We start from the raw sequence: 54,983 nt of genomic DNA on the forward strand, positions 1-54,983 counted from the left end.
CATCATCACCTCATCTGTTAAGTTTATTTCCTGAGAAGATTCAAATCTGGGTGACGGTATACTTTTACTTTTGGTAAATTTACCAAAACATGCATGGGATATTGATTATTTACCAAAATAAAGCACTATACACTTTTTATGAGAGTTTACCATTGGCACCCTAACTTTTACTTATTACACCCTAACTTCTTAAACCCCAATTCATGATTAAAGTACACCATTCAAACATTACATAAGTTTGATTCAAGTTATTACCTTAGCATTATAAAGAACGATGACACATTCAAACAACTTCAGCAAATGTTCATAGGATTAGACTCATATAAAATTTTAAATCTAACAAATTGAAATCTAAACCAACCGAGAGAGAGAGAGAGAGAGAGAGAGAGAGTCTATTGGCACCCCACTGTTTTTCAGTTATTAACTTAGTTTTTATTTTTATTTTAATTGAGGTGGAATAAGTAAAAGTTGGAGTGCCAATAAGCAGCTTTCTATAGAAATCAGGGTCTTACATGTATTTATTTAAATTTTAAAATGGTGTGGGTCCATTCCAAGGTTTGCTATGTAACAAGCTTGAAGGGAGTTTTGTAATAAAAATGCATCAGGTTGCTCCCTGCAAGTACATCGCTGTTAAATTTAGTGAAATCCTTTTGAGTCTTACTACGGATCGTTTTGCTCAAATGGATTACCACATAAGAAATCCAACACCACAACCCTCTATGTTCCACCGAAAAACTCAGATGCAAAAAATAATTTAAAAAATAATTTCTTTTGAAATAGATCCAACGTTTCTAAAATGAACGGCTACAGAACTTTCACATAACTCCCAAACTAAAAAATGAAATTGAACAGTGAAAAATATATATGTTTTTTCAAAATTCATAGAATTTCACTCTCCACAACCCCGAAGCATTAGATCATGTTTTTGGATGCCAAGAAGCAAGCCCAAGGATCCTTAGTAGGGGTGAAACCCTTACTAACTTAGTAAAGCTAGGGGGAATTTAAATTTTCAAACTCTAGTGGGGGCTATAGCTCTCATTGAGCCCATTACAAAAAAAAAATAAAAAAAAAAATAAAAATAGAAATTAGGAACGATTATAAACCATTCCTAAGACAGTTTGAAACGGTTGACAGACCGTCTTTGATCGAGGCATCGTTGATGAAATTAAACGGCTACAAGCCGTTCTAGATCTCAGGATTTGGAACATTTAAAAATCGTTTCAAAGCTCAGTATTTGGAATGCTTAAAACCGTTCCAAATCTGCATTAAAACTGAAAACACTAACGCAAAAAAATACCTTAGACATCGATTTTAAATCCGATATCTATTATACTGATGTCCTAAGTCTGATACTTTAGACATCGGTTACAACCGATATCTAAAGTGGTTAGAAACCGATATCTAAATTAAAAAAAAAAATTTGATTTAAAATTTTTTTTTTACATACCTATTATCCACGGTCAAAATAAATCCAAATAAAGAACATTGAGGTTATCTATCACATTCATTTATATACAAAAAGAATTACAATGAGTCATAATTTATAAAATTATCAAGTATTTCACAACTAATGATCAGTAACTCCAATTAATGAAGTTACCAACTAAGGAAGATGGACAAGTCCTAAAATATAATTTTAGATGGGTCCCTAACCGCTGAATGAAGGTGTCGACATTACAGAGAGAACATCTGTCACAAATGCCATAGTACTTAGAGCTCCTTTCAGTACATCCTCTGAGCAAGCTGGCTTCATAGTGTTTCTGACCTGCCATAAGTAAAATGAAAAAAAAGTACAAGTAAATAAAAAATCTCCACCTACCTAAAGGACATTTTGGATTTGTAGTGTGGGATGAAATAGAAGAAAGTAGTCACAGATGCCATCAGCATGACATCTGTAAGATAAGATTCTTTCATGGTAAGCACTGGAAACGACATGATGACAGAAACCAAACTAGGAATGATTAATATTTAATTTCTACATCAGGTTCGGCTATATAACACAAAGCAACGGAATAATTTGTTCACTATAAGGGTTTGGTGGTCGATCGGTGTTTCACAAGACTCAAGTGAGATTCACGAAGTGCATAATAGAAATGGCGAGCCCATCTAATAGGTAAGCCATTTCACTTAATATATATACTCTTTCCAAGTTTTTCCATTTTGAACCATGATTTTAAAACTCATTTTGACGTCTCGTCTCGTCCTTGAGCTAGATCGAGTCGTCTCGGATGAGCTTTCCGATACGTTTGAGACGTATTGTTCAACAATGTGAAAAATGAACGTGAATTTTAAATCTCGTCCGATACATTAACTTGTCCATCCATCTTGTTGCTGGGCGATACCAAGACAACTCAGGCGATATGTCTCGGTCTTGGATGAGTTTTGAAACCATGTTTTGAACTAAACGATGTGGGGTTATTTAGACCATAGTTTTAAAATTGGTCAAGTCCGCATCTCAAAATCTATTTATAAGACCCTTGATTATTATCCCACAAATCTATAAAAAACCTTTGATTTTCCTACCAAACATCCACCATCTCCAAATCAATTAACCCTTGATTTTTTATTTTTTCTTTTTTATTATTTTCTTGCATTGAGAGATTAATATAAAACTACCGAAATCCCTATTCATGGATTTCTAGCCTAAATCTTTGATATATTTTTTTTAAATTCTAATTTTATTTTTGAGAGATTAATATAAAATGACCTAAATGGCTGAATCCCTCTACATTGATCTCTAGTAAGAATCTCCTTATGTTTCTCCCCAAAAAATGTCGTTATCTTATTCTATTTTTAATTTCTTCTTGTGTGTTGAGAGACTAACATAAAACTACCAAAATCCCTCTCCATGGATTTCTAATCTAAATCTCTTGATATGTTTTTTTTAATCTTATTTTTGAGAGGTTACTATAAAATGATCTAAATGGCTAAATCCCTCTTCATCAATATCTAGCCAAAATCTCCTGATGTTTATCCCAAAAAACATTGCCACCTTCTTCTATTTTGAATTTATTTTTTGTGCGTTGAGAGATTAATATAAAATTACATAAATCTCTCTTCATGGATTTTTAGCCTAAATCTATATATATGTATCTATATAAAATGACCTAAATGGCTAACTCCCTCTTCTTCGATCTCTGGCAAAAATCTCCTTCTCCCCAAAAATCGTTGTCATCTTTTTTGATTTTAAAGTTATCTTTGTGCATTGAGAAATTAATATAAAACTACCTAAATCCCTCTTCCTAGATTTCTAGTCTAAATCTCTTGTATGTTTTCTTTCTTCTTTTTTATTTTGAGAGGTTAATATAAAATGACCTAAATGGCTAAATTCCTCTTCATCAATCTCTAGACAAAATATCCTGATGTTTCTCCCAAAAAATCGTGGTCATCTTCTTTTATTTTGAATTTACTTTTGTGCGTTGAGAGATTAATATAAAACTACCTAAACCACTCTTCATCGATTTCTAGCCTAAATCAACTGATATATATATATATAAATCTTTAATTCTATTTTTTAGAGGTAAATATAAAATGACCTAAAGGGCTAAATCTCTCTTCATCGATATCTAGCCAAAATATCTTGAAGTTTCTCCCAAAAAGTCTTGGTCATCTTCTATTTTAATTTGTTTTTCTTCATTGGGAGGTGAATACAAAACTACCTAAATCCCTATTCATGGATTTCTATCCTATATCTCTTGATATAATTTTATTTTTTATTATTTTTTTGAGAGGATAATTTAAAATGACCTAAATGGCTAAATGCCTCTTCATCGATCTCTAGTCGAAATCTCGTGATGTTTCTCCAAAAAAATTGTCGCCATCTTATTCTATTATTATTATTTTTTTTTTGTGTGTATGTGTGTTAAGAGATTAATATAAAATTATACCTATTTCCCTCTTCATGGATTTCTAGCCTAAATCTCTTGATATATATTCTTTTTGAGAGGTTAATATAAAATGAACTAAATGGCTAAATCCCTCTTTATCGATCTCTACTCAAAATCTCCCGATGTTTCTCCGCTAAAATCGTTGCCATCTTCTTCTTTTTTAAATTTATTTTTGTTTGTTGAGAGATAAATATAAACTACCCTAAATCCATCTTCATTAATTTTTAGCCTAAATCTCCTGATAAATATCTTTTTTAATTTTTAATTTTATTTTTGAGATGTAAATATAAAATTACCTAAATTGCTAAATCCCTCTTCATCGTTCTCTAGCCAAAATCTCCTAATGTTTTCCCCATAAATTGTCGACATCTTCTTCTATTTTAAATTTATTTTTGTGCGTAGATTAATATAAAACTACTTAAATCCCTCTTCATGAATTTCTTGCTAAATCTTGTGATATATATATATTTTAATTTTTAATTTTAGGCCCTGCTTATTTGCCCGGCAAAAAGTCGCAAACAGAAACTTTTACGATGATTTACCAAATGCGGTTGCTTGGACATAAAACATTTTTGTGGCCCCATTGTAAATAACCGTGACATTTTACTTAGTCGACTCCCTGACGTGAACAAGTTTGAGAACCATAGATCTGTATGCCTCGGGATACACGGTTCTCTCGACATACACTTTTTTATGGGAAAGTGCAATCGTGTATCCCAAGGCATAAAGATCTATGGTTCCCGGACTTGTCACGTCAGGGAGTCGATTGAGTATGCCACTTGGAGAGTCATATTATAATGACTCCTTTTAAAATTTCTAAAGAAGAATGAAGGACCAAAACTCTTTTTAGTTTTTAGTACCGCAACCTCATCTACCGTTTTTTGTGTTTTGTTGGCAGTGAGATCACAAATGTAACTAGCCACCCAGTAGGTAACGCTGAATGGTTGGTTAATATAATGAATATAAAACAAACAGAAGGGGAACACACTACAAATGGAAAAAAGCCAAAAATTCAAAGGGTAGAAGAAAGGCTGCGAGAGATCGAATCATACAAGAAATGCTTTACTCCTGAGATGTTGCCGATTGGTCCTTATTACCATTATGAAAAGTACAATAAAGAAATTAAGACTCAGTACACTCACAGTTTTGTCGAAGCTTGTGTTAAGGATATTAAGGATACGGAGGAAATAAAAAAATTTTATGAAGCGGTTGCAGGTGTGACTGCAAATGCCAAAGAGTACTATGCCAAAGACGCCATTATTACTAAGATTAAAGATGAAGAATTCACTCAGATGATGATCTTAGATGGTTGCTTTGTTATGCAATTCATCCACATCTTTGTAAGTGACGAACAAAATGAGTCGATGCCATGTGACTATAATGCAATTTTCATACAGAGAGATTTGTTCTTGCTTGAGAACCAACTCCCATATGTGGTTCTTGAGGCATTGATGAAGTTGAGATACTTTAATCCTAAGGAAGGTTTACAAAATATCGATAAATTTGTCCATAAGTATATTAATCCATATGATGGTTATCCTAAGGAGGTTTCCAATTTTGTAGATCATCCCCTTCATCTCCTTGACCTTCTTCGGACCAAATTACTCATGAGTTCCACTTCTCCAGTTCGTCATAGGCGCGTAAGGTCCTGCTTTGACATTGGTCTCAATCAGGCCAATCCCAGCTCTGACAATTTGGCTTCACACCGTACAGTAGCGGCCCAGCGCAACTCTGACAATTTACCTTCATACCCTCCAGTAAGGGAGCTTAAAGCTGTGGGAATTAAGTTTGATAAAAGTCGTACAACTTGTTTAAAAGACATTGAATTTAGAACTCACGCGGTCATTTATAAAAAGTTGACACTTCCTCAAATGATCATAGACGATCTAACCAAATGCAAGTTTCTTAACTTGATTGCCTATGAGATGTGCCCAGATGCCAACATTGGCTATGAAATCACTGGGTACATATGTTTATTGGATTCTTTGATTGATCATGCTGACGATGTGAAGGAGTTGCGATCTAAGGAAATAATCCTCAATTGCCTTGGTAGCAATGAAGAAGTGGCCAATCTCTTCAATGAATTGGGAATGGGAATGTTTTTTGAGCCTCAAACCAACGAAAAAGTTATAAGGGGCATTCATTTATATTACAAAAACAAACTGAGGGTATTAAGCGGTGAATTTTGTCACACTCATTTCAATCGCCCCTGGACTGCTTTTGGTTTCCTCGTCGGAATTTGTATTATTGGCTTAACTGTTACTCAAACCTACTTCACAATCCATTCTCTAGGGAAGTAATTTTTTTTTTCTTTATTTATGAAGTTATTATGTTGTCCTGTTTGTATCATTTAGGAGTATAAATAATCTTATTGAACTCTTTATATGTCATTCCTTTAGAGGAGATTGTCTTTGTTACTTCTTTTCTCTTTTGGAGATATCTTTTTTCTTACTATGTAATGATGAGCTGAATATGATTGTTAAAGACGACCAAATTCATAGTTCCCAGGGCCGATTCAAGCATAAGGCCACTTACGCAATCACCTAAGCTCCACAATTGGAGAAGGCCTCCAAATTTGTTTTTGGGGGTTCACTAAGTAAATTTATTTTATTTTTATTTTTAATTTTATTTTTTTAATTTTATTTATTTATATTTATTTTTACATTTTTTAAAGTTAGGTTTTGTAGAAAAATTAAGATTATTGAACTTGACCTTTTACAAATACACTGGTGGGTTTGCAAAGTGAAGCGACTTTACAATTTTTGTTTTATTTGATTTGTTCAACAAATTTCTTAATCTTTTACATTAGCGTTTTAACAATGGAGGCCAAAAGTTTGCTCCTCCACCATGCCACTAAAGTGGGAACGGATCCTTTGTAGAGCCATTTTCCAATAGTGCCCTGTAGCTCTTCTTCTACAGCCCACTAAACATCATTTTAAAAAATAAATAACAATTCAGATCTCTTGTACTTATGGGTTGGATTAAATTTGAAAAAATTAGAGTTCTTTTTTAAGCATAATCCATGACAATGAAAATGGACGGTCACTGAACCTCCAATTTTATAACACTTTTTAAATCTATAGATTAAGTTTGTCAACTCACTTAACTGTCTAAGTGTACTACAAGAAAATAACGCTATAGAGGATCCGCTCCTCACTAAAGTTTGGAAGCGGATCCTCTGTGGTACACAGTTCTTGTGGCACCCTATTGCAAGGTTTCAATGGATGAGAGAGTGCCACATCAGTGACATAATTAGATCTCACTCTTAAAATACTGGGAGTTCAGTAGCCGTTCATTTTTAAGGACATGATCTAGAGAAAACAACTTGTTTTTTGAATTTTTTTAAAAATCATATCTAAGTTATGATCACAAGAGACTATCTAGATCGATCTCTCAAAAAAGACTATGCTCTGATACTTAAGCGATGTGAGACTGTCTCTTACAGTCCCCCTTACATGTAACGTGTCTCCTACATCCCTGTGGTTACCCACTTTGATACCATATAGAAGAATGAGATATTATTGATTCTTTTAGATAAAAATTACAGCAACCTAATAGGGTTTTATAGAAATCAACTCACACCAATAGATAAACTCCAGCCCTAATAAATCTCAACGCAATCAATCTAATATTATCTTAATCTTAATAGATATGATATAATATACCATAGTACATCATATTACAATGCAACATAACAAATTACTTCGATACTATAGATATGATCTGGTTTCTATAAAACCCTATCAGGACTGCTATAAGTTTTATCTAAGAGAATCAATAATATCTCATTCTTCTATATGGTAGCTGTAGACACCCCAATTTGAATGGGCCCCTACTCGAAAGGATCCAAAAATACAAACATTTCAATAAAAATTACCAACGGGACTCAAAGGCTCAAATCAATCGAAATATGGCATTTTAATCGAATCGAGGCGCCTGAGACCTTCTAATGGTTTAAGAGGCCCATTAAAGAGATTTAACCTACCCTACACCTTTCCAACCTTCGCCGCTTCGCTCTTATATCCCGAAATACCCGATTTTCAATTAAATTCTCTGACGGGCCTAAAAAGCTCGATTTGCCAACACGTAGCATTTTGATCAAACCAATGATTTCAAAAAATCTCAAAAAAAAAAAAAAAAATTTAAATTAAATTAAAAAACGAGACTTGGGACGCCTACCATCTCCTATACCCCTCCACCTTTCCACTTCCAAATCCGAAAAGACCTAAGCTCACCTAAGGCCCATAAACCCTCAATCCTCCAAAATCAATCTCACCTTTCCCCCCCTAACCTAAACTTAATCCCACATCACTTAAAATCTAAAACCAGCCCAAACCTACATAACCATTTTCAAGACAACTCCCAACCAATTCCTAAAACCTAAAACCTTTCCTAAAATCCAAGCCCAATGCCCTTAAGCCCAAACCCATATCTAATTCATATCTAACCCATAACCCTAACCTATAAACCACAACCCACATTAACCAATCATTCTTTTATCATCAAAAGGTGACACATGTCATCACATCGTCTCACCTCCCTCATCAAACCACCCATCCCATCATTTTTCTTTAAAACAATTAACTACCCACATCACCTGTTCTCTAAAAAATCATATCAACCCACACCCTCCCTTAACCTACCCTCATTATTCCCTATAAACCTCCATTCGCTCAAATCATACACCTTCAACCTACACCTCCCCTAATCTACCATCATAATTTTCTAACCCCTATTCTATCAAATCAAACACCTCCAACCCATACCTCCCCCTAATCTACCACCATCATTTCCTATAAACCCATCTCTATAACGTAAACCTACACTCATCCTCTCAAATCAAACACTCATTCTCTTCCATCAATTAAATATAAACCCCTAACCTTCATACATCTTACCACATGTCACCATCTCCCTCACCCTCCCAACCACCCTCTTACACCCTCTATTCTCTTAAACCAAACACCACTCAATCAATCAACCAGCTTTCTAAACACCCATTATCTCACCTCATCAAACACTCCACCCAAATAGTTTGGGTAAGATCCAAACCATTTGAATCAAAACACAACCCATTTACCTTCATTACATAATTATCCCTCTCTCAACTCCTAATTTCATACTCCTCACCTTTAAAACATGTGTCATTCTCTACTCTCTCACACTTTACCCCATTATATCTCTTAAATAACCCCTCAACATCTATAAATACCCCTCTCCTCTTCTAAAAAATGGTTACTAACTCTCACTAAAAAAAACTTACCAAGTCTCACATAAAAAATCACTCTACTCTCTTCTCTCAACTCTCTACTGATCACTTCACTACTCTCTCACACTAATCTCAGAAGAGTTATATTCTCATAACTCATTAAGGACTCAACTCAAGAAGACATAGAAGAAGAAGGAAAGAAGAAAAAGATAAACTTCATGGTGGGTTCAAGGCAATCCTCCCCCCTCTCTCTCTCTACCCTCTCCACCTCCCTCTTCTATTATCCTCCCTCAATTGGTGTTCGGGTTTCTTCTCAACTCATGAGAATGTGCCCATAACCATAGCCAATATTTTCAAATCACACTTAGCTCCTGAGGCAAATGATTCAAGGATCATCTTCTTCAATGGGATGATTCTATAATCAAGCCGAAAGCAAATCCCTCATTGGGGTACACATTAACAACACGTGGCACTTTATTTTTATTTTTGTATTTTCAATCGAAATGATCGAGTTGAGTTGAGGTTACCACCACATGGTGGGGAGAAAAGGGTGCCTAACACCTTCCCTTTTCTCCAACCGAGCCGTTTATCCCGATTTCGAGGTCGATTGGTACTTTATCCATCGTGAGTCACTAAAATGTCAAAATGTCACTTTTTTTGAAAAATGTACATCGGGTGACCATTCACACCCACTTACAATATGAATGGTTACGACTCCAAACCTTAGTAGATGTGGCCATCGTAATAGCGAAAATCATGTATCTACAGTAATAAAGCATAGTCTCTTTTGAGAGACCAATCTAGCGAATCTACCTTCTACTGTCGATGGTGACAACATTATCGGTAGGCTTCCATTCATTAGATTTTTCTTTTCATGAATAAAATCTCCAATTCCTATTCTACAATTTCCACCTTCTTAGTAGTCTTTATTTTTTTTCATTTATAATCTCAATCGAGATATAATTATCAAGTCATGTTATCAAATCAAACTCTTTTGGGAGAGATCATATGATTTGATTTACTAATCATCGACTTTGATAGACCCCATGATGATCAGGATGCGATAGTGGTGGCTTCACAAGTAGTCAATGACCATCGAAAACATGATGGATACTTGTTGGCAACACCAAACATTTAATAATTACTATATCAAGGAATTTGATATTAATCAATCATGTATTCCTTATTCAAAGGAATATGCAATTGCGGAAGGGTATTAGAGTAATTAGTTTTGTTGCATTGTAATATGGTATACTATTATACATCGTATAATATCTATTGGGATAAATATAAGGTTAGATTGATTTGGTTGAGATTTATTAGGGATAGAGTTTATCTCTAGATATGATTTGATTTCTATAAAACCCTGTTAAGGTTGTTGTAATTTTTATCTAAGAGAATCAATAATATCTCATTCTTCTATAGGCGGAGATATTAATTCTTTTCTAATATAGCTCTCTTTCATCCATTGAAACTGTGCTACAAGGTGCCACATGAACTGTGTGCTATAGGGGATCCGATTCCTTAAAGTTTGGCAACACTTCGATGAATTTACGCACACTTGATGAGATGAATCAAATAAAATTATATTTATGTTATAATACAAATATAAATTACATGTATTAAAATGATTATAAAAAAAAATTAAAATATATTAAAATAAATGAATTGTTTTTCTTCATCATAAAAAAGTGTACATTTAACTGGATTGGGTGTATTATTGTGTTGACTCGACTATGGTGACAAGTTGACTTAATGATTTTCTCTATTGACTTGATGAGTTGGTTCTATCAAGTTTGGCTTAAGTCACCTCAAAATCCAACTTCGAGCCAATCAATTTTTGAGTCAACTCAATTAGTTTAAGGATATGTTTTTACAGCTGGGGGCCAACAATTGAACTTCTCAGAAAAAGTTGTAGATGAAAATGCATTAAAGGATGGGCCAATCAAAGTTGTAAATTGTTTTTTGGATTCTAGAATTGATTTTAGAATTTGATTCTGGTTCATAATCCAATTCTAGATTCTTATGTTATATATGGTGTGTAGACTTAAGAATTACAAAAACAATTTTCTTATTATTAAAGTTAGAAGGTGGCATGTGCAAACGCACATATGTATTTGAAGGGCTTGCTTTTAATTTAAAAGGTGATTTTTGTAATTTTGAACACTTTGTCTTCAAGGACATGTCGGCTGCGATTTTCTAGGTTTTGTAAATTTTAATCAAAATGAGCTTGATTATATCAAATTTAAAATATTAAGATGGTGGCATTTTTGAAATCCAAATTCTAGCATCTTTTTACTTTTCCTCATTTGCTAAGTTTATATGATGAAGATTGGATCGCAAAAAGATTCTTAAGAAGTTCCAAATTTGGGGGATCATATTTTTTTACTTTTGGAAATTTATCAAAACATGCACCGGATATTGATTAGGAAAATTTACCAAAACATGCACCACATTTCGACTATTTACCAAAATGGTAAATTATAGCAATTAATTCCGAAAATGGTAATTTCACCATTTTCGGAATTAATATTTTTTACCAAAACGGTAAAAACAGTAAAATGTAAATATTTTTACCGAAAATACCATTTTTTATTTTTTTTACTAAAATTATGAAAAAATCCTCTCCTCTTTCATATTTCTATTTAGTGTTGGGAAGATTAAAAAGAAAAGAAAAATTTAGTTGGATTTTAATTTATTTCTAAGGTTAAAATGGTAAATACATAAGTAAATCAAAAAAGGGTATTTTCGGTAAAAAAAATTTACATTTTACTGTTTTTACCGTTTTGGTAAAAAATATTAATTCCGAAAACGATAAAATTACCGTTTTCGGAATTAATTGCTATAGTTTACCGTTTTGGTAAATTATTCTATTGATTATTTATCAAAATAGAGCACTATACATCTTATTTTCGAATGCCGAAAATATCATTTTATATTTTTAATAAAAATTTCGAATAAGGCCCTCACTTTATCTTGGAAACTCTTTCACACTTGTCTTGAGAATTACAAAAATAATTTTCCTATTATTAAAGTTAGAACGTGGCATGTGCAAACGCACATACGTATTTGAAGGGTTTGCTTTTAATTTAAAAGGCGATTTTGAAGATTACATGGACATTTCTTATAATTTTGAAAATTGTGTCTTCAAGGACATGTCGATTGCAATTTTCTAGGTTTTATAAGTTTTGACAAAAATGAACTTGATTATATTAAATTTTAAATGTTAAGATGGTGACATTTTTGGAATCCAAATTCTGGCATTGTTGACTTTTCAAATAAGCCGGCTTTCATTATAGTAGTACAGATGTATTAAACATAAAAAAATGCTTCATTTTAAGATTGAGTCGTGCAGGGGTGACACAGGGTATTTACTACCACTGCATTTGGATAGATTTCTTGATGATTTATGCTCTTGCGGGAAGCTAGCAAACGTTTAGATAGATCTTTTACTTTTGCGCGGAGAGGATTTTGTTCTTGTGGGGAGAGGTTTTTTATTCTTTGTTGAAGCTCTAAGGATATGCTCTTTCGCGGAGAGGTTTTTTGCTCTTGCGAGGAATGATTGAGCTTTTGCTCTTGCGCAGAAAGGTGTATCCACACAGGCCTTACGATTCTCGCAATTCTTACGTGAAAACACATCTATGGTTATGTGCACATCCCATGTCAAACTTGTGAGAATCATAGTAAATACCCTGTGTCATTCCAGCATTTTTCTTTAAGGTATTTCCTTAGGCCCAACTTCTATAGGGTTGACCTTCATAGCTCCCCCATATGTATGGTAAACTTCCCAATGTATTTAAACTATTTAAAAAAACTTAGGGACTATTAAAAAAAAAACTCCCTCCACCAGGCCCTTTAAGTTATTTTCCTGTTTTTGTGTTTTTTTTTTTTTTTCTAAATAAGCAAGAGAAGTATATTAATATAGAGAGAATCTGGTGAATATTTGGGACCAAATCAGGGATGACAGTCCACCGGGGCTAATGATAATTATTTTATATAATGGAGAAGTTAAACCTAACTTCATCCTACTTTGTTTGCTGACCACGTCAATGTCCTCGCTTGTCATGCTTGCATCTATAAATATTAACCGTGTAGATCGTAGCCCTTTAATATGTTGGTTTTCTTTAACAAATGTTATCCCTTAAGATCGTAGCCCTTTAATATGTTAATTTTCTCTTGATCAATATTTAACAAATGTTATCTGATACGTTACTGTTAATAAAGGAAACGATTTTCTCCTTCGCTCCATTTGAAGATACAACAATCATGATCGTTGAATCGTTGATTAGGTATTACTTGTTTTTTAAGATTTTTCCCACGTGATTGGTGGATTTAAGGTTGCTATTTTATTTTAGAATCATGATAAAATGACTCCCCGTGACGTGACATGTGCTAGAAATTTTGATATGTACTTCTCGAGATACATAGTTGCACTTTTTATGGGGATGTGCAATTGTGTATCCTGAGTAGTACAAAACTACGATTCTTGGAAATTTCAAGTCAGGGGAGTCGATTAAGAATGCCACATGGGGAGTCATTTTATCATTACTCTTTATTGTATGGACTCTATGCAATACGTTGGTGGCAAGTGTGGGCATCAAAATTTTAAAAAGGCCCTCATAAATTTTATAAGTCAAAATAAAATCCTCAACCTCACATATTAAATATTGGGCCTTATACCTAAATAAATGAGTTTGGCTCAATAATAATCCATAGAATCCTTAAATGGGATTTGGACAAATTTAGCCTCTTAAACAAATCAATTAAGCCTCTTTAAGTTGGGGGTATAATTAGAAAGCTAAATTACCTTTAAGTCTATAAATACAAGAACCTCTCTCATAGAGAGGGGATCTAGATCACTTTATCTCAAAAGATAGAAGCTCTCCCTCTAGAGAAGAAGAAGCTCTCAAGCTCTTCTCCAGAGACAAAGCAAGGTTCTTTAGAGATCCGGAGTCCGACAAAAGAGAAGATCAAACATAAAGTCCTTCTCCGGAAGTCAAGAAAACTTTCTCAGCCGATAAAGCACGAAGCTCGGAGAGAAGAAAATCTACAGAAGCCTTTACAAAAGATCAAGCACAAAGCAAAGCCAATGTCAAAGCATCCTTCCTAGCCGACAAAACGCGAAGCTCGGAGAGAAGAAAAGCTACATACGTCATCATTACTATTTTTGTACTTGACTATTAATCAGAAGAAACACTGAGATCTGTATCTACTTTTCATCAAAAATCAATAAAATCATTTGGGATCTTATTTCACGAATCTTGAGGTAGATCTGTAGAAATTTGTTGTCAACAAATTTCTAGCACGCCCGGTGGGACGATCTCAACCTCTCATCTTTCAGTTAACTGCAAGAACATCACCTAAAGCATCGATGGCATCTCGTAACGTCAACGCTATCGCATCTGCCGTTACTGAGAAAGGTTTCCAATCTTGAATCTGATCAGGTTATTAGTTGCAATCATCATGTGACACGAACAATGACAAAGACTGGTGGAATCAAGCTAATGGAGCCTCTCCAGCATCACTCCAAGAAACGTGCCACAAAAACGACACTTACCACGAAAGAATCGTGGGCGGACGTGGTAGAAGACGACTCATCAGATTCTGGATCTGATTTGAAGTTAAGCGAGGAATCGTCTAGATCTTTATCGATCACTTCTCTGTCACAAACTCACACATCCATCAGAGCAGTGATGACAGCTGGAGCGTTAACGATGGAGGAACAAGTTGCTCAAATGGCAAACACTATCAACAAATTAACAAAAGCAATGAAAGACAAAGACATTCAGATTACAACCCTTGTTAGTCGTTTGGAGCATAAAGATAAGGAGAATGAATCGAGCGCTAGACATTCGCATCCTCCAGGATTCACTCCCGAAGCGTACATGACTCCACGTGAAGAAGAACGAGAACACTATGTTGGCTCACGTAAAGCTACACGAGACACTTGTGGTGGGTCTATTGCCTCGCTTTCTGTTCAACAATTACAAGCAATGATTACTGACACCATTCTTGCTCAGTATAGGGGCATGCCACAGTCTCATTGGTTTACTCCAAACCCTACACTCAACGCATCGAACAAATACGTCTTTCAACGGGATATCAACCACTAAAATTCCAACAGTTCGAAGGAAAAGGTAATCTAAAGCAGCATATTGCCTACTTCATCGAAACTTGCAACAACGCCGGTACATTCGGTGACTTTATGGTAAAACAATTTGTTCACTCCCTCCGTGGTAATGCGTTTGATAGGTATACCGACTTGGAACCCAGTTCAATAGATAGTTGGGATCAACTTGAAAGAGTGTTCTCGGCCGCTTCTACAGCACTAGAAGAACAATAAGTATGGTGGAGCTCGCTGCCGTCAAACAAAGGAAGGATGAACCAGTCATCGAATACATAGAGCGATGGAGAAATCTTTCCCTCAACTGCATGGATCGACTCTCCCAATCTTCTGCTATCGAGATGTGTGTTCAAGGGATGCACTGACAACTCCTTTACATCTTGAAAGGAATCAAGCCACACATTTTCGAAGAGCTAGCTACTCGAGCCCACGACATGGAGCAGAGTATAGCTGTGCATCACACTCCACGACCAAGCGAGCCTCGAAGGTAAGAAAAGAAGGATGGCAGGTCCTTCAAAACTAAAGAAGTCTTATCTACCACCACTAGCAAACCTGTTAAGATCACAGGTAAGAGAAGAGAAGATCAACCAAAAACTGATTCAATACAAGAAAAAGGAAAAGCTTGGAAAACTCTCAAAGAACTTGAGGAGAAAGAATACCCTTTTCCTGATGCTGATGTCTTGGGCATGTTCGAAGAGCTGTTGAAATTAAAGCTCATTGAACTTCCAATGCCCAAACGACCCGAGGAAGCAGGTCGCGACAATGATCTAAAATATTGTCGCTATCATATGGTGATTAGTCACCCGATTGAAAAATGCTTCGTTTTCAAAGAGAAGATTATGGATTTGGCACGTTAAGGGAAAATTGAACTTGATTGTGTCGAAAATGTTGCTACTTCCAACATGACCTCTGTGACTTTTGGATCTTTTGATCCAATACTCTTGACAAATCAGTATGCTACGCAGGTTTCATCTCCTCAAATTACCAAAGTTTTACCTAAACCATCACAACTCATATCCGTACATTTCGATGTTGAAAAGGCCCATCCCACGTTGGGGACAAGGCCACATCAAAGAAAAATCATCACTTTTTCCATTTCACTTCAACAAGGACCACAATCTCATTCGGTTTCAAACTCAAAGTCAGACATCTCATAGTTTACTTCAGTTGATGATGAAGGATGGACAGTTGTCACTCGTTGAAAAAGATGTCCTACATACGTATCGACTCTTTCTATTTCAAAGCCAAAGAGAAGGAGAAGAAAGTCAAAACCAAATACAAAATCAAAGAAACGAAAGAGGACAACAAAGAAGAAGGTTTTTCGAGTTCCGCCCCCAGACCCCGAAGACATCCTTCAGCAACCGCCCCGTGTGTCGGTTACTCTTCTAGAATTTTTACCTAAAAAGCTCTTGAAAGAAGTTTGCACAGTTTCATGTCATCAAGTGGAAGTAGAAATGCTAGAAGATAATGTCGATGATAGGCCCGAAGAACATCCTACTACTTCCAGTTTACTTTAAAGCAGAGCTCAACTGATTCGAAACAGGAAGTTCAACCTGACATAGATCCACAACGAGACAATATGTGTATGGCCACAATCACCTTCACTGACGAGGATCTCCAATTAGGGTCTCAACCTCACAATAGGTCTCTTTATGTTATAGGTTATGTGAGGGAAACTAAAATTCAAAGAATCCTCCTAGATTGTGGTTCTGCAGTCAACATCATGCCAATTCGTACTATGAAACAAGTTGGCATCTCATCGGATCAAATTGCTAGTAGTAAGTTGATAATTCAGGACTTCAACTTAGGAGGTCAAAGAGCTATTGGTATGATAAGAGTCAAGCTTTCTATCGCAGATTTGGAGTCAACAGCGCTCTTCCACGTGATTGATTGTAAAATTTCATATCACTTGCTTCTCGGCTGACTGTGACTGCATAAAATTGGGGTAGTACCATCCACGTTACATCAATGCTTCAAATATTACCAAGATGGTGTGCAGAAACGTGTGATAGTCGAAGATCAACAATTTGACAAGGTAGAAACGTATTTTGCAGACGCGAAATTCTATTTTGAAGGGGATGTCATTCAAGAAGCACTTCCAGTTTCGGTACCTCCTTCTTGTAAGCAAAAATCCGACAAAGGAAAGTATACTACGAAAGATGCCGAGGAAATTTCTCTTGGTCTTCCACTTCAGAAAGAACGTAGTAAGAAACAAGAACCAGAAACTCGACAAATCAAGGTGGGTCAATCAATGGTGGACGCGTCATCCACAGTTGTATTGCCAACCCCAATGCTTCGTTACGTGCCACAATCGCGATGAAAGTCGGGACAATCACCTTTCGAAGAGATTTCTTTAAAGACCAAGCCTTCTGTCTCTAAAATCGAATTGGAGACGTTGAAAGAAGAATTAATCTTTCCGGTTACACCTCTCCAAAAATCGTACATAGTAAGGACACCCGTGGAAAACGTTGTCCCAACTATATCAATCGCGAAGAACCATGAAAACAACCTCGCAAAAGTAGAGTCTAAAAGTTCGTTCGGTCCTAAAACTTCCAAGTTATTCAAGATTGTCGATTATGGAAAAGGTGAACCTGTGCGATTGGGTGAACTACCCCAGATTGATCAAATTCATGGTTTAACTGCAACACAAGTCAAATTCGTTCAAGCTGGAAAAAGAGTTTCATTCACACGAGCAGGACTAGGTTATACGCCAGAGGTTCCAATCAAAATTTCTAAGATGAAGATGACTTCTTTACAACATATTACAGTAGAGGTCATCGATGAGTCTGTAGAAGAAACACCAGTTCCATGAACATCGATCTTTGATCGAATTGGTGGCCACATCTCAACCACGTCGGTATTTGATTGATTGGGTGCTTTAGATGATCACCATGATGTACAAATTCAAAAACCTCGTGCGTCAGCTATATCTAGACTTGGTCAGAATGGTGGGGTAAAAATACGAAGAGAATCGCGATGTCGACCTAAGTAAATGAATAAACATGTGGAGCATAAAGATAGTAGTGGCTTGCATAGTGCTATTCTATTTCGCATGAAACGACAAACGGCTTTAGAGGTCTCGATATCAGATGCATTGGTTGTGAAGTGACGCACCATCATCATCACAAACCAAACAAATAACAACAGAGCTTCAACTGTTGGAACAGACAATTCTGAAGATGTCGTTTCGGTAAATCATATTACCATTGAGGAATTTCCTGAAGAAGATTCTACGTCGTTAGATGAAGAACTCGAAAATGCTCCACCGGTCTTTGAAGAAGGCGGACAAGCTACTGTAGACGACTTGAAAGAAATAAATCTTGGACCAATTGAAGAGTTGCGACCCACGTTCGTCAGCACTCTTCTAAACCAACATGAAGAATTCGAGTACCTCAAGTTGCTACAAGAGTACATAGATGTATTTGCTTAGACTTACAAAGAAATGCCAGGACTTGACCCAAAGATCACATTTTATTAGCTCGCAGTTAAACACGGAGTTCCCCCAATTAAATAGGCACAACGTCGTTTTCAGCCAGAGTTGATACCATAGATTGAGACAGAGGTCAACAAGTTGATAGAAGCTAGCTTCATCCGAGAAGTAAAGTATCCAACCTGGATTTCCAACATAGTTCCGGTAAGAAAGAAGAATAGACAAATTCGAGTATGTGTCGATTTTCGTGACTTGAATAATGCATGTCCAAAAGACAATTTTCCGCTCCTAATCATAGAACTTATGGTTGATGCAACTACAGGACATGAAGCCTTGTCTTTCATGGATGGATCTTCTGGTTACAATCAAATTCGAATGTCGTCAAAAGACGAGGAGCTTACAGCCTTTCGTACCTCAAAAGGTATATATTATTACAAAGTTATGCCTTTTGGACTTAAGAATGCTGGTACCACTTACCAGCGAGCTATGCAAAAGATCTTTGATGACATGTTACATGACATCGTCGAATGTTATGTTGACGAATTAGTAGTAAAGTCCAAGAAAATGGAAGATCACTTACAACATCTACGTGATACCTTCGACAGATTGCGACGGTATCAGCTCAAGATGAATCCATTAAAATGTGCTTTCGGAGTTACCTTGGGCAAATTTTTGGGATTCGTGGTTCGGCATCGCGGTATTGAAATCGACAGAAATAAGATTGAAGGCATTCAAAAAATGCCGGCACCAAAAAATATTCATGAACTCAAAAGTTTACAAGGTCGACTTGCCTACATTCGTAGGTTCATTTCAAACTTAGCTGGGCGTTGTCATCCCTTCAGTCGATTGATGAAGAAAGATACATCATTTGAATGGGATGAAGCTTGTGAGAATTTTCTGAAAAACATCAAGGAGTATCTTCTCAAGCTTCTTGTTCTTTCTGCACCAATTCCCGAGAAGCCACTGATTCTCTATATTAGTGCACAAGAAATGTCACTAGGAGCATTGTTGGCTCAAGAAAATACCGAAGGAAAAGAAGGTGTACTTTACTACTTGAGTCGAACTCTTGTTGGAGCAGAAGTAAACTATTCAGCCATCGAGAAGACATATTTAGCACTCATCTTTGCCACAAAGAAACACCGGCATTATATGTTATCGCACACAGTTCGACTCACTACGCGAGCTGATCCGCTCAAGTACATTAGGACAAGGCCAGTTTTGTTGGGATGACTAGCTAAATGGGCCCTTCTCTTATTAGAATTCGAGGTTATTTACATCCTTCAAAAGACTGTAAAAGGGCAAGTGTTAGCTGACTTTCTTGCTGATCATCCTATTCCAGCTGAATGGGAATTGTCTCATGACTTGCCTGACGAAAAAATATTCTCTATTGATGTGCTTCCAGCTTGGAGAATGTTTTTTGATGGCGCAGCTAGAAGAGATGTAGCGGGGGCAGGTGTAATTTTTATTACCCCACAAAATGAGGTATTGCCATTTTCATTTGCCTTGGCAAAATTATGTTCAAATAATGTTGCAGAATACCAATCTCTGATCATTGGTTTAGAACTCGGGCTAGAGATGAAGTTACACTAACTCTATATGTATGGGGACTCACAGCTTGTCATCAACTAACTCTCAACAGAGTATGACATTCGAAAATATGAGTTGGTACTTTATCACCAGTATGCTACACAACTTCTAAGTCAGTTTGAAGACATCATCATCAAACACATACCAAGAGCCGAAAACAAGCAGGCTGACGCTTAGCTAGTCTTGCTGCAAGTTTGACCATGCTAGAAGGAGAGACAATGAGTATCCCTATTTGCCATAGGTGGGTACTACCTCCTTTGATAGAGGAAGATTGCGAATTGCACGAAGCAAACACCGTCGAAATAGTCGAAGTCAAAGATTGGAGACAACCACTTATCGACTATCTACAGCATGGGAAGCTGCCAGATGACCTAAAGCATAAAATTGAAATACGTCGTAGGGCACCTCGATTTTTATATTTCAACGATAAGTTATATCGTCGCTCTTTCGACGATATCTTAATGAGATGTCTCGGAGATGATGAAATCCGAGATGCTTTAGAAGAAGCACACTCTGGAGTGTGCGGTTCACATCAGTCAGGACCAAAATTCCATCACAGTCTGAAGATGATGGGATTTTACTGGCCTACTATGGTGAAAGATTTTTTAAACTATGCAAAGAGGTGTAAAGCTTGCCAATTTCATGGAGATTACATTCGTCAACCAACGGAGTCATTGTATCCTACAATCGCATCTTGGCCCTTTAATGGTGTAGACACCCCATTTTTGCATCCGCCTGATTAATCAAGTCGTCAATCCGATCGCAACGGTTCCCAATGATGGATGGTTATTCCAATGCTTTATTTTGTTACCAGATATGTTTCAGAAATCCGGATGAGGTATCTCGAACTGACAAAACTTTAGAAATCACGCTGCGTTAGGAAAATACTACCCCAGAAACATAGAAATCATCATCTTGCAAATCAAAAAGAAGTTTCACGATAAAAATCACTAAAAATGATCAAATGACCAAAATACCCCTAACATCAAAACAACCCTAGAGCCTGCATTACGCTTAGGAAAATCCACTCAAACACATAAAACAACAAATCGAAACCAAATAAATCATTTTGTCAATTTTCACAGAATTTGACAAAATTACGAAAATACCTTTCATAAAATTCATGACCATTTCACATAAAAAATTTCATAAATGACAAAAACCAACATTCCCATTGAATTTCCTACGAAAAACTGATTCCAAAACATCTTGGAATATTGAAAAACGACTTAAATCGTAAAAAATCATCTCCGAGGGCAAAACGATAATTTTACAACTTTAATAATTAAAAATTTTGAAATTAATAAATAAATCATTAAAAAATATAAAAAGAAACATTAAAGTCAATCAAGTAAGACTAAAGTCAAGTAAGGCTAAAATCAAAACATTAAAGTCAACCAAGAAAGACTAAAAGTCAAAGTATTAAAGTCAATCTCATAAGACTAAAGTCAAAATCCTAAATCAAAACACTAATCAAGTCAATCTCATAAGACTAAAAGTCAAAACCCTAAATCAAAACTCTAATCTAAACTAATCAAGTCAATTTCATAAGACTAAAAGTCAAAATCCTAAATTAAAACCCTAAAGACTAAGTCCATCTCATGAGACCAAAGTCTAAACCCTAATTGAAACCCTAATAAAATCTTAATTCTCCTAAAAAACTTTATAAATAGGAGCCTCTACACCCTATTTTCGTATCAAAGAAAAAATCATAGAAAAAGTAGGTGAAAAAGCCTCTACAACCTCCCCAAAACCCTAATTTTAGAGCCCCAACTCCTTTCCTAACACTCCTACGTCGATTTTAGCCTAAAAAATACCTAGAAACCTTTCAAAAACACTCCGAAAATCCATAACAAATTCAAAGCATCCAGATCCAAGAAGGAGATACCTTACCTCGGAGATCAGAAATCAGATCCGGAAACAGAACGAAGCAAGGAATACGGTACAAGGAGCTATTCTCATCAGATCTGAGGGAATAGTACTTTTACAGATCGAAGGTAAGATTTTTCATTATTTTTTTAATCTAGGTTTTGTCATTAGCGATGTAGTTATATTTGGAATAAGTAGAGACCGGCATTGGCCGGGCGGGGTTGGTGCTTAACACCTTCCAACCCCGTAACATGATCCCCGGATTCAGATCTATGTAGTAGATTAGTTCTTTTTTTATCCATTGTAGAGTCAGTTTGGTTCCTAGACCATAATAACTAGGTGGCGACTCCCAAACCTCAAGGGTCAAAAGTGGATCCGCTCACCCTGCGGATCGAGGGCGTTTTCAGGGGCGACTCCACTGGGGACATTGAGGATCAAACTTGAAAAATCCCAAGTATGGGAACATCGCTAACGACCTAGTTTTTTTTTGTTTTTGTTTATTTTATTTAATTTTTAGTTAGTTTCCTTTTATCATTTGTTTATTGTTTTTATTTTTGTTAGTACATCATTAATTGTTTGATTCTACTCGGAGTATTTTGATTGTAACATATATGATTTAATCAAGGGCCATTCGGAATGATCTTAAATAATGCGATATTTCAATATGGATGATTTTATTGAAGATGGGATACTGATAGTTGGACCATAAATTTTTCAGATGCGTGGGTAAATTTATGATTTGTTTAAAAAAAAAAAAAAGAATTTTTAGTGGGTGCTTGATACGTTGTTCAATTTTTTTAAAATTTTTCTTTTCTATTTTTTTGGCAAACCGTGCTGTCCATGGACAGCAAGAAGATTAAGAAAAAAAATAAAAAAAAGAGGGGTTTCTTTTAGAGGTTCTGTTAGTACTTTAACTATTCCTAGTCTTTAATATTTGGTTGGTGTGCCCCGAGTGAAAATCGTTTTTTATTTATCATTGATCCTTTTAAATCAGTTTTATTCGATTATTTCATCTCTCCCAAGCGATTTTGTCGTCTCCAATAGAGACTTACGAAGTTCCAGCCGATTGTTTTACACTTCTAAATCTGATTATTTTTTTACCTTGAATGGAGGGTTAAGAGATCAACTAAAAAAAGAAAACCCACTAGTTTGGTTTGGGCCATTACCGAAAATCTGAGTGTGAGTAGTGTGAGTTTTTGAGTTTAAACTTTGCCGAGTTTCGATCGAAGAAGGAGGACCTTGTAATCAGATTGAAAACCGTGGGTTCCATTGAGTTTTTGCGAGTTTTTGCGACGGTTTTGGGTTGCAACAGAACGGTAATGGCAGATGAAGGTTAAGAGATCACTAAAAAAAAAAAAAATCGTTTTGGTTGTTTTCGGGTTTTTAGTGAAAATCTGATTGGGTTTTGAATCTAAACCTTGCGGTGTTTTGATCAAAGATGGAGGATCTTATAATTAATGGTAGAGATCGAACGAAAACCATGGATTCCGTTATGTTTTTCTTGCATCGGTTTTGAGTTTTATTAAACCATTAATGGCAGTTTTTTTTTCCTTTAATCTGGATTTGAAATCATAAGAAATCGATGAAACGAGGAACTTTAAATCGACCAAAGTGACCTCAAATCAATTGGATTGAAAAGCAAGATCGTTCTTTATTTTTTTAAAAAAATTTGACGAACATGGCTGAAATCTGTTGGAGAAGATGGTGTGAGGATTAAGAAAAATTTTCATTTTTTACTAAGGGCACACCCCCTTTCATTGAAAATGATGATTAGTTGTTATGGCTAACAACAACCTACCAAATTGCCTCTTGTTTCATTTTTTTATTTTCATTTTTTATTTAGTTTTTTTTTTTCTACTGTTTTTACTTGTTGTCTTTTTAATAGTTAAAAAAAAAAAGATTAAAAAAAAAATGTGTTTTTTTAAGTTTGGTTATAAAAATAAATAAAAAATTGATTGATTTTTTAAAATGCTTTTTTTTATTATTCTTTTCCTCTCTCTCAATTTGTGTAAAAATCATCATAACTTCTCATCCCAACGATTGTCATTTCGTTCTTAATCCAATATCCTCAGAAATATCAATTTGGTTAGGGTCACCCCAAAATGACCCTTGATTAGACTATAAAAATTGCAAAAATGGCGCCTATTGCAATGATCGGATCTAGTCGATTATCATATGCCATATTCATTGATTAATTTGCCATGATTGATGTATGAAGGTAATGTGCACGTTTAAATTTTAAATGGGACCATATTATGTTAATTGCATATCTAACATGCCATAATCTTTTTTGAGATACATGCTTAATGTTGATCATAATGTTGATGTGATGGAATGTGATTGGATTGGTATTTAATATTCATGCCACATCAATGTTGTGATGGTTTGATAAGGCCCATGGGCCCACCCTGTGTTGCACACACCACATGCACGTTTACTGTTTTATCCACTTACACGTCCCATATAACCAACGTGGCACTAGTGCGTGGCCCGGTCTCTTTGGAGATGCGACGTCATTCATGAAAACCACAACTCCAGTCACGTACCTTAGGGTATATCAAACTGAGGCATCAATACCGTCTGATCAGGTGATTCTGAGAGGTATATTGATGCACCCAGGCTGGAGCGACCAGAGCTTTTGACCTATTGTGAGCCACACAGTCACATGTCCCGATTGCCAACGTAGTACTAGTACGTGGTCGGTCCCCTCGTGGGATGCCAAACCATTTACGAAAGCTACAACTCTTGACTCGTACCCGTAGGTATAAAAGATAATCTAAGTATATCAATTGCACTTCTTGGTCAAAACCGGTGCCTAAGCAAGATCTTGCCCCACTGTACCCTACTGTACGAGGGGGTTAGACTACGTCTATTCTAGATGAGAGGTATTTAAGTGGGCCCTTGCTCAGCATTGTGCGCCACCTCTCAACTGGAGATCAAACTGGCTGTTTTTGGCTTCAGAGAAGTGAGTTGAGGTTTTAGATTATCACCTATACGGTATATCAAACCAAGTCACCACGTATCGAAAGGTATATAGGTGTGCTTGGGCAAGGGTGGCCAGATAAAAATGTATTGCACGTAGTAAGCTTAGAGTTTAGAAACCTTCCCTGTAGGTCACGACTCGAACTTATCATGGGTGTTCCCGGCTTGTTCATCGAATGAAATCTTATGAGACCTTGTGATTATTGTGAATGATGTGGATGATGAGATCAGAGTGTGTGATTGTCCTCAAGAACCAGAAATTTTGTTTTTAAATAGGTGCACCAACCCGATAAGGAATCCATTTCTTGCAAAAATTCAATAATGACCCAGTCCATCTCGATCCAACAATCATGATGGACCGGGCCATTTAAATAGAAATCAAATTTTCAGAGAAGAAAAATGGTTTACAAAAAAAGTATTTTCCAAAAAAAGTATTTTCCAAGAAAAAATATTTTCTAAAAAAGTTGTTTTCCATTAGAACAAGATTTTTCGAAATGAAAATATTTTTCCAAAAAAGAATAAAGAGAAAAAATTGATATTTTACATGGACCTTGGAAGAGTACTAAAATATCTTTTTGTGTCAAACCAGGATGCTAGTTACAGGCGATAACCCAATCGATCAGTTAGTCAAAACAACCGTCATAGGGATGCACCCTGTAGAGAAGATCAATTTTGGGAGATTCATGTTGAGGAGTGCTCTTTACTTCCACGAGTTTGAGATAGACTGGAACCTCTTACGCGCTATGGCTAAGCGATGGAACCCCTACCTCCATATATTCCATATGGGGTATATGCATTTGTGCCCAACTCACGAGGATTATTGCAGCATCATGGGGATATCCACTTCAGGACCTTTAGTCAGACCCTCATTGAAGACCAGATATTCTGGTGATTGTCACAGGACTGAACATTTCCAAGGAAGAAGCCAAGACCTTAGTTCATAACGGGAGATTAGACTTAGTATCTTTACTGGGCCCATATCGCTCCCGCAGTCACCCTATCAATGTAAAACCTGAAGCCTGGCAAGCTACTAGAGATTATCGTTTGTGCCTAGGAATCCTAGCCCAATACATACTGACTTCTAATAGTGATGGCCAAACTATCCATGAGTCCTTCATAGATATAGCCTCTCAACTCTCAAGGAAAGTCAATCCAGTACCTCTCATCCTAGCAGAAACTTTCTCAGGTTTAGATGCCATAAATAATGGTGAGCGGGAAAATTTCAAAGGAAGCCCTACTTACTTTATATGTGGCTTTGTGATCGCCTCAAAATTGTAGATGTTCTCTCAAACCTCGAATATGGACCAAAATAATTTTCCAAGAGAAACCTGTTAGTGCGTCACAACTCTGTCAAAGCTTGGAGCAAATGGTTAGACTCTCGTCTTGCCTGTCATATCGATTTTAGGTGCCCTTAGTGGATGACTGACCCCCTTGTTCTAGGAACCAAAGGATCCTACTATGTCCGTCTGATCGATTTAGAAGAAACATCTTTTTACCATCCTAATTTGATCCTAGAACAGTACGACGTACCCAAAGAGTTATCTTTACGTCAACCCAAAGCTTTCTTTCCCCCCGAGCCTTTGACTGAAAAGTTGGTACACCTCATTGAGAAAGCTTGGAACAAGCGCACCTTAGGGTATCTAGACGGACCAGCAGAATTCAAAGAGCTAGTTGTTAGAGCCAAGAGGGTCAAGCCTGACAGCAATCCTGATGACCATCAAGACAAAGCCAAGCGTCAATGTAAAAATAGTTCAAGTCAAATTTGTTGAAAGATGTTTTTAATAAGAACATTTATTTGTCAATCATTTTCAATAAAGCTATTTTTCTTTCAAATAAATATTGATTTCTTCTTTGAATGTTCGTTGGGTGAATGAATTAATTAATGGATTGGTGCACAAATCTCAATGAAATGATTATTTAAAATGTTATCAAGAGGGTAATACTGAAATTGACTAAATTTACCTTTGATGGGGTCATATAGGATTATCATTGCGCCTAAACTCAAACGTCCACCTCCTAGTTGGAGTCGTAAGTCCAGTCGGTTAGAACGAGCTACAGTACCAAGTCAACAAGCAAAGATGGCTTCAGAATCTGAACTTACAGAGATCCGTAAGATCTTGGCAGCCTTTGCCAATGATATCAACAGTATAAAGGGCAAAGTGGAAGTACTAGAACAGACCTCGGAATCAACGGGCAATCCCCTAAATGATCCAAAAGGAAAGAAAATAGAAGAGAGATGTCCACATGAAATCTTCGAACTCGACGGAGATGAAGAATATGTTGATGAAAATCCGATGTTAGCTAACAGGATGTCTCAATTAGAATCGGCTATGAAAAGTATAAAAGGCATCGATGAAATTGCAGCAGGAATCGAAGCTCTGAACCGCATCCCTAGAATCATTTGTCCGAGAAGTTTGTGATGCCAGAAATGGACAAGTTTAGTGGTATAGGGTGTGCAAAAACACATCTTAAGGTGTATGTTACTAACATACGCACTATGGGGCTCAGCGACGAACATATGACGTTGTTGTTTCAAAGAACTTTATCAGGATCAGCACTACGCTGGCTAATGTCTCAAGATCCAGTTACTGTGGGCACCTGGGAGAATATGTCAAAGGCTTTCTGGCATCAATATAAGTACAGTACCGAGATTGAGACTTCAAGAAGAGATTTGACAGCAACTAAGCAGAAGAATGGGGAAACATTCATTGATTTCATTGGTCGCTGGAGGGCCAAGGCTGCCCAAATGTGGGATAGACCTTCAGAGAAGGAACAAGTAGCAATTATCCTAAAGAACATCTCACAAGGATATGCTCAACACCTAGTGGCCCAATATCTCCCTATTTTCGAGTCTTTGTTATAAGCCGGGAGCCAACTTGAGGACGCTTTTACCTCTGGGATTCTCTCTAACCCTTCAGATAACAAGCTTAAGAAACCCTATGTTTCTAACCCAGCACCAACCATGTCTACATAGCTAACACATCATCTACTCCAGCTCCACCCCCAGTCCGAACTAATAACCAGGCTCACCCAAGTCAACCTCGAACTCCGCATCAATTTACCAATCTAGGGATGACTCTCACTGTAGCTTTTCACAAATTAGTGAAGAAAGGGCTTCTTACCCCTATCCAACCCCGACCTCTACCTAATCCCTTGCCAGCTGGACATAATTCTAACTTGTTCTGCGAGTTCCATCAAAACCCTGGCCATCACACGGATCAATGTATTACCTTACGCCATGCCATTCAAAACCTGATCGACAACAAAAAGGTCACAATCCCTAACCCACCGAATGTCACCACTAATCCACTACCTACTTATCAACCTCACCAACCCTGAACATGGTTTCTCACACACCATTGCCATCCGATTCTGTCTTTCTTATCCATCCCATCCAAGTCAAACCACCAAGTTACCCTCTTACCGGGATAGCCTTCACTGATGAGGTTTTCACCACAAACTATGAACCATTTGATTTAACCTCAGATGATACGTTTTGTTTATCCCCGCCTCGATACAGTAGTCTCGCATTCACCAGTTACTTGTTGGCTCAGATGAATTAGAAAAGTCCTGTACCTTTAACGGAAGAAGATCCATACTTGCTGACTGAAGATAATGAGCCTTTCTCCCTCTCTTGTGATGAAGTTAGACATATGACTCGAGGGGGAAGAGTCTTTAAGCCACAAGAACTCTGTGTTGATAATCCAGCAACCCTGGCAAGAAGAGAAAAAGAAGATCCTATCAAAGAAAATATCGACGAAGATAATTTTGTGATCAAGCAGTTGAAGAAATCAGGGGCCAATATCTCAGTATGGGGTTTACTCATGGCTTCCACTGCCCATAGGGAGGCTGTTCTCAAAGCATTAAATACAGCCCAAGTCTCCCTTGATACTTCTCCAGGTCAGCTAGCCAACATAGTAGGGGCGACTTATGTGGAGAATATCTTATCCTTCTCAGACTCCGATCTCCCAAAGGAAGGAGTAAATCACACTAAGCCATTGCACATCACAGTCGACTGTAATGGGATGAGGGTACCTCTAGTATTGATCAATAACGGGAATGCATTGAATGTTTGCCCTTTGAAGACCGCCATTTACCTTGGGTTTAAAACTGAAGATCTCACGCCCACTAATCAAGGGGTTAGGGCCTATGATAACACTAAAAGGGATGTACTGGGAATCTTGCACCTTCGACTGTCCACAGGCATAGCTGAATTTCCTGTAGAATTTCAGGTTATCGATATTCAGTCCCCTTTCAATTTACTGTTAGGGAGGCCATGGTTACATCAGATCAAAACTATCCCTTCCACGCTGCACCAGAAAGTCAAGTTTATCAAGGATGGGCTAGTGATTACTCTTCATGGAGATGCTGAAATTGTAGGGATTATAAACAGTACTGAAGTTAAGGATGAGCCGTTGCTTGAGATTCAGCTAGAAAAACAAGGAGTAGAGCTTAGTGGGTTCGAGTTTGAAAAGATATGCTCAGTCCAATGGGATCAAGCCATGAAAGAATATTTTCCAATGGAAAATATTTCTAACTGCAACATGGCCAATATATTCAAGAAAATGAGATTCTTCCCTGGTATGGGCTTAGGTAGCAAGCAGCAAGGTATTAAAGAGGCACCCGTGATTAAAGAGGCCATCGACACATTCGGGCTAGGATATACGCCTACTAATAAGATTGGGCCCAATACTGGAAGACAAAGCGGGACAAGACAATTGCGAAAAGGCAAAAACGCACCACGGATCTCATCAAAATGAAACCTTATCGTAAGACCCTTAATGGCTATTTCGTGAAGGAAGGAGAAGATTTTCGTTACTGTGGGTTCCCCAAGCCATTCATTGACCACATCACAGGTACTCGTCTGCCAGGATTCGAGATCTTCTTTGGTATGGATTGGCCTGAAAAGGAAGCAAGCACAGAAGCTGAAGAGAAGAAAATTGAAGACTGGCAGCTCGATCTGGACTCCCTCAACATTGATCAACTATTCATTGAAGATCACAGTGTCCTGGTGTTGTCAACTGAGAAGGGGATCCCAAATCCTCAGTCTGCAATCAAGCCCGCTGTAGGGTGTCTCTCTAGCTATCACGTAATTAGTCCTTTGTTGCATGTCAAGACTGGGTCTGTCAGTCCCCTTAGTCCTGTTCAGTCTGACATGCCAGATGAGTCATTTGTTTATATTGAGTCAAGTAAGTCCACTATTCCTACTAAGTTAATGAGTCTGTCAAGTTGGCAATGAGTCCTGTTATCCCATCTTCTTTAAATGAAATGAAAGAAATTTTTGATTACCCCGAGTGCAATAATAATTTAACTAATAATCTGACTTCGGAGGGAGAATCTTCTGACGAAGAACCTCCCCCTGAAATAATCAAATTACTTGAATAAGAAAATGAACGTTGGGCTCAACCTCCAATGGAGGAAGTAGAGGTTATCAATCTCGGAACAAAAGAAAGTCCTCAAGAGATTCGGATTGGGATCACCTTATCCCCCGATGAACGCAAAGGGATAGTAGACTTGCTCTGAAAGTTCAAAGACGTGTTCGCGTGGTCTTACGAGGATATGCCGGGAATAAGCACAGACATTGTTCAACATCGAATTCCGTTATATCCAGATGCTCGACCCATTAAACAGAAACTTCGACGCATGAAGCCAGAATGGACTTTGAAAATTAAAGAAGAAGTTACGAAGCAGATTAACGCTGGATTCTTGGAAGTGGTAGAATACGTTGAGTGGATTGCTAATGTCGTTCTGGTGCCGAAAAAGGATGGAAAAGTCAAAATGTGTGTGGACTTTAGAGATCTAAACAAAGCAAGCCCAAATGATAGTTTTCCTTTACCACACATAGACGTTCTAGTAGATAGTACAGCAAGACACGCTTTATTGTCCTTCATGGATGACTTTTCGGGGTACAACCAGATAAAAATAGATCCTCGAAATATGCAAAAGACGTCGTTCATCACATAGTGGGGAACCTTTAGTTACAAAGTTATGCCTTTTGGTTTGAAGAATACCGGAGCCACCTATCAAAGAGCAGCTACGACTCTACTACATGACATGATACATAAGGAAGTCGAAGTCTATGTAGATGATATGATAGTCAAATCTAAAGAACGATTGGGGCACGTTGCTGCGTTAGAAAAATTTCTCACAAGGATTCAAAAGTACAAACTTCGCCTCAATCCGCAGAAATGTGTGTTTGGAGTAACTTCTGAAAAATTGTTGGGATTTGTGGTCAGTCAAAGAGGGATTGAAGTAGACCCTATGAAGATCAAAGCTATCCAAGAGATGCCACCGTCAGAAACTGAAAAGCAAATTTGAGATTTTTTAGGCAGAATCCAGTATGTCAGTAGATTCATCGCTCAACTCACCAACGTCTGCGAACCTATTTTAAAGCTTCTCAAGAAGAATGAACCAACAGTTTGGAATGAGCAATGTCAAAAGGCCTTCGACCAAGTCAAGGAGTATCTCTTGAACCCGCCTATTTTGGTTCCACCAACACCTGGTGAACCACTTCTTCTTTATCTGTCAGTCACAGAAGAAGCTATGGGATGCATGCTTGCACAGTATGACAAAGATACTCACAAAGAAATGGCTATCTACTACATCAATAAGAAGATGTTAGAGTATGAACGAAAGTATTTAGCCTTGAAAAAAACTTGTTTGGCACTAGTATGGGCTACTCAGAGACTTCGACACCATATGCTATCTCACTCAATTATCTTGTTATCCCGGATGCATCCTCTCAGGTATCTTTTCGAGAAATCGACACTACCAGGGAGAACTGCATGATGGTTATTGTTGTTATCAGAGTTTGACATCACGCACGTTACACAAAAATCTATCAAGGGGAGAGCTGTAGCAGAATACTTGGCAGATCACCCCGTAGCAGAAGGAATAAGGCTTGTTGATCAGTTCCCAGATGAGAACATCTTGCATGTTGAAGAAGAGCCTCAGGACCAAACATGGCAGTTGTATTTTGATGGAGCCGCCAATCAGAATGGGTATGGAATATGGGCAGTCCTATTTTCTCCAGATGGATGCCACATTCCGATCGCTATTAAGTTAGCCTTCTCTAACACCAATAACACAGTCGAATATGAAGCATATATCACTGGACTTGAAGTCGCTTTGAATCTTGGCATTACAGAAATTGAAGTTTTTGGAGATTCAGCCTTGGTCATACACCAGTCATTGGAAGAATGGAAGACTAGGGACGAAAAACTGAAGCCTTATCATGAGTATTTGTTAAACTTAGTGAGTAAGTTTGAAGCAATTCTGTTCCAACACGTTTCAAGGGAAGATAATAGATTTGCTGACTCGTTAGCCACTCTATCTTCAATGATCCATTTGCTCCCTGGCATGGAATTGAGGCCGATTACTGTCGAAGTCAAAGACAAACTTGCATATTGCTGTCAGATCAATATTGCTACTCGACTACCTGATGGAAATCCATGGTACACAGACATTAAAAAGGTGTTGGAAAAATAAGAATTCCCAGAAGACGCATCAAGGAAGGAACGACAAACCCTATTAAGATTAGCATCTCAATTCATCCTATGCGCAGGAAGTTTATACAAAAGGTCTTACGATGGGATTCATTTGTCTTGCATCGATGAAGATCAAGCTGAACAGATAATGGTTGAACTAAATTCAGGAGAATGCGGCCCTCACATGAGTGGGAAAATGTTAGCTAAGAAAATTATGATTCAAGGGTACTACTGGCCTACGATGGAAACAGATTGTTATCACATGGTCAAGACCTGCCACAAATGCCAAATACATGCAAATCTCATACATGTGCCACCTTCTCGATTAGTTGGTCTGACGTCACCATGGCCATTCTTAGTCTGGGGTATTGACATTATTGGTAAAATATCGCCTAAAGCATCAAACGGACATGAATACATTTTAGTTGCTATCGATTATTTTACTAAGTGGGTCGAAGCTGTCTCTTATACTGTTCTCACTGCGTCTCGAGTTGCAAAGTTTATCCAAACAAACATCATCAGCTGATACAGGGTACCTTCGGAACTGATTTCTGATAACGGGTCACATTTCAAAGCTGAGGTTATTACTTTGTGTTCAAAGTTCAAAATCTCACACCACAAATCATCTCCTTACCACCCTCAGACCAATGGAGCAGTCGAAGCAGCTAATAAGAATCTTAAGACTATCATCAGGAAAATGTGTCAATCACATCGAGATTGGTCTGAAAAACTACCATTTGCACTATGGGCATATCGAATTTCAATTCGATCCTCTACTGGAGCTACTCCCTACTCTTTAGTGTATGGCATGGAAGCAGTCTTGCCAGTTGAAATGGAAATTCCATCTCTAAGGGTCTTATTGGAAAGTCAGTTGTTAGAAACAGATTGGGTTCGCCAATGGTATGAAGAATTGAATTTGGTTGAAGAAAAACGACTGAGAGCTTTGTATCACGTGCAAGCTTATCAAAGAAGAGTTGCCCGTGCATTTGATAAAAAGATCAAGGCTCGTCACTTACAAGTCGGGGATTTAGTACTCAAAGATAATCGGGCACCTATCTTTGACCTTAGAAGGAAGTTCAAACCAAATTGGGGAGGTCCGTACATCATCAAGGAGATATTACCAGGAAAAGCTGTCAGGCTTCAAGATCATGATAGAATCGAGTTACCAGAACGAACCAACCTTGACCAAATCAAACGGTACTACATTTAAGGAGGCCATTTTTGGCCGAATCAATTTTTCTACTACCTAGTTCATTATCTCCCTTCTCAACCCCTTTGTAGCCTATTCAAAAAGAGAAAAATGATGCCTTTTCCTTTCTCAGCCCAATCACCTAACCTAGGGGAGGAAAAATTCGAACTACGTTTTGGTCTAATCCCAAAATTTTGGGGTACGTAGGCAACCTGAGAAGTTACTTTAGGCCCGACCACATCAAAATAAAAAAATAGATTTCCCGACAAAGAAAAAATCTAAAAAGAAAAAAATTCAAAAACAAATATATATATATATATATATATATATATATCATCCAAAATGGGGAAGAAAATTCAAGAAAAAATTTTAAATGAAATGCCACACAAGGGGCATTTGGGTTTTTGAGCTTCAAAATCCCTTTCATTTTATGCCTAGTCCCAAGCCTACCTATAAAAGTCCTCCTAAGTACCGTGTGAAAAAGGTCAAGGAGGGTAGTAGAACATGATCAGACAGTAACTCTAGAAGTTCAGAGGAGAAGAAAAAGACTAAAAAAAATGATGAAGCCTGCTAAGTTGAAAATCCGAAAAGGGCGACTTAGGCAAAAATTAAGGCAAGCTCGCAAAGTTGAAAATCTGAAAGGACAACTTTGGCAACAATCAGAGCCAAGAAAAAAGCTCGCTAGATCGAAAATCTGAAAAGGCGATTTATGCAAAAGTTAGAGCAAGCTCGATAGATTGAAAACCTGAAAAGACGATCTAGGCAAAAGTTAGAGCAACAAAGAAAAAATAGAAGAAAATCCCAAGCTAAGAGCGGTCCGAGCTGAAACGTCAGAAGTCTGAATAATCAAGTTCAATACTCACTAGACATAGATTCAGAAGCCACAAGTATCTTGTCTACGATCGATCTGAAAATTCTTACTTCCCCAAGTGAACCAATGGAGAGAAGGGTGAATTCTATGATGAGTCTCAAAAGGAAATATTTTGTTCTCTTGAGCCTGACTCAAAATCTTCAATAAAATTAATCAAAATTAAAAGTTGGATCTTTATTGCGTTTGTGGTAATCAAATATTTCAAACCTTCATACAAGGGGTATTTTTCTTTTTCCTCTAAATATGTAATTTCCCCCCTTATACCAGGGGCATTTTTTAATGATGTGTTCAATTATTTTCAATGCCATGTTTATTGTCAAACTAGGGACATTTTGTTTTTGAGCAATGTTAATCCTTAAAGATAATAAGAACTCCAAACTTAAAGTTACCCTCTTGATAACGGTTTTTCGAAATACTCTTGAGGTTCAAACTCAGGTTTTAAATTTATAAAACTTTTGGATAAAACCTTGAGGTTCAAACAAATGCATTTTGGATTTCACATAGGAAATAATGCATTCATTCTGTCCCAGATCTATTCATTCCTAGATTCAACCCCTCTTTTTCAGATTCATTTTCAATCGTTCTTTCCCAGATTTATTCCTTCATTCTCAGTTTTACTCAGCTAGATGCCGCCAAGGGTTTTCTTGGAATTATGCTCAGATGCCGCCGAGGGTTTTCTGGGAACTATGCTCAGATGCCGCCAAGGATTTTCTCGGAATTATGTTCAGATGCCGCCGAGGATTTTCTTGGAATTATGCTCAGATGCCGCTGAGGATTTTCTCGGAATTATGCTCAGATACCGCCAAGGGTTTCTTAGAACTATGTTCAGATGCCGCCAAGGTTTTTCTTGGAATTATACTCAGATGCTGCCGAGGATTTTCTCGAAATTATGCTCAGATGCCGCCAAGGGTTTTCTTGGAATTATGCTCAGATGCCGTCAAGGATTTTCTTGGAACTATGCTCAGATGACGCCAAGGGTTTTCTTGGAATTATGCTCAGTTGCCGCCGAGAACTTTCTCGGAATTATGCTCAGATGCCGCCAGGGCTTTTCTTGGAATTATGCTTAGATGCCGCCAAGGGTTTTCTTGGAATTATGCTCAGATACTGCCAAGGGTTTTCTTGGAATTATGCTCAGATGCCGTCGAGGGTTTTCTCGGAACTATGCTCAGTTACCGTGAAGGGTTTTCTTGGAATTATGCTCAGATGCCGCCGAGGGTTTTCTCTGAATTATGCTCAGATGCCGCCGAGGGTTTTCTCGGAATTATGCTCAGATGCCGCCAAGGATTTTCTTGGAATTATGCTTAGATGCCGCCGAGGGTTTTCTTGGAATTATGCTCAATTTATGCTCAGTTATATTTACTTTATGCTTAAACTTTTTGAAATTTATCTCAGATTTTAAGTCCATACACTTGCACAATTGTTACATCAGTCAAGGAGAATTTTCTAAAATTCAAGGATTTGACGTTGCCAGTGAGAGCTCACCCTCAAGGACCTGACAACCTTTTAGTTCGGGGAGAGTTTACGCTCAAGGATCCGAACACCCCGATGAATTGCTAAATCAGGCTGTAAAATGAACTGTCACTAGCTTTGGCATTCGGATATCGCACTATCTACCAAAATAGATTTGTTATCTAGTTTGCTTCAACCCTCTGCCAAAGTGGGGCATCTGTAGACACCCCATTTTTGCATCCGCCTGATTAATCAAGTCGTCAATCCGATCGCAACGGTTCCCAATGATGGATGGTTATTCCAATGTTTTATTTTGTTACCAGATGTGTTTTAGAAATCTGGATGAGGTATCTCGAACTGACAAAACTTTAGAAACCACGTTGCGTTAGAAAAATACTACTCCAGAAACATAGAAATCATCATCTTGCAAACCAAAAAGAAGCTTCACCATAAAAATCACTAAAAATGATCAAATTACCAAAATCCCCCTAACATCAAAACAACCCTAGAGCCTGCATTACGCTTAGGAAAATCCACTCAAACACATAAAACAACAAATTGAACTCAAATAAATCATTTTGCCAATTTTCACAGAATTTGACAAAATTACGAAAATACCCTTCATAAAATTCACGATCATCACACAAAAAATTTCATAAATGACAAAAATCAACATTCCCATTGAATTTCCTATGAAAAACTGATTCCAAAACATCTTGAAACATTGAAAAATGACTTAAAACGTAAAAAATCCTCTCCGAGGGCAAAACGGTAATTTTACAACTTTAATAATTAAAAATTTTAAAATTAACAAATAAATCATTAAAAAATGTAAAAAGAAACATTAAAGTCAATCAAGTAAGACTAAATTCAAGTAAGACTAAAGTCAAAACATTAAAGTCAACCAAGAAAGACTAAAAGTCAAAGTATTAAAGTCAATCTCATAAGACTAAAGTTAAAATCCTAAATCAAAACACTAATCAAGTCAATCTCATAAGACTAAAAGTCAAAACCCTAAATCAAACTCTCTGTAAGCTTCTTGAGAAGGTTGTCTCAAAATGTAAAAAAGATTGGCATGAACGAATTGGAGAAGTACTGTGGGCATACAGAACCTCATACTGCGCCTCCACACAAGCCATACCTTACTCATTGGTTTATGGAGTTGAAGCTGTTCTTCCTTTAAAATGTCAGATACCTTCATTAAGAATTGCAATCCAAAAAGGTCTAATTTGCGAGGAGAATGTCAAATTATGTCTGGCTGAACTTGAAGCATTAAACGAAAAGAGATTGGAAGTACAACAATGGCTAGAATGTTACCAAGCCCGGCTGTCACGTGCATTCAATAAGAAAGTTCAACTACGCTCTTTTCAAGTTGGCGATTTAGTTATCCCCGTACAACGACCAATCATCCTCTCATATTGTTCTAGAAAGAAGTTTGATCCAAAATGGGATGGGCCTCATGTAGTGAAAGAAATATGCACTAATGGTGTATACCTTCTTCTAACACCAGAAGGATTACGTCTTGGTCCAATTAACGGTAAATTCCTCAAAAGATACTATGCTTAAAAAAAATGATGCTCCTCAACACGAGTCTAAACTATTTGACAATGCTCCCCAGCATGAGCCAAACTATTTGACAATGCTCCTCGGCACGAGCCTAAACTGTTTGACAATGCTCATTATCGTACGGGCTTAAACAACATAATACTCCTGACCCGCATGAGTTAAAACTGTGAACGGTCCAAAAAAAAAATTTCACATGTCTTATTAAATACTAGGGACACATTGATTAGAAATATAGAAGAGTATGAATAAAAAAATTATCATACTCAATAATGCTCTAGCACTAGAGTTTAGCCAACTAGTTGGACAAATAGTTCGTCGCATGGATCTTCTATGTGCATAAAACTTGCGTACCGTGATTCTTTTAGCCAGTTGATGTCATCCACTCCTAAGCATTACTGATAAATAGTTACTTTAGAGGTTAGCCAACTAGCTGGACAAATAGTTCGTCGTATGGATCTTCTACATGCATAAAGCTTGAGTATCGTGATTCTTTTAGCCAGTTGACATTTGTCAGTTAGTTGACGTCATCCACTCCTAAGCATTACTTATAAACAGTTGCTTTAGAAGTTAGCCAACTAACTGGACAAATAGTTCATTGCATGGATCTTCTACGTGTATAAAGCTTGCATACCGCGATTATTTTAGCCAGTTGACGTCATCCACTCCTAAGCGTTACTGATAAACAGTTGCTTTAGAGGTTAGTCAACTAGCTGGATAAATAGTTCATCGCATGGATCTTCTACGTGTATAAAGTTTGCATATCACGATTCTTTTAGCCAGTTGATGTCATCCACTCCTAAGCGTTACTGATAAACAGTTGCTTTAGAGGTTAGTCAACTAGTTGGACAAATAGTTCGTCGCATGGATCTTCTACGTGCATAAAGCTTGCGTACCGCGATTCTTTTAGCCAGTTGACGTCATCTACTCCTAAGTATTATTGATAAACAGTTGCTTTAGAGGTTAGCCAATTAGCTGGACAAATAGTTCGTCGCATGGATTTTCTATGTACATAAAGCTTGTGTACCGCGATTCTTTTAGTCAGTTGACGTTTGCCAGCCAGTTTACATCATCCACTCCTAAGCATTACTGATAAATAGTTTTTTTAGAGGTTAGCCAACTAGCTGGACAAATAGTTCGTCGCATGGATCTTCTGCATATACAAATCTTGTGTCATTTGATTCTTCTAGCCAGTTGACGTTGTCACCTCCTAAGCACTACTGATGAATAGTTGTGCTAGAGATTGGCCAACTAGCTAGACAAATGGTTCGTCGCATGATTCTTCTACGTATATATCGTTTATCGCGCAATACTTTTAACAATTCAACATTGTCCACTGTTAAACAGACTAACAGATAAATGCTCTAGAAATTGACTGACAAGGGTTATAAGTTCCTGATTTATAATTCTTGTTACAATTCATCATAAGAAAAAAAAAAGAAATATGCGAAGATAATAAAGTTCAAATAAAAAAATATGTGAGGAATGCTTAAGGTCCATACCTTTCTATGGTTTTGAAGCTGTAGTCGAGCTGCAATCGATTTAAAGGAATCAAATCTTTTTATCAATGTTATTGATAGTCTTAGATCTGGAAGAAAAAGAGAAGTCATAAAAAAACAAATTTCAATGTTAACTCATTCACAAGTTCTAAGTCATGAAAAAGCAAAACCCAATCAAGAGAAGAAACAAACAAAGTAATCAAAAATGGGGTTCAAATTGGAATCAAAGCAAGAAAGGAAAGGAAAGGGAGACATACCTGATTTAGTGTGTATGCTGACCAGTGTTATGAGAAGAGGAAATAATGGTGGGCTCTTCAAATCTTTAGCAACTCGTCGTCTCTAAAAAGAAGGAGGCATTCCCTATTACTTCACCAAATAAAAAAAAATAGGGAAGGAGAGAAAACAGTGTGTATTTTTATTTTTTTCAGACTGCAACAAGAAGAAGAAAGAGGTGGTCCCATATTTCTTGAATAAACTAGCAAAAGAAAATAAGAATAGAAAATAAGAGGGAAAGGCTGATTGCATCTATGATCTTGAATCTCAGAGTTTCTTGCTCAATCCAATGTTCCCACTTTTCTCTTCCAGAACCTCCGGCAGATACACCTAAGACATTTATCTAATTGTTTGCTGCCCATTCCAGAAGTAGTAGTTCCCAAGGAGGCAGATATTGCTTACAATGAGAGCAAGCAAAGAATCTTTGCTGTTAAGACTAGGGTCAAACAATCTACTGCTTCCAGTAGAGCAGAGGATACTGATAATAAACCAATCATTGTCCTTTCTCACGATGGACAAGACGAAACAAAGCAGCCCACAAGCAGTTTCATATCCGTGGATGCCTAAAAGGACCAGTAATCAAAACCTTGAAGAAGTCAAATCATGCCATGTCCATGGTTCTCTGATGTCAGCCAGCATTGGTTGTGCCAAACTTGCAAAAAATAATGAAGAAATAAAAAAAGAAAATTTAAAAATGCCATGCGGACTCAAGAAGCTATGCTGCTTCGCATCTCCAATGGTAATAATGATGGAGAACTAGACACACAGAAATATGTGAGTCTTCAAACTCTGATGGTTGGGGACACATTCATGATGATCCTCCGTCAAATTCATGTGACAAATAAAAAGAAAGCGAAAAAAAAAAGGATAAATACCAGAAAGTGGAGTATATCTGCTGGTGTGCGTTGTCTTTATGTTCTCACAGCAGTGTTAAAAAAAAATAACTAAAAGAAAAGGAGAAGAGAAAAGGGAATAAATAGAAAAGAAGAGGTGGTGTTGGAAAAGGATTGAAGAAGAAGAGTTGGAGTACGAGAATGATTCATGAAGTTTTGTTAGAGAAGGAGAAGAGAGAATCTAAAAAATCAACGTGCTGGAAGTTGTGTAAAGACGTGAAAAAAAAAAAAAAAGAAATTCGAAAAAAAAAAAGGAGAAAAAGATAGTAAGCTAAGCTTACTAACCTAATACGATTCAGATCTTATTAAAGTTGTTGTTGCCCCCTTTGAAGTTTCTTCTTCAAAATCTGAAAAAATTAAAAATAAAAAAAAATTTCAGCAGTGAAGAAAGACCAAAAAAAAAAAAAGGAAAAAGAAGAAGAGAGAAAGAAGGCAAAAGAAGAGAGGCGTATCTTTAGGTGGCTGTGCTTGGGACGTAGCTAGATGCACGTTTTGCAAACGTTGCTCCAACAAAAGCGTGAAATAAATAGAGGAAGGAAGGAAGGTTCGTATAGGAGGACTCAATTAGAGTTGGGGGAGTAATAGGAGTGGTGGAGCGTAATAGAAACGTGAAAAAGTAGAACAGTGGAGATAACAAAGAGGGTATAGTAAGGCTAACCTTACTAACTTAGTAAGATGCCAATCTTACTAAGGGAAATTGGCTCACTCAGAAGCATTTAAAGAAGCCCATGATCTGTTGCCATATGTTTGCAAAGGACAAATTTCAGATTTTTTTAAATAAAAAGAAATGTGTTTGGGTTTGATCCCATGCACCTAGTGTGCTTCAAGTTAAGGGTTTGAGCATTTGGGTCCAATGGACCCTTATAATTCTTATCCAATCCCAGCAATTAGGTGTGGTTCAGCCTGTAATGACTTCACAACCAACAGAAGGACATTTGTTTGTGCGCTCAAAAAATTAAAAAAAAAAAAAATAAATAAATAAAAATTGAAAGGAATCCCCTCCATTGGAAAACACGTGGCATTTCCAAAGATGTGTTTCGGATTTTAGCAAAAATGCAGGGGCTCCAAAACTTTGGAAAGAATCCTCTCCATTGAAAAACACGTGGCATTTCCAAAGATGTGTTTCGGATTTTAGCAAAAATGCAGGGGCTCAAAAACTTTGGAAGGAATCCTCTCCATTGGATTACACGTGGCATTGCCAAGGACGGGTTTCAGATTTTGGTAAAAATATAGAGACTTGAAATAATGTCAAAATACCACGAGGAGAGTTCCATAAAAAAAATTCAAAATGGGCTGTCCACTTCAAATTCGGACATTCTAAATTTGAAAGTTTGGAAGATAAAGGCATTAACAAAGTCAGGGGGTCTTGAGGTTCCATCCGATTTAAAAACAAAAGTGCCTAAAAAATAAAAAATAAAAAACAACGACGTCCGTCTCCACCAAAGTGTCCACACTCCTTACAAAATGTTCAAGAACACATTGTCGCCAACCACGCATCCGATAACATATCCTTGATGGGGCATTTGTGGGCATCAAAATTTTAAAAAGGCCCTTATAAATTTTATAAGTCAAAATAAAGTCCTCAACCTCACAGTTAGGCCCACAAGTCTAAATTGAGGATCTATTAATCGGGACGGGCTTCATGTGTTTGGGTTTGGGTTTTCGTAGATAAAGCCCATGATCTAACTAAATCAAGTGATCCACATATTAAATATTGGGCCTTATACCTAAATAAATGAGTTTGGCCCAATAATAATCCATAGAATCCTTAAATAGGATTTGGACAAATTTAGCCTCTTAAACAATTAAGCCTTTTTAAGTTGAGAGTATAATTGGAAAGCTAAATTACCTTTAAGTCTATAAATACAAGAACCTCTCTCATGGAGAGGGGATCTGGATCACTTTATCTCAAAAGATAGAAGCTCTCCCTCTAGAGAAGAAGAAGCTCTCAAGCCCTCCTCCAGAGACAAAGTAAGGTTCTTCAGAGATCCGGACTCTAACAAAAGAGAAGATCAAGTATAAAGCCCTTCTTCGGAAGTTAAGAAAATCTTCTCAGCCAATAAAGCACGAAGCCCGGAGAGAAGAAAATCTACAGAAGCCTTTACAGAAGATCAAGCACAAAGCAAAGCCAATGTTAAAGCATCCTTCCCAGCCGATAAAACACGAAGCTCGGAAAGAAGAAAAGCTACATACGTCATCATCACTATTTTGTACTTGACTGTTAATCAGAAGAAACACTAAGATCTGTATCCACTTTTCATCAAAAATCAATAAAATCATTTTCGATCTTATTTCATGAATCTCGAGGTAGATTCGTAGAAATTTGTTGTCGACAGCAAGTTTGCAATTCAAATGCATTCAATAGGTCGTTGAGTCGATTTGGTCCAAGTTAAATTGAGGTCCATCTGAGTTAAGCGTGTTTGAATCGATTGGGCCCAAGTTAAATAGAGGTCCATCAGAGTCCAATCTTATAAGGATTAATACTATCAAATTCCTTTTGATAAAAATTAGATTAGACTCATCACAACTCTGCAGTTAAGTGTGTTTGGGAAGTCATCGTGTTGCACCCCTCCCTCTTTTGAGGCTTAGATTGTAGTTATTTTGGTTTGACACATTGAAAAGCAACTTTGAGGTCGTGCGCTCATGTTTGCTAATCATCTAAAATAAAGAAAAAAAAAAAAAAGAAAAAAAAGATTAGACCTTAGTTTGATGGTTTTTTTTTTTATCAATGTCAAAATCCAAATCCGTTCGATAAAAATTAAATCAAATCCAATTTGATTTACAAATTATAAATAAGTTTCCTATATTTGAAAAAATTATATCATGTAACTTACACAATTTCTACAATTTTTTTGTTTTTTTTTTTTTGTCAGATCACATATTTGATTCATAACCAACTGATAGATTTTCAAGTGCTCAGTATCCAAAGTTAATTAGAATCGATTGGATTCCAGGTTTGATTTGATCCATTGGTAGGCCCTACATGACATCAAGGCCTATCTAATTGGAAACTTAAATAACACATTAATCTTCATTGAACAAACAAAACCTTGGGGATAAGAAGATTTTAATATGTTCTTGCTAGCATCCTCCCTAAGTGATAATGGAGTTCGTCATCCTTGCCATAACCCATTGATGACCATGGGGATTCTCAATTGATAAATCCAACGGCCGTACAATGGTTTATGTATATATTCTTGTTAAATGAGATGAGATGAGAGATACGTTAAAAAAGGGAATATTATTGTAAGAACGTTACATTCGATATAGGTAACGTTAGTCGTTAGGTACTAATGTTGAACTATAAAAAGAGATCAAACACAAGAGTCATCTTCATCTTCATCTTCACCTTGTGAGGAACAAGTTTCTCTCTTTCTCTCACAAAACCTAAGAGAAAATCAACAATGGCTACGCTCAAAGTTCACGAGTCCCCCTCGGCTCTTGAAGATGCTGAGAAACTTAGGAAAGCTGTTCAAGGTTATTACTTTATTTTGTTTTTAATATTTATTTTATTTAATTCTTTTTATTTATTTATGATTATAAATATTTTTCGATGGATGATGATGAACATGTGATTGATCTTATTTTTATTTTTAATTTTTTTAGAAAAGGGTAATTAATAACTATTTTCTTTTTTAATCGACAAGTTCAGGGGATTTGGGCTCCCACCCTTCATTAAAATCATAAAAAGGGTTACAATCGAACATAGTTCCATTACATTTCTTCTTGCAATATAAATCAAATTCACTAGGAATATGAAACGACGGATAAAAGATCAAGAAATGTTGAGAAGACACCTATTGTTGATTGTACCTCGGGATAATAATGCTTAGGATAGTGTCATGTGAATCCTAAGGACTACAAATGATTTTGACTAAGAGTAGAGATCTAGAACGGTGTCTTGTTCCTAACCGAGGTAAGGTGGCACCCCATTTTATGCCATGTGGCATTTTAGGTGACCCACTGACAATATGGATATGTGATCCATCCCTTGGTGAACCTAATATCCCTACTCTTTGATGAATGTATTATATTTGATAAGTAGAATAGAAACTTCGTCGAGTCAACTACTAGAATCAATAAGATTTTGAGTTGAATTGATCTAGTTTATGTTGATCTAGAGACTTGGGAAAAAATATTTTATACTTCATCTATTGTGAATTTATAATGTTTTATATAATTAGGAGCAAATCATCAAATAACTTTAAGGTTGATTCAAAGAATCATCAACGAGAGAAAATTTTAATAAAATCTAACTTTCATTAATTTTGTTAGGTTGGGGGACAGATGAGAAAGCTCTAATTTCGGTAATAGCGCATAGAAATGCAGCTCAGAGGAAGCTTATCAAGCTAGCTTATGAAGAACTTTATCAAGAAGATCTCATCAAGCGGCTTGAATCCGAACTTTCTGGGGATTTCGAGGTTTATTTTAAAATTTTGACACTTAAACCTCATAATTATCTCATTTTTGGGTACAAAAAAGCATCATCATCATCATCAATTTATTTAAATAATATCAGAAATTGTATTTTTCATGTACGTAGAAAGCGGTATATCGGTGGATGTTGGATCCTACTGATCGAGATGCTGTCTTAGTTAATGTGGAATTGAAGAAGTTGATCCCCGACTACCGAGTGATTATTGAGATCACATGTGTCCTATCTTCAGATGAGCTTTTGGCAGTGAAAAGAGCTTATCAGTGGCGTTACAAGCATTCGTTGGAAGAAGATGTCGCATCCCATACATCGGGTGATCTACGTAAGGTAAGTTCTTCGACAAGTTGATTCTTCGTGGTAAAGTCACTAATGCCTCATTTGGGGCAGTTCTGATTTCAACAGAAGTGCTTCTATGAACTCTCTTCTACATTAATTATTTGGTGACAATCTTTATAAAAGCACTTTCTCCGAGTATAGTAGCACTTCCACAATCTTTGGGGCATATGTTGAAAACAGTTGTGGACATTTCAATTAGTAACTTAATTTTTTTTTTCTTGAATACTTTGAAAATCAGTTGAAACCCAAGAAAAAAATAAATTTTAAATTCGATCCAATTTGCATCATAAGTCGAATAAAGTTGTGGGCAGCTTTGACTCTGAAAGTGCTTTTGAGAGGATGAGAAGTCACGCCAAATGCAACCTTACAATCTTGTTGTGGTTATGGTTTGTGTTGTAGATTTTGGTGGGTCTAGCGAGCACCTATAGGTATGATGGGGATGAGATGAACCCGAGGCTAGCAAAGTCAGAAGCAAATATTCTTAATGATGCAATCCAAGGGAACACCTTTAACCATGAAGAGGTTATTAGAATCCTGAGCACAAGAAGCAAAACACAGCTCAAAGCAACTTTCAACCATTACAGAGATGATCATGGCACTTCTATCACCAAGGTATAGATGGATATGTAGTAAATGCTAAAAAATAGAGTCGTGATAATCTGATTACCTCATGTGGCACACTCAATCAACTCTCCTGGCGTGACAAGTTCGGGAACCATAGCTCTATACATCTCGGGATACAAAACTGCACTTCCCCATAAAAATGTGTATCTTGATGGGACCTAGTATCCTGAGGCATAGAGATCTACGGTTTAGTCGTTAGGTACTAATGTTGAATTATAAAAAGAGATCGAACACAAGAGTCTCCTTCACCTTCACCTTGTGAAGCACAAGTTTCTCTCTCTTTCTCTCACAAAATTTAAGAGAAAATCAACAATGGCTACGCTCAAAGTTCACGGGTCCCCCTCGGCTCTTGAAGATGCTTAGAAAGTTAGGAAAGCTGTTCAAGGTTATTAGTTTATTTTGTTTTTAAATATTTATTTTACTTAATTATTTATTTTATTTTATTTTTATGATTATAAATATTTTTCGATGGATGATGATGAACATTTGATTGATCTTATTTTATTTTTTATTTTTTGTTAGAAAAGGGTAATTAATAACTATTTTCTTTTTTAATCGACAAGTTTAGAGGATTTAGGCTCCCACCCTTCATTAAAATCATAAAAGGGGTTACAATCGAACATAGTTCCATTACATTTCTTCTTGCAATATAAATCAAATTCACTAGGAATATGAAACGACGGATAAAAGATCAAGAAATGTTGAGAAGACACCTATTGTTGATTGTACCTCAGGATAATAATCTCTGGATAGTGTCATGTGAATCCCAAGGACTACAAATGACTTTGACTAAGTGTAGGGATTTAGAACGGTGGCTTGTTCCTAACCGAGGTAAGGTGGCAGCCCATTTTATGCCACATGGCATTTTAGGTGACCCACTAACAATATGGATATGTGGTCCATCCCTTGGTAAACCTAATATCCCTACTCTTTGGCTAATGTATTATATTTGTCAAGTTGAATAGAAACTTGGTCGAGTCAATTACTAGAATCAATAAGATTTTGAGTTGAATTGATCTAAGTTTATGTTAATCTAGAGAATTGGGAAAAAAATATTTTATGCTTCATCCATTTTGAATTTGTAATGTTTTATATAATTAGGAGCAAATCATCAAATAACTTTGTTGATTCAAAGAATCATCAACAACAGAAAATTTTGATAAAATCTAACTTTCGTTAATTTTGTTAGGTTGGGGGACAGACGAGAAAACTCTAATTTCAGTATTAGGGCATAGAAATGCAACTCAGAGGAAGCTTATCAAGCTAGCTTATGAAGAGCTCTATCAAGAAGATCTCATCAAGGGACTTGAATCCGAGCTTTCTGGGGATTTCGAGGTTTATTTTAAAATTTGGACCCTAAAACCTAATAATTATCTCATTTTTAGGTACAAAAAAGCATAATCATCATCATCATGATCAATTTATTTAAATAATATCGGAAATTGTATTTTCCATGTCGTAGAAAGCAGTATATCGGTGGATGTTGGATCCTACTAATCGAGATGCTGTCTTAGTTAACGTGGAATTGAAGAAGTTGATCCCCGACTACCGAGTGATTATTGAGATCACATGTGTCCTATCTTCAGACGAGCTTTTGGCAGTGAAAAGAGCTTATCAGTGACGTTACAAGCTTTCGCTGGAAGAAGACACTACGTCATATTGTGTTTTTCGCGACGCCGTAATTGCGCTAAAAACGACTGCTTAAGGCTATCGTTAATTGCGACAGTTTTAATCTGTCGTTTAACCGTCGTTTCTACGGAAGAAGTAAAAGTTGGGGTGCCAATAGTCATTCTAAAAGAGAGAGAAAAATGACTCTCTGTCTCTGCGGTCTCTCGTTCACTCTCTCTCTCTCTCGTCCTCGGCTCGCTGTCCCTCGTCCTCAGATAGAACTCGACTTCCGCCATTGTCGAACGCTCCTCTCACTCTCACTCTCTACTCGTCTCTCTCTCTCTCTCTCACTCTCACTCTCTTCTCGAATCTCTCTCTCGGATCTCTATTCTCGAATCTCTCTCTCTCGGATCTATCTTCTCGAATCAACTCTAAGCTTTGATCTAGCGTTTCTCCCTCTCTCTCACTCACTCGACTCTCTCTCTCTCTCTGAATCGATCAGGTTTCTAATTTTTGAAAGTAGATCGTTCGTATTTTTTTTTGGAAAGAAATTGATTGGAGTTTGATTGAAAGATCTTTGCTCGATCTCTCACTCACAGAATCTGTGATTTTGAAAACGTAATCATTTTCAATTTGCAAGTTTTAGGGCATAATCGATCGGCGTTTGATCGAAAGTTTTAGGGCTTTGTTCGACCGAATCTTCAAGTATGTTAAAGTTTTTTATTGAATCTAAGATTTTTCTTAATTAATTTAGGGTTTCAAATGTTTTGAAGTTTGCATTCAACATTTTAGATTATTCTTGTTTGATTTTGAAGTTTTTCCTTCATATTGTATTTCTTTCAGATTAATATGCACCAACTGTTTGTAAAAATTGCTAAGAGAATCGAATCCATTACAACTAGTGCATATTCATTTAATCTAACCTTTTTTTTTCCTGAATTGGTCACACCCGTAAACAAAAAGAATTAATTATTTAAGTAAAGGTGTCTGCACTTGATCCAAGAGCCAACGATTTTGATCTCATGTATGAGCAAGACAAGGCTATCAAGGAAGGAATTGCAGTTGAGAAGCCCATATATAACCATGCTAGTGGTCTCTTAGATCCTGCTGAACTTATCAAACCTCCCAAGATTTTAGTCATTGAAGGATTGCATCCAATGTAAGTTTTCTTGATTCATGCAGAAAGTTATGTTCATTTTTAAGTTGATTTCAAAATCAATTTTATTGGATCCAGCTGAAATGGCATTCTTCATATTATTTATGTTCCATGTTAATGACATTATTCCATCATTTTTTATGTCTATTTCTAACTACAACTGTTCAAACTGGGGCTTCAGTGCTTCGTTTTACATTCACTTAAAGCTTACTTTTGGCACTCCTTTGTTAAAGATATGAGGAAATTACACCGAGATTAATTCTGTAGTCGCTGGATATAAAAATAGATTGCTGATTTTGTAAATCAATCTGACTGGGTAACTCAAAAAAAACTCAATGATGTGCTAGGTACTCCCCCAAAACCAACTTTTTGATGGGTATAATGTCTAAAATACCCCCAAGCGTATACAACTCATGGATTTATATTCCTTGTATACAATTCAAATTACATGATGATAATAAGTCCTAGAATGATGCTTGGTTTTGATGTCATAAACAACAACTCTTGGTGATCAAGAACCAACTGATCCAAGACATCTATCACAACACGGGGCCATAGGATTCATGTGTGTTCGCATATGTTCTCATTATCACAATATATCTTGCAACACTCATAGTAGTACAGTTGTGCTGGCAAGTCCAGGCCTCTTGGGTTATACATCAACCTGAGACAGACACATCTCTCTCTGTCTGTGTTCCTATTCTTGTTTAATCAATTCTACTCAACCTAATAAATCCCTTTTGTTGATCATTATATCAATCTGATACAGATACATAATTCTGTCCAGATTATCTACGTATAAAAACGTATACATGCAAATGAATTGAGGATATTCTCATCTGATCTAGCATATTAATAATTTCATGAATTAATGGTTAGCTTAGTCCATAATTGTGGAGGGATAAATCAGGATTTTTGCATCCACAATAATGATATGCAGTAGCTTAGTTCACATGTGTTAGCTATTAGATCACATGAGGTACAAATCTGGATGATCGAGAGAGAGAAGACAAGGTGTACATGGGTGAGCCATGCTGGAGAAGCAGGGCACGTGCCAAATATCTTAGATGAGTATCTAATTAATCTGAGAGCTTCGCACGTGCTCTTGCTCTCTAGCTTGGATCTACATCCCTATGTTTTGCATGTTCTGAGAAAATCTGAAATTCTTTCTCTACTGTGACAAAGGCAAGTTCAGTAATTCTAGTATTTATGTATATAGTATTCATTGATAGTTTTCAAATCTTTGTTTATTGTCCAACAACGTTGGCCAATCAAATGGCTGAGATGACAAGTTTCCTAGGGACGAACAGCTAGCTCTAGAGAATCTCTTTCCATCTCAACTGTTGTTTGTGAAGGCACTACAATTTTACTTTGGTTGTATAATTTTTTTTAGGACTCTTCTAACGTTCAGCTATATATATATATATATATATGTCCAACAAATTAACTGCTTAAATGTGAACAAATTTCCTAGGAATTCACAAGGGAATATACGCATCCTTCATGATGTAAAGCGATGATCAGATCATCTAATAGGGGTCATCTTGGGTTCTTCAGAAACTTCTGAAAGTAGTAGATTATTAGATAATATTATCAGAGTATTAAGGTGTAAATTCATATACTAGAACATTATCTTAATCTAATTAGGATTGGGTAATGTACACTTAACATTTTTTCCTTTTTCTCTAATCTCATCAGTGATCAATATAATCAAGGATTATTCACTTCAATTTAAACTTTCGCTGAGATCAAAATAGTATGGGTTATACACTTTCATGTCTTTATATATATATTTTAAGATAATTTTCTATGACTAATAGGTTTCATATTCTTTCTTTCAATTATTTAGTTTAATTGACATTCTTCTTTTACTCGCTTTATTTGTTTCATGTAAACCATAATTATTACCAGTTATCCTTATCCATCACTGTCAACAGTTCACGCATCACCATAGATATATATATGACTAAATTATATGCACATATAAAAAGAGTTAATCCCCTAAGTTGTAGGGATGAGATAGATAAACAGGACTGATCCTTGGTCCAACATTGGAGCGTGCACATCAAGGACACAGCACCTAATTTGCTGATTTAAGTATTGCAAATAATATTTGCCCAATGTTTTTGTAAAAAATGTGTGCTATCTGTTGTGGGTTATAGATGTATTGCTGTGCTAAGAACTGGGATAAAATCTTTTTACGAACAAAATGACACCAAGGTCTATGTATTTGGTCTGTTAATGAAAGACCGGATTTTCTGCTATGCGGAGAGCTGTCTGGCTGGTAAATAAAGAAGGGGTCATTGATTGAACCAGATGTTTCAGAACTTCACCTTCAAATTTGGGCCCAATGTTGCCAGTCTGCCCTTTTTCTACAACTGCACAACCACGACTTTGTTCCGTAAAGGTAACATAATTTATCCAAATCCTTGTTTTGCGAATTCTACCATTCATTCATACGTCCTGTTTGCGCCTCCGGGTCTTTTGAACAATTTGAACCGTTCTTCATGGAATTGCAAATATTCGGTTGGTGCACCTGTCGAAGTTGAAGGTGAAGTTCTGAAACATCTGGTTCAATCAATGACCCACTTATGAACCTAGTTATATGTGCATATAAGTTCAATCAAACAACTTAGGGGATTAACTCTTTTTATATGTGCATATAATTTGGTTCAATCTCACCCACTTATGAACCTAGTTAAATGCTATACCAACTTGATCAAATTTTACAAGTGGGCTGAATCTGTCATGGTAGTCCATACTGGGAACTTGGTTGAATCCTTTTATAATAAGGCTGGTTTTGTATTTTAATTTAATGGTAGAGCAATTAATTTGCATGGAGTTTCAATATAAACCCCCATTTGTCGAAAATGATATATGTTTATAATTGATAGATTTGAGCTAGGCAATATGTCCAAGTTCCTTGTCACATGCGCAAATTTCATTGGGATACATAGTACCACACGATAGATAGTTAATGATGTTCTAATGTTCACTTTTCTGTCTCTAAAAACTTGGGATACATTGTACCACACTATTTTAATTAGCAACTTCCGTATTGTTTACTTTTTATGTGCTCTAATATGTCATACGATAATAATGGAAGTTGAAGGCCCACACACTCGAATAGTGATGAGGAGGTTAAATACAAACTTTTTAGATATGCATGCCTAAACCTAAAGAATGATGATGATAATACACTGGTGTGGTGTGGCGTGGGATTCGTTCTCTCTTTTCCACTCCCCTCATCCAACTTTTTTTCCATCTTAATTTGCACTTGCTAGCTAGCATCACTTTTGGTTATCTTTTATTTAAGATATTATTTGAAGGTAGGGCATCGCCATCAATAATAAATCCATATTTCATTCACATTTTACCTTTATTTTCGCTTTTTATTCACTTTTTTTCATCAATAATAAATTCATTTGTATTTTCATTCGTAGAAAATGTCTTCCTCGTTTACGCCCCCAAACAAAGAATGGATGACGTTTTAGTGAATGGATGACAGTGGGCTTAAAATGAGGAATTGTGTTTGAAAGGTAACTCCAGAGAAACTTGAAACTGAAGAGGTAAGACATACCATTGTGATTGACCAATTGCAGAATGTTATATTTTCTAAGACCTGCTTCAATATGGGTATTTTTGTAAATCAAGAATAACCTCAATATATGCAACATAGTGCAATTGGTAAATCAATATTTCATGAAATCCTGAATTTGACTTTTATGGGTGAAAAAAATTTCTCACCCCGGAAGAAGCTTTTGTTTATCTGACTTCTTTTCTTAATTTTATTTTCTCTCAAACACAAGAACTGCTGGAGTATGGAGAATTGCGGCTCTTGAAGAGGCCATTACATTAATCAACAATACCCACTATAGCATTTTCTTTTTTATACAAATCTAATTGATCAAATGGAAACATTAAACATGGATTTCATTTTATATATCAAAATAAGCAACAGATATATAATACACAATGGTGGAGTATTAGAATTAAAGAGTTGGGATTCACGATTGGATCGCTCCCAGTCGGGACATGATGTTACAATTCTTCTCTGATTTTTAGTTCCTGATTTTGTGGCTGGTCATTGTTTACCACGCTTGGTTGACCATTTATCCGGCTCAGGCTGGCCGTTTGACGTGACCGTAAGCAATGGGTCTCTTTTCGATGTGTCAGAACGTTCGACTACTATAGATTGTTAGTGATCACTGACTAATCATTTTCGTCTATGCCTATCAACCGTACATGTGATTCCCAAATATACAAACCATTCGTATACGACCACCTTTACATTACAAGTTCACTGGTAAAGATAGAGATGAATAAACTCGGATTCCAATTGTGATTCCATTCTTATACGTGTCCCATACCACGTATGAGCTTGGTAGTCCCTATCGTACATACTAGGATAGTACACCACTCCGGATGATATGATGCACTATCCCTTCAGGCATTCACAGACTTTTTAACAACTCACAAAATAGCTACATATATATATATATATATATATATATATATATATATATATATATATTATTTTCATTTGAAAACAAAAGAGAAATTAACAATACAAGGTTGAGAATGGATATATAGTTTCCTACCATGCAAGTGTGGCCATCCGGCCTAAAATAAATAATATAACAGAAACGTAAACAACGCCTCGCGCTAACAGAAAGTAAATAAACATGCAACCAACAATATTATCCCTGGATATCTGTTCACCAACCTACATACAACACAACAACATAAAATGCAGACATTACCCCTCGGGTGTGACTCTAACATTTTACCGTTTTATACCCTTTTTCCCTTTTTCCGATTTTTACAGTTTTCAATCTCTTCAATAAAATATCCATTTTTTGATATTCATCAACTCAATATGAGTTCATTGAATATTAAATCACATTTTCCAACTATAAAATTTATTTTTATCAATAATATTGAAAAAGAATACAAATTTGATATCAAAACGGGGTCCGAGCAGTGCACAAGACCCAATTTATGGAAATAACCCGTTAAAATACCCTACCCACGTATAATTTGTTAAAAAATATATTTAAACGTATGAAACATGTAATTTCTGACGTGAATTTGTAAATAAGAAAAGAATTATATATTTGGAAATACATAAATTTTTTTCGATAAAATTCAAAATGCAATTTCCACAATCTACGATTACTAATAGAAATTGAGAGTTCCTTACAATATCTAGGCGAAAGGATCAAAGTGTGCACAAAAATCGAGGCGATCGGTGCGAAAATAGAGATAGATCGAACTTCGAAGCGGCTGATTTTCGAAACCGACCTGGTGGTTTCGAAGATCTCGATGTGGTTGTCCTTTCTCCCTTCTACCGCGGAGGACGGTTTGACCCTGAAACGGATGAAAATCGAAGTCGAAGTTACGAAATCTCCATATAAAAATACGGCTGATTTTTTACTATACGGGGTGAAAAAGGCAAGAAAACGGAAGGAATTTAGGTAGGCTTTGTAGAGAACGAGGCTGCGAGCGTTTCTCTCTTCTACATCGGAAGACGGTTTGACCTTGAAACGGACGAAATCCAAGATTAGAATTTCAAAATTTTCGTATATAAGTACGGCTGATTTTTTATGATACAGGATGAAAGAGAAGATAAAATGAAGAGTTCTTGGGTGGGTTTTGTAGATGTCGAAGCTGCGGATCTTTTTCTCTTCTGCGGTGATCGTCGAAAGTTGACCGTTTGCGAGAGATCTGAGATGGAAGATCGGAAGAAATCGAAAAAAATCTGTTATTTCGTTGGCTGTTTTGGACGAGTTGGAGAAGACGAATAATTAAAAAAAGAATTAAAAATTTTATTTATATAAAATTTGGGACGAATTCGGTATTTTGCCAATTGTTTCAATCGACAATAATTTAACCATCCGGATTCCAAAACTAATAAATGAATACTCTATTTCGCCTATTTTTTCATTCCAGATCTAATGGTGTGGTCAATTTCTATAAATTCTATCTCTAATAAAAATTTACATTTTTGGCCTCAGGTGACCCTTAAAATTGACGTCATTTTCGTTTTTGACGATAATTCGACTTTCTGATCTTAAAAAATGATAAATAAATAGTCCATATTTAATAATTTTTTGTTATGAATCCAATGGTGTAATCTAATCTTAATAATTCTTTCTCTAGTAAAAATTTACTATTTTGGTCTGGTCCGACTCGGTAATCGAGGATTTTACAACTTTTCTATTCGGACTCGCACTTGAGCGTGCTTACAGGCTAAATTATATTTTTCGATCATTTTGAATCTAATGGTGAGGTCAGATTCCATTAAAAATGATCAGAAACATCCTAAAATTTTACCCCTAAGTCCCACTTTCAAGATTTTCTTAAAATTCTATTATTTATTTTTTCCTCGAGATGTGAATTGAAAATTCAGAGTTTTACAAACCAATCATACATTCTTATGTTCATAGTACCCGTTTCAATAACTTTGCATGCCGCATTGTTACCTATTAGAACATCTCCATGGTCATGAG

The 54,983-nt window shown here is 36.5% G+C and overlaps 2 protein-coding genes and 1 long non-coding RNA gene across 3 annotated transcripts; all 3 read left to right on the forward strand.

Annotated features, from left to right (window-relative positions):
• Positions 1 to 4,843: 4,843 nt before the first annotated feature.
• On the forward strand, positions 4,844 to 6,187 carry LOC147384191 (UPF0481 protein At3g47200-like). The gene has a single exon (XM_086424880.1). The coding sequence runs from the start codon at positions 4,844 to 4,846 to the stop codon at positions 6,185 to 6,187; it is 1,344 nt and encodes a 447-aa protein (XP_086281006.1).
• A 37,529-nt stretch (positions 6,188 to 43,716) lies between these two features.
• On the forward strand, positions 43,717 to 47,328 carry LOC147384192 (annexin-like protein RJ4). Its single transcript, XM_086424881.1, has 7 exons — positions 43,717 to 43,789; positions 44,588 to 44,733; positions 44,856 to 45,074; positions 45,483 to 45,695; positions 46,442 to 46,538; positions 46,897 to 47,042; positions 47,170 to 47,328. Exons 1-7 carry the CDS (start codon positions 43,717 to 43,719, stop codon positions 47,326 to 47,328), a joined length of 1,053 nt encoding a protein of 350 aa, XP_086281007.1.
• A 201-nt stretch (positions 47,329 to 47,529) lies between these two features.
• LOC147384193 (uncharacterized) lies at positions 47,530 to 52,314 on the forward strand. Its single transcript, XR_015172805.1, has 3 exons — positions 47,530 to 48,020; positions 48,279 to 48,474; positions 51,915 to 52,314. It is a non-coding gene; the product is annotated as an uncharacterized LOC147384193 (long non-coding RNA).
• Positions 52,315 to 54,983: the final 2,669 nt, after the last annotated feature.

The sequence above is a fragment of the Akebia trifoliata genome, chromosome 15 (genome assembly GCF_017979445.1).
Source record: "Akebia trifoliata isolate Shusen 1 chromosome 15, ASM1797944v1, whole genome shotgun sequence".
Taxonomy (NCBI): Eukaryota; Viridiplantae; Streptophyta; class Magnoliopsida; order Ranunculales; family Lardizabalaceae; genus Akebia; species Akebia trifoliata.

What these genes read in the sequence shown, in the direction of transcription:
- LOC147384192 (XM_086424881.1), top strand. Translation starts at nt 43,717, where the DNA reads ATGGCTACGCTCAAAGTTCACGAGTCCCCCTCGGCTCTTGAAGATGCT. An exon ending in ACTTAGGAAAGCTGTTCAAG is followed by an intron (nt 43,790 to 44,587) that starts GTTATTACTTTA and finishes TAATTTTGTTAG; the next exon opens with GTTGGGGGACAGATGAGAAA. An exon ending in GTGGCTTGTTCCTAACCGAG is followed by an intron (nt 46,539 to 46,896) that starts GTAAGGTGGCAG and finishes TAATTTTGTTAG; the next exon opens with GTTGGGGGACAGACGAGAAA.
- LOC147384191 (XM_086424880.1), top strand. Translation starts at nt 4,844, where the DNA reads ATGAATATAAAACAAACAGAAGGGGAACACACTACAAATGGAAAAAAG.